Source organism: Oncorhynchus mykiss, chromosome 4, assembly GCF_057628025.1.
Source record: "Oncorhynchus mykiss isolate SJ-2025 chromosome 4, ASM5762802v1, whole genome shotgun sequence".
Taxonomy (NCBI): Eukaryota; Metazoa; Chordata; class Actinopteri; order Salmoniformes; family Salmonidae; genus Oncorhynchus; species Oncorhynchus mykiss.
In genome coordinates this window covers 82233946-82297876 of record NC_143025.1, presented here as the reverse complement: position 1 = coordinate 82297876, position 63931 = coordinate 82233946, and the positions used below count along the sequence as shown (strand labels likewise).

Here is a 63931-nt window from a genome sequence, read left to right as displayed (position 1 = left end):
GCTGAAACATGCTTATGATATGGGTGGTACAGTACATTTATTCCTCTGATACATGTTTCCATTGCAACACTATTGTAAATCATTTAAAGGAAACAAATGTTTCTAATTCTGGAAGAAAAAAAATGTACTATATGATACAATGCATTTTTGCACCTTATATGTACTATTCATGTTTGTATTTCCAAGGGAAATGTAGTTCATGATGCTCACTTGCTATTGTTGCAGTTTATTTGCAAGGACAGATGTGGGATATTTTCTACTGAATAGGACTATTAGGTTATTCTATAGTCCACTTTGAGTTGTGTGTTTAGCCCCATAATGACATTCTGGCATTCAAGCCTCTGGTGTCAAGTACGATTGATTGTAATGATAAATCATGTAATCTATCACACCCACATATATATTAGATTGAACTCGATATTCTCATAGTAGATGGTGTGAAAAAGTGAGTATCTATCGGGTGTAGAGAACAGTGGCCTAACAGTCCTACCTATTAGGGACCACATCACAGCCATATCATCCCATCTGGCACACAACAATCAAGTACAGATGTAGTGTGGGACAGACAGGTGCAAATGACACTTTAACACTATCTAGTTACTAGTAAATGGTGCTGTTTTTTTACTCTGAAACGGTTGTTATTTACCCTGTCCTACACACACAGCTACTTTTTAACATATTTACTAAATGGTGCCCATAGCATCTGGAATTAAAGATGGTTGCTATTGACTTGCGAAAACACCATCTTTGCAAATAGTCTATTTGCAGTGTTAATTTTTGCTTAGCAGTTGTTTATTGAAGAGGCAGAGAAAATACATATTAATGAGGAATTTCCAGTCCATCTCTGGACAGCAGAAAATAGGGTTTCTGTCATGGCAGGGAGTGTGTGTGTGTGTGTGTGTGTGTGTGTGTGTGTGTGTGTGTGTGTGTGTGTGTGTGTGTGTGTGTGTGTGTGTGTGTGTTTGAGAGAGGTTTTTATTGACATGGCTTTAACATTGCTTAGACGTTGCTCCACTGAACACTACAGTGGAGAATTTGCCCCTCGCCCTGCCAATGAACTTATTAGTTCAATCTTCTTTTACATTTCCTTCAAAAAGATAGAACCTGTCCTTTTACTAGATGACATGATATACTGGCATTTGTGTTGCACTGTATATCATTGGCATAGCATATCAATTTACCCACACGAACAGCACATTTGGATTTGAACTATAATACCTGTATTCCCATATAATTGTGACGTTAGGGTTGTAAGCTTCCGGCACCAGTAGTTGACTGCGAATGTTCAATAGAATGTGATGCGATTGTTTGCTTGTTTCGGGTTAGTTAGTGTGGTGTACTTGGTGGTGAAGGATTAGCTGTTATCTGTTATATGTCCACATTGTATCGATGAAGAAAAGCTTTTAATGGAGGGCTTTGGAATGAGAGCACACAGTAAGCCACAGTTCAGTTGGTCAGATATGTTGCCAGATATTTTGCTCAAAAGGGTGGAAAGTAGTTTAATGAACTGGAACTTTCCTCATTCCTATATAGCTTCTAGTAAACCTCTCAGCATCTCCCATTTCATTTCCTGACGTCAGTCTCTCTCTGCTGTGAAACTCAATGAAACACTTACTTACCAGGCGGCCTTAAACACATGGAAAGCAAAAATGTTCATGAATGTAGAGCCCCTAACAATGCAAAAAAAGGAGATAGGTGCTGTGTAGGAGCTGTGTAGGTGCTGTGTAAAAGCAAACAGTACAGTGATATCATCCCTGGTGATTTCAAGTCCATGTCTGGTCTTAGTGAGGTACACAGGAGAAAGTGAGAGACATTGATAGCTTGATGAAGAGATGCTAAAACTCTAATAATACTCATTAGAGTATGCTGATTGGTCAGTAGAAATGATGTCACTTCAGCTCCTTCACACCTGTTGTGATGGTCTCATCAGAAAGATCCCAAATCACAGGGTCACCAACTGCTGCTATGGTGACGTGCTAGTAACTATTCACTACAGTTAACAAGTTTCACACTGATACTGTATGTCAACAGATACAGATTATATTTAACCTGATATTAGACCAAAGCAAATTGTTTATGGTTTTCTTTCAAGTTTTCTTTCACTCTATCAATTCCTAGTCTTTAGTTACTCATATTGTGTAGTACTGTAATGTGTATATATAGCCTTTTAAAGTAGGTGCATAGGTATGACAGCAATTGTTGGTTTTCATAGCAAATTCATTTCCCTTTCTCAATCTCAAACATTCTCTATTAGCACGTTTGTCCCGTGCTGCTTTTCCATGACCTTAGGAGGGGTATAGTTAGGCAACTAGGAATGGTGGGAAAAATCCTTAGGTGCCTTAAAATCAGACGTATAAGAATCTGTGAATGAATGTCTTAGGTTGACATCTTTGGTTGGACTACAATGCCTGGCAGAGTGCTTGGCCATCACTGCTTGTGTTGCTTGGGTAGTTTCACCACAAAACGGCTGTTAGGGAGAAAACTAGCTTGGCTTTGTTCATCCAAGTGCATTGATATTGCTAGTGTCAATTTAGAGTTGGATCAAATTGACTGTTGTATGACTGCTGCGCGTGTTGATATGAGGTCTAGGATATGAGGATGTGATTCTAGTCACATTGTGTGAATAGAATGCAGGTATCTTCATGATTGGTACACACTGTTTATACTTTATCATCAGGCAGTCTTGTACGTTGATGGTCTTTGATTTAGGAACAGAGAAAGCGGCGTAGAAAATGTTATCAAAATCTAATTGAATCAGTGGAACAGGAGCAAACGTGGGGTTCTGCAGAGAAAACTAACATCCCAGAGAGTATTCTCATCAGATAGGAGATGGTGAAGATGACCCCGTTTCTCCTCCGCCTCCTTGCTAAGAGATCGTAACCTCGTTCCAGTTGTCAATGCCTTATGGTTTATTATCGTCGCCACAAACCAGGGATTGACTAAACTTCACCTGCCAAAAGTGTAATAGTGCTTCATACAACAGGCAGGCACACATACAGCTGGTTTACCTCATGGTTGAGAGTCAGTTACAGTGGGATAGATAGGTGTATTTGTATATGACGCCCATCAAAGCACTTTGCCATGCCTGTGTTCTATGCAGCAGTCCTGCATCTTATCCCCATGTCTTCAGGCATGCCCTCTAAAGCATTACGACACGTTATTTAATGATTGCTATGAAAGTGGAGATTGTGATAAGAGGGTGGAAGATTTGAATTGTTGGGCACATGGATGAGGTCAATGCAGTACGTTTTCAACAATCTATCTTCTGTAACTTTGGTGTTTACGCACTCTTACTGGCCGTCTTGACTGGTTGTTCTGAAAGAAGCTCCATTAGGTACATACATAACCCTCATCTAGTATGCATTCCACACTGGTAGCACTGGGTGGCTCAGGTCCATATAGATACAGTACTGCATATCCATGATGAATTGCTTTCCAGATACATTATAGTGATTGAAAATATTAGCATTTTAGGAAAATAATGCTCTTTAAGACGTAATCGCTAAACACACATACACAAAGACATTTAGAATAACAAATTGTATCATATATCACAGTACTCAATCAATCAACAATGGTTGCGATATATTGCTCTGCGGCCCTGTACGTATGGAACTCTTTTAGGAGCTGAAAATTACTCATGTTCTATCATCATGGACTAGTGTGTTTGGTGAGCTGCTGTGCTAAAAACCTTAAGGAAGAGTCACTAAAGGTGATGATATTATTTTGTTACTTCTTTATTTTTTGTAAAAAATTTACAGAGATCGGTTTATTCTGATAATCCGCACAAACAAACAGATGCACACACACACACACACACACACACACACACACACACACACACACACACACACACACACACAGACACGCTACATATTTCACAGCAGTACCACAAGATGTCATCAAGATGGCACCCTAAATTCTTTCTTTTCAACAACTTATCTTGAAGTATTTTGACACCACCACAGGCCCTGTAAACTTTGCTTTTTTTTTTTCTTTCAATCTTATATTTCTTCATTTTTTACAGTGCAGTTACACTGTAAGAATGTCTCTCTCTTCTCATAAAACATTTGATTCAATTTGGAGCACAGAGTTAATTGTTATCATTATCACTGATCTTTATTTCCACAAAATACAATGGGCTCTTTCTTCATTTCCTCGAGGCAATGCTATTGACTCATGGCTTATTTAAAAAGGTTTGATCGAATCAGGGCTGCTTTACATTCTAAACCTCATGGACTGCGAGTGCCTGCTGCCCGATTAGCAATAAGCTTCATTCAAACAATGGACTCACAATGCACTGTAGCCTCTATATCAAATGACCTTCCAATTTGACCTGTCATCCAATCTGCTCACACTCTGTTTCTTAGTTAATGCCAATATTGTAGAATGGAGGATTCTGCCCACAAGGTCTCCCATTCCCCTGCTATTAACTAGGCCTACATGTATCTCAACTGTATGGACATTCGGGGCATATGTGCGTTCATTGTTCACATTGACAGTCATTGCATTGTTTGCCTTTAAAAGCGAATGAAACCCCCCCAGGGAAGAGAAAGGGCACCCTTGACCTGTGCTATTTTCTCTTTTTTCTAAATGTTTTGCGAGGTGAGACAGCTTTCATTCTATGTTTACCTATGGTGGAGAAATGTCTGATGTCTTGTGGGTAGAATTAATCAATTGGAATGTGACATGGAAAAAATCATATGAAGGTAGATGTTTAGCTTAAACTATTTTTAATTATTAGATATATCAATAATGAGGATGAATATAATGCCAAATATGCATTATTTGTACAGAAATATACATATATAAATATATAAATATATGCCTAATTTAAACGGAACTATTTTCTGCTCTTGACCATGTTTTTGTTGTTTAAACTTTTATTTGTCTACGTTATTTTATAAGGTCTTAAGATAGCATGCAGGGTAGTGAAAATGAAGGTATTATCTGATGTTTCATTGCTGTTCAGTATTGCAGTTTGTTTTGTATGATTCATTTGCTGATTCAGTTACTATTCACATTTAATTTATATATTTGGTTGTCTGAAATGAATTGTAAACCTTTCTTTTCTAAATGAGAGTTTTTTGGAACGTTCTTTATCATGGTATTTATTTAGTATTTTATCAATGTGCTTCAGTATTTTTGCCATAGTTTATCAATCTGCCTCTTTGAATTAAGTATTGTTAATGACCATCTGTTGTAAATACAAATTAAACTTTTTGGAAAAAAAACTGCTTCTAACTTGTTTTTTTTGCTGTGTATATACAGTCATATGAAAAAGTAAGTACACTCCCTGGAAAGTTGTCTTTTTTTGCACAAATTTGGACAGGTGGATATGTAATCTTCACTTCAACACTATCGACAGATAAAGGTGACCTAATTTAACAAATGACACTAAAAGATTATACTTTGCAATCATTTATTTATAAAAAATCTACAGAAATCCAATTCCATAGTGTGGAAAAAAACCATTCCCCCCCCTAGCTTCAATAGCTGGTGTTGCCCCCTGCTGAAATAGCTCTTGCAACTGTCTATCCGTCTTATACATCGACTCAGAGGAATTTGCCCATTCTTTACAGTACTGCTTCAACTGTGTCATGTTCCAGGGCTTTCTTGCATGCACGGTCCGCTTCAAGTCCCCCATAGCATTTAGACAGGATTGATATCTAGGCCAGGTAGAGGCCAGGTATTTTGATCTTGGCATGATATGTGTTACCACACAGTTAAGACCAAACCAGACCAAGTTTCTAATCTTTATGGAAGGCTGGACCCTCCCAAGTTACTCTCTAATCATTTGCATCTGCTTTGGTGCACCTGATTCTAATTTGAGCCATTTTTTGTGATGTAAAGGTAGGGGTCTACTATCTTTTTCCGCATAAGGAAATTGCATTTTTGTTTTAGTTTTTAGTTTGTATTTTAATTGCATAACATTTTCAAATTCAACTTTTTTTGTGTGATTTGTTAAATTAGGTTACCTTTACCAATGAATGTGGTTGGAATTTAGCTCAAATATCCATGTGTTCAAATATGTTTAAAAAAATCAAAAGACCACTTTCCAGGATGTGAACTTACTTTTTCACGACTGTATATATACTGAACAATATATACAATATACTGAACAAATATAAATGCAACATGCAACAATTTCAATTGTTTTACTGAGTTACAAATCATATAAGGAAATCAGTTAATTGAAATAAATTCATTAGGCCCTAATCTATGGATTTCACATGGCTGGGAATACAGATATGCATCTGTTGGTTACAGATACCTTAAAATAAAAAGTGGGGTGTTGATCAGAAAACCAGACAGTGTCTGGTGTGACTCCCATGTGCCTCATGCAGCGCGACACATCTCCTTCGCATAGAGTTGATCAGGCTGTTGATTTTGACTTATGCAATGTTGTCCCACTCCTCTTCAATGGCTGTGCGAAGTTGAGGGACATTGGCAGGAACTGGAAAGTCAATCCAGAGGATCCCAAACATGCTCATTAGGTGACATGTCTGGTGAGTATGCAGCCCATTTGTAGCTTCCAGGAATTGTGTACAGATCCTTGTGACATGGGGCCGTGCATTATCATGCTGAAACATGAGGTGATGGCGGCAGATGAATGGCGCGACAATGGGCCTCTGGATGTCGTAATGGTATCTATGTGCATTTCATTTCGATAAAATGCTATTGTGTTTAGTGTCCATTGCTTATGCCTGCCCCTACCATAACCCCTTCACCACCCTGGGGCACTCTGTTCACAACGTTGTCATCATCAAACCGCTCGCCCACGCGAGGCATGAGGCCAGTTGGACGTACTGCCAAATTCTCTAAAATACATTGGACGCGGCTTATGCTAGAGACATTAACATTCAGTTCTCTGGCAACAGCTCTGGTGGACATTCCTACAGTCAGCATGGCAATTGCATGCTCCCTCAAAACTTGAGACATCTGTGGCATTGTGTTTCGTTACAAAACTGCACATTTTAGAGTGGCCTTTTATTGTCCCCAGCACAAGGTGCATCTGTGTAGTGATCATACTGTTTAATCAGCTTCTTAATATGCCAGACCCGTCAGGTGGAAGGATTATCTTGGCAAAGGAGAAATCCTCACTAACGGGGATGTAAACATTTATGCACAAAATGTGAGAGAAATAAGCTTTTTGTGTGTATGGAACATTTCTGGGATTTCTTATTTCAGCTCATGAAACATGGGACCAACACTTTACATGTTGCGTATATATTTTTGTTCAGTGTAGTTTTTGAGAGATTGCAACATGTCTGTGTTATGATGAGAAAATACATATCATCCCTTTACTTACTTTAAATTATTACAATTATTTAAAATGAAGCCACCATCAACTGTTCTTTCAGCCAATGTTGAATGAAACTGTGTTGACCAGAAGGAGGAGCTCTTAGAGAGAAAAACTATCTCAACTTGCGTTTGGATTCAGTCAATATCCCCAACCTATCTTGGAAGATCTGCTTTATAGCTCGATTGAAATTTAAAAGCAATGTTCCTGTGTTTTCGGACTGCAAACTCTGCATATGTTGCCTCAATCGGCAGTTACCTTTACATTTGAATCAGTTAGGCAATACGGATAAAGTCCCTTTATCAGGTTTGATAGGGTTCATTTACAACCGTACATACTTCATCAAAACAACAAACATTCCATTGACCTATATTTTAGACAGTGTGCCTTTCAGGATAACACTTTACTTTACTGGGGTACACATTCATAACAGCATTTATTACACCTTCATGAAATGTGTATTAACACCTTTATGAGTGTAGCCTCTACATTTGTTGTGTGTTGGTCGTCTGTAGCTCATTTGGTAAAGCATTGCCCTTGCAACACCAGAATTGTGGGTTTGATTCCTAGGACCACCCGTATGTAAAATGAACGTATGAATACGTAGCTGTAAATTGCTTTAGATAAAAGCATCTGGTAAATAGCATATATTACCTACCAATTTACTTTCATGTTTTTGAAATGTAACATAAATGTGACCATATTGTTAATCAGTCCAGTACCAGTATTTAATCTTTGTGTCTGGTGTAGCCTAGTTGTCTGTGATTCCTTACCCTTCTAACATTCCCTTTGGCAACATGAGCAAATCACTGCAGAGCATTTAACCAGGAAACATTGGGAAGGAAAGAGGAGACCTATGTCAGTTGCACAACACAATGCATTCAACTGAAATGTGTCTTCCACATTCAACCCAACCTGTGAATCAGAAAGGTGCAGTGGGCTGCCTTAATCGGCGTCCAGGGAGCAGTTGTTGTTGGGGGCCAACTGCCTTGCTCAAGTGTAGAACCTCACATTTTTCCACATTGCCGGGTTGGGGAATTGAATCGTCCAACGCTCTTAATCGCTGGGCTACCTGCTGCCCCCTCATTGTAGCAGCAGACACAGGAAAGTAATCCTACCTCTACTTATGTAAGATAATGACTGCACTCTCCTCAGATGAGTAAAGGGAAACAGATGTTGACTGTTAAACTGATCAGAGGTTGTATTTTTACAAGGATCCCTGTATTTAGCTCCACCTGTCATTGGTCCAGACAGCTGGATGTTGATGAAATCGTGGAACACAGAGCCTTTTGTGATGAGTACGTGACTAGACACACTCTCCTCCCTCCCTATATGTTCCTGAAACTAGCATGGATTTAAAAGCATGGTTGTGTTACAGTAACAACCGTGAAATTTGGACTACATGTTTGTTATACTATATAGATGTATGTTGATTGATTCATTGCCTTATGAATTTCTTTCTTCTGGGGTTAGGGTAAGATCCTTGGGATGTCCCTACCCTAAATCCCAATCCTAAACATAATGTTAGGGTTGGGGTTTAGGGTAGGGACATCCCAAGGATCTCGGATAGCACTGACCATGCTGAAAGCCCCCAGTGTTCTCTACAGCAGTAGCTGTGTGTGGGTAAAATCACCTGGGAAGCCAAGCCAGGAAAAAAAGTAAAATTACAACCTGTGTTGTGATAACTGCATTGTTTGCTCTATAACCTGTAAGTTCATATTCCTTGCCACTGTGGTATATTTTATTTAACTAGGCAAGTCAGTTAAGAACAAATTCTTATTTTCAATGACTGCCTAGGAACAGTGGGTTAACTGCCTTGTTCAGAACAACAGATTTTTACCTTGTCAGCTTGGGGATTTGATCTTGCAACCTTTCAGTTACTGATCCAATGCTCTAACCACTAGGCTACCTGTAGCCCCAAATAAGTCTGAGGCCGAGACAATTGTCTCTGAGGCTGAGTGGCACAGTGGTAGAATAAATCAACCACACCTTTGTTTCATTACAAAACCGGAGAGCAACCTCTGAAGTCCACAAAACAAAAGGTTACATGGTCAATCAAGTTAATGTTTCTGTAATTTTCTGAGAACTAAACAACTTTTAATTTAGAACTGCAGAGAGTTACCGCAAGTCTCAAAGAAAACATGAGCTGGCACTGATTTATGTGTGTGGTATGTTTGGTGTCTGTGCGTTTGTGCAAGTAGAAGAAACATGTTGACTCACACTACTTGTAGAGAAACGCCAATGGCATCCATGTTGCCTAAACGGTCTATGACTCTGTCATACAGTACACACTTTTAGCTTTTGTTGTCCTGGGCTACCTGGCTAAAATGCTTGCTCGCTAGTCTCACTTCCTTTCAAATCAAATAAACTTTTATTGGTCACATACACATGGTTAGCAGATGTTAATGCGAGTGTAGCAAAATGCTTGTGCTTCTAGTTCCGACAGTGCAGTAATATCTAACAAGTCATCAAACAATTCCACAACAACTACCTAATACACACAAATCTAAAGGGATGGGGTAAGAATATATACATATATATATATATGGATGAGCGATGGCCAAGCGGCATAGGCAAGGTGCAATAGATGGTATAAAATACAGTATATAAATATGAGTAATGTAAGATATGTAAACATTATTAGTGTGGCATTATTTAAAGTGACTAGTGATACATTTATTAAAATAGCCAATGATTTTAGTCTATATGTAGGCAGCAGCCTCTGTGTTAGTGATGGCTGTTTAACAGTCTGATGGCCTTGAGATAGAAGCTGCTTTTCAGTCTCTCGGTCCCAGCTTTGATACACCTGTACTGACCTCGCCTTCTGGATGGTAACGGGGTGAACAACGGGGTAACGGTGGTTGATGTCCTTGATGATCTTTTTGGCCTTCCTGTGACATTGGGTGCTGTAGGTGTCCTGGAGGGAAGGTAGTTTGCCCCCAGTGATGCGTTGTGCAGACCACACCACCCTCTGGAGAGCCTTGCTGTTTAGGGTGGTGCAGTTGCCGTACCAGGCAGTGATACAGCCCGACCGGATGCTCTCAATTGTGCATCTGTAAAAGTTTGTGAGGGTTTTAGGTGACAAGCCAAATTTCTTCAGCCTCTTGAGTATGAAGAGGCGCTATTGCGCCTTATTCACCCCACTGCCTGTGTGGGTGGACCATTTCAGTTTGTCCCTGATGTGGAAGCCTAGGAACTTAAAACTTTCCACCTTCTCCACTACTGTCCCATTGATGTGGATATGGGGTGCTCCATCTGCTGTTTCCTGAAGTCCACGATTATCTCCTTTGTTTTGTTGACTTATAGTGAGAGGTTGTTTTCCTGACACCATGCTCCGAGTGCACTCACCTCCTCCCTGTAGGCTGTCTCGTCATTGTTGGTAATCAAGCCCACTACTGTTGTGTCATCTTCAAACGTGATGATTGAGTTGGAGGCATGCATGGCCACGCAGTCATGGACTAACAGGGAGTACAGGAGGGGGCTGAGTACGCACCGTTGTGGGGCCCCAGTGCTGAGGATCAGTGAAATGGTGATGTTGTTTCCTACCGGCGGGCAGCCCGTCAGAAAGTCCAGGACCCAGTTGCACAGGGCGGGGTTGAGACCCAGGGCCTCAAGCTTAATGATGAGCTTGGAGGGTACTATGGTGTTGAATGCTGAGCTGTAGTCAATGAACAGCATTCTTACATAGGAATTCCTCTGGTCCAGATGGGATAGTGCAGTGTGATGGCTTGCATGGTCAACGATATGCCAGGCCTGCTAATTAACATTAGCATACTACATCTAGTTAACCATTGAATTTCCATCCTCCCAGGCCAGGGGCACAGTGTATGAATTCAGGCTTGGATCAGAATTGCCATTATAGTTATTGGCCAGTATGGAAAATTAAGTAAAACCACAAGTCCAAATCCCTATCTCCATCCCTGGCTAATTTAGGAAAGGGACGATTTTAGCTAGCTAGCCAGCCAACGGAGGACAACGACACAACTAGATGCAGCAATTCAAGTTTTTTTCAGTCAATGACATTTGGCTTCTAATGTGATTGGTCTGAAGCCAAATCCAAACTAGCTTCCCTTGACATTTTTTTGTGGTGAGCCAGGACCTTTCACAGCTGAGCTCACTCAGTTTAGCTAAACGCTGATTGGCTATTAATATTATTTTAGTTTTTTTTCAATGGAGGCCAAATGCTCGCTGGCTTCCCTTGCATTCAATGCTATGGGCGGAAACAATGTCATACTATTTTTGACCAGACAGCATCAGATAGATCATACAAAAAAGTGGAGTGCTGTTTTGTTCTCTCCGATGCTTTCTCCAGTGAGATACGTTCAGCCTCTTGCGAACTGAAATTAATTTATGAAACACAGAGAGACCAAAGATTCATTATTTTGTATCACAGTGTCCTTGTCCTCCCATAACCTGGACGACGCTGGGCCAATTATGCACCGCCTCATGGGTCTCCCTGTCGCGGCCGGCTGCGACACAACCTGGGATTGAACCTGGGTCTATAGTGATGCTATAGCTCCCCTGGCGGGCCGGGCGCATGCACATTGACACGGTTGCCAGTTGTACGGTGTTTTCTCTGACACATTGGTGGTTAAGTGAATATTGTGTCAAGAAGCAGTGCGGCATGGCGGGTTGTGTTTCGGAGGGCGCATGGCTCTTGACCTTCGCCTCTCCCGAGTCCGTACAGGAGTTGCAGCGATGGGACAAGACTGTAACTACCAATTCTATATCACAAAATTGTGGAGAAAAAGAGGGTACAAATGTAAAAATAACAAGGAAGGATTTTTAAGACTTGAGTCAATTGAGGCATGTATTGTGTATGTGTGCCATTCAGAGGGTGAATGGGCAAGACAAAATATTTAAGTGCCTTTGAATGGGGTATTGTAGTAGTTGTGTCAATAATTGCAACACTTTTGGGTTTTTCACAGTCAACAGTTTCCTGTGTGTATCAAGAATGGTCCTCCACCCAAAGGACTTCCAGCCAACTTGACACAACTGTGGGAAGCATTGGAGTCAACATGGGCCAACATCCCTATGGAACGCTTTTGACACATTGTAGATTCCATGCCCCAAAGAATTGAGGCTATTCTGGGGGCAAGATGGTGTGGGGTGCAACTCAATATTAGGATGGTGTTCCTAATGTTTTGTACACTCAGTGTATATCTGGAGCCACACATGGACATTATTTAGCTATTTCACCACTTACATGTACCTGTCAAAAGTTTGGACAAACCTACTCATTCAAGGGTATTTCTTTATTTTTACTATTTTCTACATTGTACAAAAATAGTGAAGACATCAAAACTATGAAATAACACATATGGAATCATGTGGTAACCAATTTATTTATTTTTACAAATGTAAATATATTTGAGATTCTTAAAAGTAGCCACCCTTTGCCTTGATGACAGCTTTGCGGGGGGGAGACATGCTGGAGATGCCATGGAACCTGAGAACAGGCCTGGTCTGAGAAAACAACTGTGCTTTGTGAACGCTCGCCAAAGGTGCAACTGGCATTGAACCAGAGGTGTGATGTCATGTCAGCCTGATTCAGTGGTCTGTTTGAATGGGATACTAGAGACTACTAGCAGGGGAGCCCCCAGACCCCAGTGCATTCTGTCTCCCTTGTCAGGTGGTTTCTGCTGTGGAGACTTTCCGTTGGATATTTGGTTTTGGTGTATATTATGAAAATCCACCACCTTGTCCTACCAGCCAGCTGTCTAAATTGGAATAATCATACTTTTTCAAAAAATTATCCATGGTTTTTCCATAGCCTTTCTCCTGAGACTGGTCAATGACATGGACGGTTTCGCTAAAAATGTATTTCCTAATTTCCTTGTAGGCCACGGCACAATCCCAATGCTTCTACTGCAACAACTGTGTTAACTGTGTTAACTCTTTTATTGGTTTGAGTCATTCAGTTACCTCACTGCCCAGAAAATCAAACAATGTGGTCATTCTTGGCAGAGTGCCCTCGTTTGTTCTAAATATACTGTATTCTTGTGTGGAGCTACTGTAGCCATTTCATTGTTGGCTGTGGTTGCAGCTTTTGTCAAGAAGATAATCTTGACAAAGATATTATAACGTTTTATTCCAAATGATTTAAAGCTGGAATCCTTAATTGAAGCACTGATACTGTCAAGAAAGCGGTCACAGTGCCTGTGTTTTGGTAAAAAGCTGAGGGATAGTTTTCATAGCAGTCAAATAGTTTCTAATTTCTCACACTCCTGAGAGTGATGATATAACAGACTGTAGGAAAAGAAAAGTATATGATTGGAAAGTGGGAGAAGGGGAGAGAGAGAAAGAGAGAGGCTTAGTTTCTGACTAGATCTGGTCCCAGAACAGCAGCAGGTCTCAGTGTGCTGTTTATTTCTAATGAGGAGTGCAGGCAAAATCTTGTGATGAGTGAAATAGCTTCCTGCTAATCCAAATGTAGAATTATCTCAATTATAATGACCTCATTTGACCTGATTCTTTAACCTGATGTCTGCAATTGTGACTCCTCCAAATAAAAGGTGCCCTCTGGCAGTTAATGAAAATAGGTTAACCTCAGTTTGTTCTCAGAGCAAGTCTGCCTTCCAAAACTCCAATGAGACACTATATCACTCGATCAGTCCAAACCCACCTCTATTTCCTCTCTCAGGCAGTATGTGGAGAATGTTCTGGCCTTGATTCACAGACCAGCCGAGTAACCTTAACAAGAGCAAATCTCCTCATGCTGATGGAAAGTAAATGTTCCAGTCCTGTCTGAATGCTCCCCAAAACATAAGGAGAGGTATTAAATCCAAATGGTTAAGGTAAGGGTTACGGATTGGGATAGGCTTAAAACAAAATTCTCAAAAACAACTTTCTATCACTGGATTCAAACATATAACTTGCTGCACAAAAAGTAGATGCTTACGCCCATTCTCCATCTCTGTCCACAAAGCTGAAACCTACTTCAAGGTAACAGAGGTCACGGTTGCCCCTAATGTCCGGTTTCCATGTCCTCTCTCGACGTCCCCAGACACGGATGGACATCGAATACTGACTTATCATAGGTGACCTGGCTGGTCCACATACAGTGCAGTGACATCGGGAACTCTAGTGACAGGGTGACAGAGGAATTTTAGTGTATAAATGACGCGAATCCTAACTATGGTCCCTTCTGAGCAAAACAATCACACATCTTTACAAGCAAAACAAACTCAGATCTTCACTCCTTTGAGTCTTTGTGACAGATTCATAATATGAGTCATTCAGGGTTGACAGTGGGGTATGTGGTTTTACTAATTAGAGGTATTTTGACTCATGCTGAATACAAATGTGCCAACAGCCAAACTAAACAAAAAAGGCTAAAAAAATGTTTTTTGAACGATATAATGAGATGAGATCTTCTGGAGAGACAAGTCAGAGTGCATACACACATTTTTTTGTTTTATATCGGGACGTGAGAAAAAAATAGGAAACCATTACACTGCTCTTGCTAGTATCACTGTTCTTTATTATGCTTTACTCATGAAGCAAAATAAAGAGCAGTGATAGTAGCAAGAGTACGGATAGTAGCAAGAGTACGGATAGTAGCAAGAGTACGGATAGCAGCAAGAGCAGTGATAGTTGCAAGAGCACTGATAGTAACAAGAGCACTGCTAGCAGCAAGAGCAGTGATAGTAGCAAGAGCACTGATAGTAACAAGAGCACTGATAGCAGCAAGAGCAGTGATAGTAGCAAGAGCAGTGATAGTAACAAGAGCACTGCTAGCAGCAAGAGCAGTGATAGTAACAAGAGCACTGCTAGCAGCAAGAGCAGTGATAGTAGCAAGAGCACTGATAGTAACAAGAGCAGTGATAGTAGCAAGAGCAGTGATAGTAGCAAGAGCACTGATAGCAGCAAGAGCAGTGATAGTAGCAAGAGCAGTGATAGTAGCAAGAGCAGTGATAGTAGCAAGAGCACTGATAGTAACAAGAGCACTGCTAGCAGCAAGAGCAGTGATAGTAGCAAGAGCAGTGATAGTAGCAAGAGCACTGATAGCAGCAAGAGCAGTGATAGTAGCAAGAGCAGTGATAGTAGCAAGAGCAGTGATAGTAGCAAGAGCACTGATAGTAACAAGAGCACTGATAGCAGCAAGAGCAGTGATAGTAGCAAGAGCAGTGATAGTAGCAAGAGCAGTGATAGTAGCAAGAGCACTGATAGTAGCAAGAGCAGTGATAATAGCAAGAGTGGTGATACTAGCAAGAGCACTGATAGTAGCAAGAGCGATGATAGTAGCAAGAGCGGTGATAGTAGCAAGAGCACTGATAGTAGCAAGAGCACTGATAGTGGCAAGAGCGGTGATAGTAGCAAGAGCACTGATAGTAGCAAGAGTGGTGATACTAGCAGGAGCACTGATAGTAGCAAGAGCGATGATAGTAGCAAGAGCACTAATAGTGGCAAGAGCACTGATAGTAGCAAGAGCGGTGATAGTAGCAAGAGCGGTGATACTAGCAAGAGCGGTGACACAAGCAAGAGCAGTGATAGTAGCAAGAGCACTGATAGTAGCAAGAGCACTGATAGTAGCATGAGTGGTGATAGTAGCAAGAGCACTGATAGTAGCAAGAGCGGTGATAGTAGCAAGAGCACTGATAGTAGCAAGAGCGGTGATAGTAGCAAGAGCAGTGATAGTAGCAAGAGCACTGAAAGAAGCAAGAGCACTGATAGTAGCAAGAGCACTGATGGTAGCAAGAGCAGTGATAGTAGCAAGAACAGTGATAGTAGCAAGAGCACTGAAAGAAGCAAGAGCACTGATCGTAGCAAGAGCAGTGATAGTATCAAGAGCAGTGATACCAGCAATAGCAGTGATAGTAGCAAGAGCGGTGATACTAGTTAGAGCGGTGATGGTAGCAAGAGCACTGATAGTAGCAAGAGCACTGAAAGTAGCAAGAACACTGAAAGTAGCAAGAGCACTGATAGTAGCAAGAGCGGTGTGAGGCTTTCTTATTTTTCTCATCTTATTCAACTTTTGCCAATCACCTGCAACAAAGATAGCTCAGATGTGCGATTGCCTTCATAATTTTAAATATCAGGACATACAAGCATTTCCTAGGCTGGTTCCAAAATACACCAATTGATTATCTTTACTCAAAACAAGAGTTTAAGCTAGCAAGATCTTATTCACAAATGCTCTGTTCTGCTGACGTGCCATGCCATTCTGCCAAGTAGCCTATGAATTATGATGAATCTCCTCTCTTTACTAAATGCCGAACTAGCATTTAATTGCTTCTCAAGATATCAAGAGTGAGAGTGGATCCTCTAACCTTGACATTTGATTGGTCTTGTGTATAAACATTCTTCCCTCAACCAGTCTGCAAATTCAATTCCCATTCATCATCTGCAGTACTGCTGACTCAATGTCCATCAATTAGCCAATTAGGCATAGGCACAGTCATTTTTGTCTGTCTGCTGTCTGCGTACATTGATCAGAAAATACTTTGAAATTATGAATTGTGACAATATAGGCTTTTTTCTGAGTGTTCTCATATTTTCTAAGTGTAGGTACAGCTACTGTTGTCTTACTGATCTGGGAGAAGATTCCAGTGGTGGAAAAAGTAGTCAATTGTCATACTTAGGTAAAAGTAAATATAACTAAATAGAAAAGTTCTCGCAACACAGAAACAAAAAGTCGGACAATTGAATTTAAGTCAAAAAGCGTTACTTCCTATAAACAGAATTACAAGTTACTTCATATAAACAGGATTACAAGTTACTTCATATAAACAGGATTACAAGTTACTTCCTATAAACAGGATTACAAGTTACTTCCTATAAACAGGATTACAAGTTACTTCCTATAAACAGGATTACAAGTTACTTCCTATAAACAGGATTACAAGTTACTTCCTATAAACAGGATTACAAGTTACTTCCTACATACCGGATTACAAGTTACTTCCTATAAACAGGATTACAAGTTACTTCCTACAAACAGGATTACAAGTTACTTCCTATAAACAGGATTACAAGTTACTTCCTATAAACAGGATTACAAGTTACTTCCTACATACCGGATTACAAGTTACTTCCTATAAACAGGATTACAAGTTACTTCATATAAACAGCATTACAAGTTACTTCATATAAACAGCATTACGATATGGTGTAACAGAGTGTATAAACAGTATTTGGTGTGTGAATGAAAACACAAAGGTGTCCGACAGGACATCTGTGCTTTCCTATACGTAACTTAACTAACTTAACGTAACTAATTTGACCAAGACGACTTTTAGGTCCTTTGAGGTTACACTATATCCTGTCTTCTTTGGTGATCTTCAATTCTGAAGGTCATCATAATTTTATTTGGTGCCAAGAAAACATGGGACTTTAGCTTATTCAGTCCTCGCAGGACACAGGGCACAGAAATACAGGACACAGAAATAATTATATTTACATCTATCCGTGTAGTAAAATCTATCAGTGACTCTTTTTTTGGCCATCTGAATCTACCGTAAGGCTTCAAGTCATTAACAAATTCTAGCAAAGTGCCTGGACACCCATTCTCAACCAAGATAACTTTTTTTGCGTTTTAATGTTGGAAAAATCCTTGCACACAGCACTATATATTTGACCTTTATTTAACCAGGCAAGTCAGTTAAAGAACAAATTCTAAATTTCAATGACAGTCTTGGAACAGTGGGTTAACTGCCTGTTCAGGGGCAGAACGTCAGATTTGTACCTTTTCAGCTCGGGGATTCAAACTTGCAACCTTTCGGTTACTAGTTCAATGCTCTAACCACTAGGCTACCCTGCCGCCTGCTGATATAGTATATCCTTACTATATCCTAATCAAGGTTTGTTTAGAATGTTTCTCTTACTGTAGATCATTATATTCAAGGTCAGAGCTCTCAGAAGCTGTAGTGAGGCGGTTTGGGTTTTGCCCAGCAATGACATCTTTCTTCCGTGACCTTGAGCACCCCTTAACTTCCCATACTGCTTCTGAGAAAACATCTAATGTAGTCTTGAGCAATCCTTTTAAGTATTCCTCTGTCCATTTGGACTGTCATTTTTATGACCTTAGAGTAAATATGCAGGGTTTATAAACCCCTCTGAGTGTGTGTGTGTGTGCGTGTGCGTGCACGTGCGCGTGTGCGTGTGTGCATGCGTGTGCGTGTGTACAACGACGACCCACAGATAGCATTGTGAGTTATAACAGTCTGTAAATATGGAGAGATGGACATTAGTTTCACACAGGTCAGATCATTATTCTGGTGCAATGTCAGGGGCACTGCATTAGACAAACATGAAATGATCTTCTCTTACTGCTTGACAAGTCACCATAAAGATTTGACCTGTAGAGTAGATAAGAAGAAAAAAGACATATTCCACTTACTGTTTTGTTTAATCAATACTCTATAATTGTGTTCCATTATGTGAACTGTGGCATATCTGCTGTGTTATCTGGTTTCCAGTGGATTCATTCCTATTTTGATGAAACCTTGTGACAATGCATAATCAGCACTGCAAGCTGTTTCACCGAACTGTGTGGCTCAACCATGTGGTTCAGTCAGGAGAAAAGGAAGTGAGCAGGGAGATAGGGTTGGCAACATGCAGCACGGTCTCTGTTTGTTTTGAGTAGTTTCCCGGGCGACAGGAGAGGAGTGGATGGCCTATTGGAATGAGGAGGCCTGTGAACACAAAGATGCTGTCCGTTGTTGGTGACTGAGTGACATCAGTGGGTACTAGCACAACAACATGCCATGTTGCAACATGACAAAGCTTTTTCTGACCCTCTGTCAAGAATGTCTCATTGACCGTTACAAACTAATCAAAATTTTAGTGCTGCAAAATGCGCAAAAGTTTCTTGATTATTTTAACTGTTGAATGGGTAATTTCCTACCTACAGTGTGATTCCATTTGTGAGTGATTGAGATTAGCTTTCCTCCCACATGTGGCCCTGGAACTGAGGATTCAGGTGACATGAGACACCTCAGGGGTACAGAGTAAGGACGCGTCAGCTACACAGGGATGCAGCAGGTCTAAAAGACAGCTGCACAGGAAATGAGGGGGCTTTAAAAGTCTTCCCCTTCCCATGACTTCTTACTGTATTACCTGTGTAGCAACAGCAGAGGACAACAAACACTGATGATGTCACTGAGCATAACAAACATTGAGTCACAATCTGTCTCTATCAATCCTGCTATCTTATCATCAGAGTGGTCCTCTTCTATGATGTGTAGAAAGCTTTTGGAACCAAATTGCATTGAAGCATTACCCAAGAGGATATTAGTGGGTGATAGTAGTTCATTTTCTGTAACATTTCAGATTGGCTCAGTATGACTCAAAGTCAGCTCAGATTAATATGTTTTTTAGATGAACATTCTCAAAAGATATTGTGACACCAATGACAGGAAAGCAGCATAAACACAGCTTGCTGCCCTAATGTGGGTTCTCTCGTTCTGTGTGGTTGGTCAGTCAGCCAATACTAAGGGACAGGTGTTATATTAGGCCCAGAAAGTCCTGGTAGTTGGCAAGTGTTTCCTGCAATCACCCACCAAGACCAGTTAGCAAGAGTTTCCGACAATCACCCAGAAAGTGTTTCCTGTAATTACAGAGCCGCTGATCCAGCCCTGAGACATATGTTATCATCCCGACAAGAGAGACACACAGAAGGACTGAAAGTCTAGCTAGCACAGCTTGGAATAGGGATTTGAAAGTGCAAGAGAGTACAAACACAGCCATGCATGGGCAGATGTATTGATTAGGAGGAGTGAGTGAGTCACTACTACTTCCCGTTCCTTTTTATAGGAAACACAGAGTGACCGATTCCTTCTTGGTTCCACAAGCTCTGAGTGAGAGGCGTGGGCATCTAATAAGGCCTATAGACCTGTGCTAGCTGTGATTCTTCTACCAAGGTGTTTCTAGATCTGGGGTGATTCAGGTCTAAGGAGTGCGGCGGTAGCAAACAATAGTGATGCTAACTTAGCCTTAGCCTCGCTGTGATTCTACTGGGACTCAGCTGGGAACACAGGTTCCCCTGCAGGTGGCTGTGGCTGAGGCAGGGTAACGGTGATCTCGTTGGGGTGGAAATACCAGGGCGAGAGGAACAACAGAAACAAACCCCCGCCAAACGGGCTTCCTTTCTTTCACTCCTCCACTCTGTTCTCCTCTCTTGTCCCCCTCCTCTATAATCTGCTGGGGGGGGGGGGTACCCAGTCCTTTCAGATGAGGTGGAATCGTTCCTCTCATATTTACCCATGTGGAATGAGAAGCGGCAGCTGATTTCTTCACCGCACAATGTCTTTGGAACACTTGAGATTCCTGGAAGGGACTGATTTAGAAAGCCTTTGAGAAAGTCTCTGCCTTGATTGAATGTCTTGGTTGTTTCAACTTCTGGTTGAAAAGTAGCATGAATTTAGGAAAAAAGCACCATCACATTCAATAGATCTCATGCTTTTACCAGAGAGTGGCTGCTGTACGGTGACCCTCAACAATCCATTTCAGTATTGAAAGAAATGTGAGAAATATCCGACCTGGTCAGTGTTGTCTCATTTATCCTCCTCCTCTTCTCTGTAACTATTCCCCAGGTTGTTGCTGCAAAGGACAATGTGTTCTCAGGTCAACTTACCTGGTAAAATAAGGGTAAAATAAATACTTTTTTTTTTATAAACAAATCTGCTGGCAAGGAGAGAGAGACCCCCCACACACTAGAGACACGGAGACACAGAGACAAACACACACACATACCCACAGACCCTTGCATAGTCAATACACATTAGGATTAGTCTTGTTATGGCATAAGTGGGGTAAAGTTTGCTTATTAAAGCGGCAAATGTTAGCAGCCTGATTGTAATGCATAGAAGTGGCAGATATTATAAGCGTGTGTGTGTGTGTGTGTGTGTGTGTGTGTGTGTGTGTGTCTATGTTCAGTGTCCTTCCTTGAATTGGGTAAGAGGGTGGCTGAAGAGGCCCCAGGCTTCACTGAGAGTTCTGTGCAGGAGAAACCTGCCTTCAATTCAACAATTGATGATAAGTTTGCTAGACTTCAGCTTCCAGTTTTCTGTCAGACTCACTGTTTTAAGGCTCTGCGTGCATGATATTTTACCTGTGAATATGAAACGTTGTGCTAAACAGTTTTACTTTGAACATTTCTAATCTTCCATTTCTAGGTAGTCACGTGACTTCCCTTAAGAACCCGTCTTCTGCTTCTGCTAGATAGACTACAAATTCTACCTGCATTAGCAAAACAAGGAAATTTACTTGCAAATTCTTCAAATGGAAAACATTATGGAGATAAGGAGTGGGATTCATATTCATATTTCCAGCACAGTGTTTCTCTATCAGAAGAGCTCTCTAAATCAAAGCTCTGCTGCTGCTAGAACTATTTTAGAATATTCATGAGCATGCATGTCATTAAAGTTCCTGCAACTATTTTGGTTTGAAGCAGAGACTTGTGGAACTCCTTGCAGATAATGAGTACATTTTGAGTCTTTGAATTTCCTCTCCATTGGCATCGGCACAACTCTTGCCCTATATAGTTGGCAACTATACAGTACTTACTACACATGTGCTATCATCTACAATAAAGTATCACTGTTGTTTTGCATGGTGTAGATATAAACTGCTGTTATGTCTGACTTCATGTACCACTCAGTGAACCTTTTTGCTTAAATATACCACACCACCTTGGGCCTTATTGCTGGAATATCCCTCATTCATCAGCTCATCTCTGCTGTCAGGGTGAGGTCAGGCATCAGTGATTTATCTAGGAGTTGTGTGTAGTCCTCTATTGGAGGCCACCCACTAAGCTCCTTTATCCTTCCTATAAGAGCCTGTGGACTGGCTCTTTCTCACCACTGTTCCTGAGCTGTTTAGAATGATCTTCTGCTTCACTGTGCCAACAGCCATTTCTAATGCACTGTGCAGAGGGGAGGCTTTTCCCATGTGGTTATCTACATGTCTTGAGCCAGTCTCACCTCACAATACCACAGGTACTATTAAAATAGTATGTCAGAGTGCTTGGGCTCTGGTTAGCTATTGCTGGTTGTTTTATTTTCTATTAGCATTGGGATTATTCAATGCACCTTCTCAGTTAGAGATAAGAAATTAGGCGTTTGGCAGAAGGGGATTTTGAAAATGCTAAAGCATGTTTATCCCTTTATATTGTAGACCTACTTCCTCTGAAATGTCAATGCCACTGTTCCATTTTAGGTGCCTTCAATATTGAGTTGGATTAACTGGATATATGCACTGTGTGAATCTGATGTATACGTTTTTGTTTAGCTATCCAACCCCACACGGCTCTTTTCTTATTACAGCTCTCATTTAATAACACAAGGCTGCAGTAGTTTGTCAACTAACCTGTACCCCCGCACATTGACTCGGTACTGGTACCCCCTGTATTTAGCCTCATTATTGTTATTTTATTGTGTTACTTTTTTATTTTTTACTTTAGATTTACTTTAGTATAGTAAATATTTTCTTAACTCTAATTTCTTAACTGCGTTGTTGGTTAACCACTTCTGTGAAGGGTTAATAAACCAACACCTTATTTGGCCGCCTTTCCTTACAGTTCTCTGCTGCCTGTGACTGGAACGAATTGCAAAAATCGTTGAAGTTGGAGACTTTTATCTCCCTCACCAACTTTAAACATCTGCTATCTGAGCAGCTAACCGATCGCTGCAGCTGTACATAGTCCATTGATAAATAGCCCATTCAATTTACCTACCTCATCCCCATACTGTTTTTATTTATTTACTTTTCAGCTCTTTTGCACACCAGTATCTCTACCTGCACATGACCATCTGATCATTTATCACTCCAGTGTTAATCTGCTAAATTGTAATTATTCGTCCTACCTCCTCATGCCTTTTGCACACCATGTATATAGACTCTTTTTTTTATTTTTCTACTGTGTTATTGACTTGTTAATTGTTTACTCCATGTGTAACTCTGTGTTGTTGTCTGTTCACACTGCTATGCTTTATCTTGGCCAGGTCGCAGTTGTAAATGAGAACTTGTTCTCAACTAGTTTACCTGGTTAAATAAAGGTGAAATAAATAAAATAAAATAAAAGGAGGAGGCTTTACTGAATATCATTTTTGTTCTTTTTTCTTCATTAAAAAAAGTAATTATGCAAAATTATCAACATCTTACATCCCTACCTCAAACATGTCTAACAAAACAAAACACAGGTAGAAACAAGAAAATACTAAATACATACAATACATACAATATATAACATTAAAATCAAAAATGATATTAAAAAAAATATAACAATTCTAGTGCAATTCTATTCACTCAGAAAAAATATAATTATGATTCAGGAAGATGTTGTTCTTATTGTTATTCACTAGGGACAATGTCTTAACAAGATTACTAAATTCAATCAAAAATATTGGTAATTTTGGTATAGAAATCTGGAATTATGTTTTGTGTATAAAGTATTCGACAATTTTTTTTTTTTTAAATCACAAAAATTTCAATGGTCTTGTTATCATGGCAATAGTAGCAATAGCATCACATTTTGCAGCTGGGGAGTGTAGTAGCCTAACACGGAACCCAAACCGGCTGCGCGCGTGCGCCATCATCCCCTATCGTGCCCCACACACCAAACGCGATCAAGATACGCAGGTTAAAATATCAAAACAAACTCTGAACCAATGACATTAATTTGGGGACAGGTCGAAAGCATTAAACATGTATGGCAATTTAGCTAGCTAGCTTGCACTTGCTAGCTAACGTTAATTTGTCCTATTTAGCTAGCTTGCTGTTGCTAGCTAATTTGTCCTGGGATATAAACATTGAGTTGTTATTTTACATGAAATGCACAAGGACCTCTACTCCGACAATTAATCCACATATAAAACGGCCAACCGAATCGTTTCTAATCATCTGTCCTCCTTCCAGTCTTTTTCATCTTTGAATTTATATGGTGATCGCATCTGAACTTTCATTGTATTTCCAAGACAACCAGCAACAAAGTTTGCCTTTCAATCACCCACGTGGGTATAACCAATGAGGAGATGGCATGTGGGTACCTGATTCTATAAACCAACGAGGAGATGGGAAAGGCAGGACTTTCAGCGTGATCTGCGTCAGAAATAGAAATTAGTTATATTTAAGCCCTTGGCGTCCAGATGCTCATTGGCAATAACGTGGATTTCTACATTTATTTTGCGACGCTGGCGCACGCAATGCGTCCGGTCTGGTCAGCATGTAAGTATGACATTGACTTTGCATTTTAGTTACTGTGATATTGTAGTTAATGCATTTGTTATTTAGTTAGTTACAATTAGTATGGTGGTTCGTTCTGAAAAGGTGATTAGTTATTTATTGAGGTGCTTCCATGTTTCAAATTGGGCTTCACTCAGAACAGATTGGCGCACAAAAGCGTTACACCAAATAAGTCATTACACAATCAACACAAATCCTCTGATATTTTATATCTCAAAAAGATCATTTATCAATATAGATATATACATCATTTAAAAAAAGTCAGAATACAGTGTTGAATGCAGCCACATCCACACATGGGATTTATATCACTGGAGCGCCCCTGTGAGCTTCCTGGATTCCTATCAACCTTGCCTTTGGCAAGCCCTGCACAGTCTCAAATATTTTTCATTGTGTCACTCTGAGCTGCATAGCCATAAGAAACAATTAACTAGAATTGTGTTTAGAAGAGTGAAATTAGTCTATATCGATGCTGTTGCTTCTAATTCCCACACCTCTCCACAGATGACGGCACCAGCACCTGTTGAACCCTGAAATGAAGATGGACAAAGGAAACAATAGGATTTTGTCGTCGTTGATCCCCAGTTCCTGGCATGTCGTAATTCTCTGGCTCTGTCCCTGCTTGGGAAATTAATTTCATTTCTATTTCCCTCTGATCAAATGAAAAGGGGGAATAACAGACCCGAGGAGAGAGCAGATACAACAATACAATGAGATCTTATTATTGCTTGCTGTAGCCCAAGGGATTGAAGGATTAAATAGGGATATTTCAGGGGCGATTACAATAAAATCTCTTAATTTATATTACATCAATATATTGCAGCAATATTGGAATATTGGACATGTCTGATTTATCTAAAACATTAACAAAAATGAATATATCCCAAACCCGTACGTTGCGATAATGGATGAGAGTGCGCAGTGCGTACTGTTATTCCCAGAGGTGGAAGATTAGAGCCAAATCAGTGCTGATGCTGACACCTCCCCTGTCTGTCACGAGAAAGTAGACAAAATGGCTTTGCTGACCCAGGACTTCATTGGAAATATGATGAAAGATCCAGAGAGAATAACAATTTTGGGCACAATGTATTACGTAGACTAATGGACCACTTTTTATTTCACTAGGCAAGTCAGTTAAGAACACATTCTTATTTACAATGACGGCCTATCCCGGCCAAACCCGGACGACGTTGGGCCAATTGTGCGCTGCCCTATGAGACTCCCAATCACGGCCGGATTCAGCCTGGATTCGAACCAGGGACTGTAAAACCGCTGCGCCACTCGGGAGCCCACTTGTTGAAATGGATAATGCTGTCATGGGTCTTAGATGTTATAATGGTAGCCCACCAAGGAATGGCTCAGTAAATGCAAATGAAGATCGAATGCATGGGTCAGCCATGAATGAGAACCCCCCAACCCCACATATCAACAAAGAGCAGCACTGTTCAATAGAGCCCGATGCGGTGGAGGAGAACTGCCGCGCGCAGGTGAACGTGGCGCACAGCTTGGGCTTTTCATCTTCTAACTGGATGACGAAACGAAAACACGGAGCGCATCTCTCGTGTGTTAAATCAGCGGTGAAGCTGTGAACGTTCAGTGTTAGATTCATAAAGCGAGTTCCCGGGCGGGGCAGAGGGAGGGGAGGTCTGCGCCTATCACCTTTTGTATCAGCACGGAAGCACAGCCAGCACATGAGCGCGGACAGACGGCTGTGCGGGGAGAGAGCGACCCAGAGGCTACACAGGGAAACCAAGCACCGCAGTCCAGGCAGGAAGGATGGGGATGTGGGAACGGCGTCTGTGCTTCTGGAGATAAGTCTGATTTAGTGATTGAAGTGTCTGGAAAGAAACTTGAAGCGCATAAAGCCGTTTTGGCTGAGAAAAGTGACTATTTCAAGGCGCGGCAGTTCCGAGACGTATGCCGATTAAAGGGGGTGAGTTTTAAGACTTTGACAATATTGGTGGATTACATTTACTCGTACCGAATGCAGGTTAGTAAGGTTAATATTGCAGAGGTCGGCACCCGGGCTAAAGTGTTATAAATTCTTTTCGCAGTTCAAGCTGCTGTCGATAAAATGTCGGAGCAGATTACCGATGAGAACTGCTATGAGATTTTGACAATAGCCAAAAGGCAATGTATCGGTGAATTGAAGCAGAAAGCCTACAAGCACATGAGTGACAATTTATTGGAAATACTGCGTGATCCTGCTGTCTATGGGCGTTTGACGGGAGGGGAGAGAGAGCTGATTCTCACTATGAGAATGGAGGGAAAGAGGGCGTTGGTGGTGGCTGAAATCAACGAGGTGTATGACCGCGCCGGGAGCAGACCTCCAAGCCGTGAGAACAGTCGCCCCCAGAGCCCTCTATCGATGGTGTCCCTGGAGGAGAACCATGTGATTTACTATTACAACGAGGAGACAAAGGACTGGAAAGTGCTGACGAAGATGCCGGATGAAATCAACACAAAGGGCTCTGGGATATGCACCATGTACAATTATCTATTCGTAGCAGGTGGAATCAAAGTGCAGGGCGACAAAGGCAAAGTCTCAGACAAGGTGTTCTGCTACAACCCTCTCACTGACAGCTGGAGCGAAATACGACCGCTCACCCAGGGTCGGTCTCAGCTCAAACTGGTGTCCATGGACGGGTACCTGTTTGCAATCGGAGGGGAGTGTCTCTTCACGGTGGAGAAATACGATCCTCGCACTGACAGATGGAGCCCTGTGGCGCCGCTACCAAAAGGGGCGTTCGCTGTTGCGCACGAGGCAACGACCTGTAATGGAGAGCTGTTCGTATCCGGAGGCTCTCTCTTTTATCGTCTGCTAAGATATGACAATAGAAGAGCTGACTGGGAGGAATGCCCGTTCAACAACAGCAGGAAGAAATCCACCGACATGGTGGCGTTCAAAAACTTCATCTACAGGTTTGACGTCAACCGTGACTATGGCGTCAACGTGTTCAAATACAACACTGTGGTGAAAATATGGCATGACAGTGCGTCCCTGGAGCAGACCAACCCCTTGCCCTTTCGCTGTGCTGTCATTGGCAACACTATTTACTGTGTGAACAAGTCCCAAACATTGCAGTTTGTTGTGGAAGAGGAGAATGAACAGTTTTTGCCTGAGGCAGAAGCACTCAAAGCACCTGTAGAGGCTAAAGGCGCCCTTGTTCCATTTGTCCTGTCTCTGCCCAAGACAGCCTGAGACAGAATAATGAACAATATTTACCTATTTTTGGAGACTCACTAAAGCGGCCTCAGAAATGTCATTTGAGGACAAAATATGTTGTGTTTGATAAAAGACTGTGATAAGAATGATAAATTAAATAATTTGTCCATTTTCATGAACAGTATTTGTAATTCCTACCAGAGGACACTAATATTGTGATAGGCTTCTCTTATCTTGCCTCTATGGCTATACACTTCAACAGCTCTACAGAAACAATGTAGCCTACTGTATAGACCTAGGTGATGTCAATAGGCAGAACTTTTTCATCAACAGCACTGCCAAAGCAATATTTATTCCCAAGTGTTTATAATTCAATGTCAATATAACTATTGCATGATTCAAATAGTTTTCCTCTCTGAGAGTATTACCTGTTATTACTAAGTGGAAACATTGCCGTGTTCTTTCTTAGAGTAGGAATAAAACGTGTTGCAAAGCAGCTTTTGCCAAAGGCAGGGGAGATATACACAATGGGAGATAACAGGGATCCCTGTTGATATAATATAACCTAGCTACAATGACTTTATTACAGGGAATGATAGAACATCCCATCGTATGGTAAAGGATTAGCAGCATCAAGAAACCGATTTGAATGTCTAAGGAAAGTCTGGTTTGAGTGGCTATATTGTCTATTAGTCTGTGGCCTGGATAATGACATGAATTTCTCACATTACTGTAAGTATGGCATCTTTAGATGGACTTGTCTTCCAAACCCTCTCAGCCCTGATGCCCTGACCACAGGCGGACAGTCTCATTTTGGAGCTGGACATATAGACACATAATGCCAACTCTCCAAAATGTGCTGAGTTAGGCACTAAACATATTTGTGAGATTCATGTTTTTTGATTGTGCAATAGTTTATTTATCAATACATCAATGGACAGCAGTTTGTGAAACGAATGTACTCGACAGCATGTTGTGAAATTCACAGTTGGGATAGTTGCTGTTGCTGCACAGCTTCCTTTTATTTATTTAAACTTAATTAACCTTCCTTATAGAGCGCCTGGAGAGGGCTAAGGCTGTTTACAGCAGGACCAGGGCTAAGGCTGTTTACAGCAGGACCAGGGCTAAGGCTGTTTACAACAGGACCAGGGCTAAGGCTGTTTACAACAGGACCAGGGCTAAGGCTGTTTACAGCAGGACCAGGGATAAGGCTGTTTACAACAGGACCAGGGCTAAGGCTGTTTACAACAGGACCAGGGCTAAGGCTGTTTACAACAGGACCAGGGCTAAGGCTGTTTACAACAGGACCAGGGCTAAGGGCTAAGGCTGTTTACAACAGGACCAGGGCTAAGGCTGTTTACAACAGGACCAGGGCTAAGGCTGTTTACAACAGGACCAGGGCTAAGGCTGTTTACAACAGGACCAGGGCTAAGGCTGTTTACAACAGGACCAGGGCTAAGGCTGTTTACAACAGGACCAGGGCTAAGGCTGTTTACAACAGGACCAGGGCTAAGGCTGTTTACAACAGGACCAGGGCTAAGGCTGTTTACAACAGGACCAGGGCTAAGGCTGTTTACAGCAGGACCAGGGCTAAGGCTGTTTACAACTGGACCAGGGCTAAGGCTGTTTACAACAGGACCAGGGCTAAGGCTGTTTACAGCAGGACCAGGGCTAAGGCTGTTTACAACAGGACCAGGGCTAAGGCTGTTTACAACAGGACCAGGGCTAAGGCTGTTTACAACAGGAACAGGGCTAAGGCTGTTTACAGCAGGACCAGGGCTAAGGCTCTTTACAACAGGACCAGGGCTAAGGCTGTTTACAACAGGACCAGGGCTAAGGCTGTTTACAACAGGACCAGGGCTAAGGCTGTTTACAACAGGACCAGGGCTAAGGCTGTTTACAACAGGACCAGGGCTAAGGCTGTTTACAACAGGACCAGGGCTAAGGCTGTTTACAGCAGGACCAGGGCTTTGCTCCAATGTGTGCTTTGCCTGGTCACCCAGTCCAGCCAGCAGGGACAAAGAGAGGGTAATTCACTCAAGACTCAAGGGGAAAAGACTCGCTGTGAAATGAGAATATGACCTTGTCTGTCTGTCTGCCAGTGAATGAAAACGCACGCACGCACGCACGCACGCACACACACACACACACACACGGTGTGAGGCCTGTGACTTGCTGCCAAGTCTCGGTGGGCCCATATGCTGATGGTCTCTGCCCTAAGGTGTGCCATGTCTACTTACTGTGGGAGCCTATAGGCTCTAACAATAGAATCAATAATCCCCTCACCTCTCTGTTATAGTAATAGATCCTGTTTCAAAGGAATGACATTCAAAGACATGAAGTCACCCTTACAGTATGTCGTTATTTTATCCTGTTCAGTGAAGAGTGCACCTTTGAAAATGTAGCTGCCTTTCCGTGCCGCACCCATTGCTGAGGGCAAGGCCAGGTTTTAATGTACTGTAACTTCAAGCCCTATCTTCCTCTGTCTTTTAGGGTGTTTCTTACTGCAATAAAACCCTTTTTTGATTATATAAAAAAAAGTTTATTGATTATTATTTTTGTTTTTATATGACAAAGATCCCGCCGCTAAGGTCTATATTCATCTTGCTGCTGGGTCTAATCAAAAAGTCTTCATGAATGAGCATGCTGTGTGAGTTATTAAGTTTATGCTGTGTGAGTTAAGTTTATGCTGTGTGAAGTTTATGTGGACCAAGGCAATCGTACTGCCGAACGAATGGCCATAGGCTAATAATACTAATTCAAGGCTTGTGAGCTTGTGAGTGATGGTGTTGGGTGTTTCAGTATGTTTGAATTGCTGTAATAAAAATAGTTATTTGGATCTCCCACCTGTTCGCTGGCTGGCTGTTTATTTCATGTTTATGGTTTGACAGCTTCAACGGTTTTCAATCATACCTTATTTATCTGCTGTATGACAGCCTTTCAACTCCAAACCAACCACATTCACTACTGTAGTGGTGCATAGGACATGATCAATTATATTGATGTTTGGTGTGTTAACGTACTGACTCATTTACGGATGTAGGGTTCCTGCACACAAACATACTGTTTCTTTGTCAAATTGTCAAAGATTTCAGCCGCCAAAGTCATAGACTTTTCTCTCTGCTACTGGATGGCAAGCGCTACCGTCGGACCAAGTCTGGAACCAACAAAACCCAGAACAGCTTCTACCACCAAGCCATATTACTGCTAAATAGTTAAATAGTTAACCAAATAGCTACCCGGACTATCTGCATTGACCCTTTTAGCACAATGTTTTTTGTTTCATCACATACGCTGCTGCTACTGTTTATTATCTATCCCTTCATTCCTAGGTACAGTTTCGGAAGTTTACGTCGGAAGTTTACATACACCTTAGCCAAATACATTTAAACTCAGTTTTTCACAATTCCTGGCATTTAATCCTAGTAAATATTCCCTGTTTTAGGTCAGTTAGGATCACCACTTTATTTTAAGAATGTGAAATGTCATAATAATAGTATAGAGATGTCACGCCCTGGTCTTAGTATTTTGTGTTTTCTTTATTATTTTGGTCAGGCCAGGGTGTGACATGGGTTATTTATGTGGTGTGTTTTGTCTTGGGGTTTTTGTAGGTATTGGGATTGTGGTTAGTGGGGTTGTTTAGAATAGTCATGGCTGCCTGGAGTGGTTCTCAATCAGAGGCAGGTGTTTATCATTGTCGCTGATTGGGAACCATATTTAGGCAGCCATATTCTTTGAGTGTTTTGTGGGTGATTGTTCCTGTCTCCTGTGTCAGTACCACACGGGACGAGTTTCGGGTTTTCACATTTATTGTTTTGTAGTTTGTTCATGTATAGTTTTCCTTATTAAAAAACCATGAACTTCAACCACGCTGCGTATTGGTCCGCCTCTCCTTCGACGGAGGCTTCTGCCATCGTGGAGGCCATTTTGCATCTCTGCAAGCCCCTGGTCAGACCGGATCAGATGTGTAATTCTAATTCTTATCATAATTTATATATTTAGCCAGGATCTGCCGGAACCACCAGTCAGCCAGGATCTGCCAGAACCACCAGCCAGCCAGGATCTGCCAGAGCCATCAACCTGCCTGAGCTTCCTCTCAGTCCTGAGCTTCCCCTCAGTCCTGAGCTATCCCTCAGTCCCGAGCGGTCCCTCAGTCCGGAGCTGCCCCTCAGTCCAGTGGGGCCCTTGGTTAGGTTTACTAGGCCAAGGTTGGCGGCGAGGGTTGCCAATTTAAGGACGCGATGCATGCGGACTAAGACTTTGTTGAAGTGGGGTCCACGTCCCGCGCCGGAGCCGCCACCGTGGACAGACGCCCACCCGGACCCTCCCCTATAGGTTTAGGTGTGCGGCCGGGAGTCCGCACCTTGGGGGGGGAGGATGACATTTCTCCAAAAAGTACCATCGTTCTGTCACGCCCTGGTCTTAGTATTTTGTGTTTTCTTTATTATTTTGGTCAGGCCAGGGTGTGACATGGGTTATTTATGTGGTGTGTTTTGTCTTGGGGTTTTTGTAGGTCATGGGATTGTGGTTAGTGGGGTTGTTTAGAATAGTCTATGGCTGCCTGGAGTGGTTCTCAATCAGAGGCAGGTGTTTATCATTGTCTCTGATTGGGAACCATATTTAGGCAGCCATATTCTTTGAATGTTTCGTGGGTGATTGTTCCTGTCTCCTGTGTCAGTACCACACGACGAGTTTCGGGTTTTCACATTTATTGTTTTGTAGTTTATTCATGTATAGTTTTCCTTATTAAACTATGAACTTCAACCATGCTGCGTATTGGTCCGCCTCTCCTTCGAAGGAAGAATCCTGTTACAAGAATTATTTTTTTCAGCTTTTATTTATTTCATCACATTCCTAGTGGGTCAGAAGTTTACATGCACTCAATTAGTATTTGGTAGCATTGCCTTTAAATTGTTTAACTTGGGTCAAACGTTTCGGGTAGCCTTCCACAAGCTTCCCACAATAAGTTGGATGAATTTTGACCCATGCCTCCTGACAGAGCTGGTGTAACTGAGTCAGGTTTTTAGGCCTCTTTGCTCACACACACGCTTTTTCCGTTCTGCCCACACATTTTCTATAGGATTGACGTCAGGGCTTTGTGATGGCCACTCCAATACGTTGACTTTGTTGTCCTTAAGCCATTTTGCCTCAACATTGGAAGTATGCTTGGGGTCATTGTCCATTTCAAGGACACATTTGCAACCAAGCTTTAACTTCCTGACTGATGTCTTGAGATGTTGCTTCAATATACCCACATAATTTCCCTACCTCATGATGCCATCTATTTTGTGAAGTGCACCAGTCCCTCATTATGGCCAAACAGTTCTATTTTTGTTTCATCAGACCGGAGGACATTTCTCCAAAAAGTACCATCTTTGTCCCCATGTGCAGTTGCAAACCGTAGTCTGGCTATTTTTATGGCGGTTTTGGAGCAGTGGCTTCTTCCTTGCTGACCTGCCTTTCAGGTTATATCGATATAGGACTTGTTTTACTGTGGATATAGATACTTTGGTACCTGTTTCCTCCAGCATCTTCACAAGGTCCTTTGCTGTTCTGGGATTGATTTGAACTTTTCGCACCAAAGTACATTCATCTCTAGGAGACAGAACGCGTCTCCTTCCTGAGCTGTATGACGGCTGTGTGGTCCCATGGCGTTTATACCTGCATACTATTGTTTGTACAGATGAACGTGGTACCTTCAGGCGTTTGGAAATTGCTTCCAAGGATGAACCAGACTTGTGGAGGTCTACAATTTTTTTCTGAGGTCTTGGCTGATTTCTTTTGATTTTCCCATGATGTCAAGCAGAGGCACGGAGTTTTAAGGTAGGCTTTGAAATACATCCACAGGTACACCTGCAATTGACTCAAATGATGTCAATTAGCCAGTCAGAAGCTTCTAAAGCCATGACATAATATTCTGGATTTTTCCACGCTGTTTAAAGGCACAGTCAACTTAGTGTATGTAAACTTCTGACCCACTGGAATTGTGAAACAGTATTAGTCTATAAATACATCTGTTTGCCAAATTTGGCACCTCTCCCATGTCTTATTCGACTAGTAGTTGTTCTGAAATTTTTATTGCCTACATTTTACTCCTATGTTTAATATAACACACATACACACATACAGTGGGGCAAAAAAGTATTTAGTCAGCCACCAATTGTGCAAGTTCTCCCACTTAAAAATATGAGAGAGGCCTGTAATTTTCATCATAGGTACACTTCAACTATGACAGACAAAACGAGAGAAAAAAATCCAGAAAATCACATTGTAGGATTTTTTATGATTTTATTTGCAAATTATGGTGGAAAATAAGTATTTGGTCAATAACAAATGTTTATCTCAATATTTTGTTATATACCCTTTCTTGGCAATGTCAGAGGTCAAATGTTTTCTGTAAGTCTTCACAAGGTTTTCACACACTGTTGCTGGTATTTTGGCCCATTCCTCCATGCAGATCTCCTCTAGAGCAGTGATGTTTTGAGGCTGTTGCTGGGCAACACAGACTTTCAACTCCCTCCAAAGTGGCTAGGCCACTCCAGGACCTTGAAATGCTTCTTACGAAGCCACTCCTTCGTTGCCCGGGCAGTGTGTTTGGGATCATTGTTATGCTGAAAGACCCAGCCACGTTTCATCTTCAATGCCCTTGCTGATGGAAGAAGGTTTTCACTCAAAATCTCACGATACATGGCCCCATTCATTCTTTCCTTTACACGGATCAGTCGTCCTGGTCCCTTTGCAGAAAAACAGCCCCAAAGCATGATGTTTCCACCCCCATGCTTCACAGTAGGTTCGGTGTTCTTTGGATGCAACTCAGCATTCTTTGTCCTCCAAACAGTTCAGTTTTAACCAAAAAGTTATATTTTGGTTTGATCTGACCATATGACATTCTCCCAATCTTCTTCTGGATCATCCAAATGCTCTCTAGCAAACTTCAGACGGGCCTGGACATGTACTGGCTTAAGCAGGGGGACACGTCTGGCACTGCAGGATTTGAGTCCCTGGCGGCATAGTGTGTTAGTGATGGTAGGCTTTGTTACTTTGGTCCCAGCTCTCTGCAGGTCATTCACTAGGTCCCTCCATGTGGTTCTGGGATTTTTGCTCACCGTTCTTGTGATCATTTTGACCCCACAGCATGAGATCTTCCGTGGAGCCCCAGATCGAGGGAGATTATCAGTGGTCTTGTATGTCTTCCATTTCCTAATAATTGCTCCCACAGTTGATTTCTTCAAACCAAGCTGCTTACCTATTGCAGATTCAGTCTTCCCAGCCTGGTGCAGGTCTACAATTTTGTTTCTGGTGTCCTTTGACACCTCTTTGGTCTTGGCCATAGTGGAGTTTGGAGTGTGACTGTTTGAGGTTGTGGACAGGTGTCTTTTATACTGATAACAAGTTCAAACAGGTGCCATTAATACAGTTAACGAGTGGAGGACAGAGGAGCCTCTTAAAGAAGAAGTTACAGGCCTGTGAGAGCCAGAAATCTTGCTTGTTTGTAGGTGACCAAATACAAATAAAAATCCTACAATGTGATTTTCTGGATTTTTTTTCTCATTTTGTCTGTCACAGTTGAAGTGTACCTATGATGAAAATTACAGGCCTCTCTCATCTTTTTAAGTGGGAGAACTTGCACAATAGGTGGCTGACTAAATACTTTTTTGCCCCACTGTACATTAATTATTCATTTTGGTTGCCTATCCTGATATGAAGTTTTTTCTATAGAAAGTATTTGACTCTAGCCACAAAATTAAGGAAATTAGAAGATGGGGGAGGATTGCGGCAAGGCTATTTTCTTGCTATCTCAACTAGCAAGCAAGTCGCAGGCATGAAGAATTGAGTGTGTGCGCATTCATGCAACGAATTCTGTCAGGGAGAGCTTTTCGGCACAACACCCCAACACCCAAAATGAGTACAGCTAACTATTTCAGTCCAAGTCCAGCATCGATCAATTCGCTTCATGAGTTGGCCTTGGAAGCTGAGCTGACACTATTTATTGCCATGGGAATAGAGGAGGACTTGGCAGTTGTTCTCACAGCCATGTGGCTTGCGTGATGGTGTGACTTGCGCAGGAGACGCATAATGTTTGCCAAGTACAGTTTGTTTTATCCACTTGGTCAAACCAAGGTTACATTTCACAATATCTCCTTTGTACTAAAACTATATCAAATCAAATTGTATTGGTCACACACACATATTAGGCAGATGTTATTGCAGGAGTAGTATAACTTACATTACTTAAAAATCACAGGAGGATAGTGGCACCTTAACTGGGGAGAACGGACTAGTGGTAATGACTGGAGTGGAATCAGTGGAATGTATCAAATACATCAAATACATGGTTTCCAAGTGTTTGATACCATTCCATTTACTCCATTCCAGTCATTATTATGAGCCGTCCTCCCCTCAGCAGCCTCCTGTGTTGAAAATAGGACGATTGTTTCGTTTTAAATATTTAAAATTACATAAGAAATGTTGGTTAATTACAAATTATGATTTTAATAATTGAATCAGGGGTGTCATATATGCTTAGTCATGATTAAAGATGAATTGTTGATAAAGATAGGTTGAGGGCAGAGTCATGAACACAACAGATCCCCGCAGAAGCTTCTCACAACTGTACACCAGGTATTACATAGAGACAGACAATTACATTAGGACCTTTAATTAGCAAGTGAGCACAAATGACAGCAATCAAGCCTCAAAGGTTGTAAACCGGCAACAATTGTAACATTACGTTGACAAGAGCATGCACTAACTAAATAGTGCATATGAGGCTGCCTGTCCTATGAACCAATTACCTAAGGCAATAACATAATTTCACTCAAATCAAATATGACCTAGTATTTGGCTTTCTTAAACAACAATACTGCCTTATCTTTGTAGAACTCACTTAATTCTAGGGAAGCTGTCTCCGCACTGATTTTACAACGCTTCATTCCAGACTGTGTAGAGACATAGTGTAAAGAGTGTAAATGGCCCCATCTACTGGGTAACAATAACAACGCTGTTACTTCTACTAATTGTGAGCAGTTTGCCATGGCTGAAACCCAAATTACACAGTATTGTCCTTCCGTTAATAAATACATTAGGAAATTAATATAGGCCATAAAAAAGTATTTTTTATTTCGTCTTTCAAAATACATTCAAACACAGACATAAACCACAATTGTGCATTAACCAAAGACAGAACTGCATAAAAGCAACAACCGATATATCATATTCATAAACAATAAACAGCAAGTAGAAACAGTTGTCATTACAGTAGTTATCATTTAAATAAACACTTTTGTTATTTTACATTGATTATTCCATGTAAGGCTTATGGAAACATTCAATAAAGATGGCATAGGTACATTGATAAATGTATCAGACGGCGCTAGGGTTCACAGCAGTAGCAGTCTCCACCACAGGGTCTCGTCCTCACATGGTGAAAGAAGATGCGTTGTCTGTAGAGGATCCATCCATAGACCTGCGGACAGTGGAGACATACATCTCTGACGTGACCCTCGAGAAGCGTCGGGGATTCATGACCCTCTTCCCAATGCACCACACATCCTCCACAATCTTCCTGAAGTGGTTCCTGAACTTCACCCCGATGAAGGCGTATAGGACCGGGTTGAGGCAGCAATGCAGGTAGGCCACCGTTTCTGTCACTGTCTTGGCCACTTCGGTGGTATCCACCTGACTGCAGGTCTGGATCTGGAACTTGTTGACCGTGTCGTAGAGCAGTGCGGCGTTGTAGGGCAGATGACAGATGATAAACACGACCACCACAGCCAGCACCACGCGCACCGCCTTGTGCCTCTGGAAGTTCTTGGCACGCAGCAGCGTGACAATGATGTTGGCGTAGCAGAAGCCCATGACCAACAGGGGCAGGAAGAAGCCCACCGCCATCTGGGTGCTCGGGACCAGGATCTTCATCTGACGGGCCGTGGCGTTGTCTGGGAACCTGAAGTTGCAGACTACATAGTCCTCCTCCTCCTCCTCTAAGAATATGGTGTTCTCCAGATCAAACAGTGTTGTAGCATTGTTGTTATCATAGTTGTCATAATAATTTCCAATGGTGCTGTGTGCAGGCACATAACGCTCGTAGTAGACAAAGGTGGGGACAGAGAGGAGCAGGGCCAGGCTCCAGACTGCAGCGCAGATGATGCGGCTGTAGATCAGGGAGCGGAGCCGGAAGGAGCGACGGGCCTGGACAATAGCAATGTAGCGGTCGGTGCTAATACAAGCTAACAACAGCATGCCACTGTACAGGTTGACGCTGTAGGCCCCACGGAGAACCTTACAGGCCACCATCCCCATGGCCCAGTCACTCTGCTCATTGTAGATGATCAGGGGTAGAGCCACCACAAACAGCATGTCTGCTATGGCCACGTTCAGAAGGTAAACGTCCGTCATGGACTTGGCCTTCTTGTAGAAGGCGTAGGTGACGATCACCAGGATGTTGCCCAGTAAACCCAGGATACAGATGACAGAGTGGATGTAGAGTCGCACCACTCTCTCCACACTGTTGTTTTCTTCCATATTACATGGCTCCACCCAATCATAGTCATACGCCACTGAATTGTTAACTGTTTCCTCTGCATTATCCGTATAGTTCATTTTCTCCTATGGATAAATAGAGAGAGCACTCAGAGAAGAACAGGTCTTTAATTTAATAACACACTTGGAATTTATTTCAACATACAATGTGTACTCATGGCACCCCCCCAAAAAAAGCATTTATGTTTTATTGAAATGTATCCTATCACTATCAACTACTGTATACGTATATTTTAACTACAAAGCAAAATTCTGATTGTAGTTAATTAACATCCTTACAAAAGTGTGACTGAAGTAATCTGGAGTCAAATAGGGTTGGCAATGTGGTGCGATTCAGAGAAAGGAAATTTGCAGAGAACCAGGTCACATAACCCCAATCTTGCTTGAGTGACCCAAATTCTTCTTTAAATGCAAGAGTGTGGTTAAGTATCTAAAGTGCACAACTGGGGTTGGCTTTCAATGACACACAGTAATTCATGTCAGTATTGCAACTTTTAGGGGCAATGCTGGCATTATCAATTGGCAGTTCATTGTACATTTGTCATTTAAAAAAATCTGTGTTTTGAATCTAAAAATGTCTCAATGCTATTGACAAAGACATTAAATTGTTGTTCTGCTTCTGGTTGTTGTTCCTATTATTCACTTCTGCATGGTGGCTGTTCCCAAAGCATAAAGATGACAGCAAGGCAACAATGGTTGGATTTTCCATCTCGCCTGACTTCCCTAATCAAATGGCAACTGAAGCACATGATCATCTAAGTGGATATTGAAGAAATTAATGTATGTACAAGGAGCATTGTGAGTTCTTATGAAGCTAATTGGATATCTAGAAATTATATCAGATGTATGCATGGAAAATAATTTTATGTATACCTTCATCCATGTTAGTTTACTCAAACATACTGTATTTCCATTCTTATATAACATCCCCCACCACCTGCTAGAAGTGAAGACATACAGTACATCCACATACCTTACTATTTTCTACACATCCCTCTGAGGTCTTCTAAAGGTACATCCACTGGCTTTATTTTATTTTTCTCTTCTGACCTATTAGTGATGGTGGCTTAACTACAACCATGTAGGTTCTTTCATGTTGGCTGTGAAGGATCAATCTGGGCCAGACAGCCTAGTCAAAGGCTTTTGCATAGGATATGTTGTAGAATATGTTTTGTGGGACATCGCTTATTCTCTGCGGTGAGGTTCCCCTTTCCTAGCTGCAGAGTGTATGCATACATTTCAGCAAGACCCTGAGATTTCGGGGGATTTATTCCCAGGTTGTTAGTTCAGAACGTGTAATAAACCTAAACAACAAATACAAGCAGTCTCACGTAGCATGGACCTATTGCACACAAGTAACTGTTTTCAGTGGTGTAAAGTACTTAAGTAAACATACTTTTTTTTTAAAAATTTTTTTGAGTATCTGTACTTTACTTTACTATTTATTTTGACTACTTTTACTTCACTATATTCCTAAAGAAAATAATGTACTTTTTACTCAATATATTTTCCGACACCCAGAAGTACTCGTCACATTTTGAATGCTTAGCAGCACAGGGAAATGGTCCAATTCACACTTATCAAGAGAACATCCCTGGTCATCCCTACTTCCTCTGATCTGGTGGACTAAAGACAAATGCTTTATTTGTACATTGTCTGCTGTGTGTTGGTGTGCCCGTCTATCCATAAATAAAAATAAGAAACAAGAATATTGTGCCGTCTGGTTGGTTTAATATAAGGAATAAAAAATGATTCATACTTTTACTTTTGATACTTAAGTATATTTAAAACCAAATACTTTTACTCAAGAATGACAATTGAGTACTTTTTCCTAGGGTGACAGACTTATGATAGAAAAACATACTTTTGTGAAATGAATGGTAATTAAAATTGTATAATGTAGACAATTACATTTCAGACAATACAGTCAAAAAGTAGAACTGAAACGAGTTGCAATCAACTGTGTTAATTTCAGGTATGACATGTTTTGAAATTAACTGATTTTATTACAATACACACAATGTAATCTACAGTAAGATCTAGTTGAATGTCATGTTTACAAATAAAGATTAAAGTGCATGTTGAACATATTTAACCCAGCAGTTTTCCTTACATTAAGAACAGTAAATTAAATATTTTATTAAACAAACATGGTAAGATTGCTTAAGTCACATATTATCCCATGTATTGTGTAAGAGAGGACTTACCAGAATAACGGAGTAATCGTTTCAAAATACTCTTGGGACTATTCTAAGCCAAGTTTGAAAGGAAGCTGTGAACCTCAGAATCTCTCAATTAGAGAAAACAGGAAGAAGTCAAGTTGTTCTCCGTTTGATCAACCTAGACTGTCAGCTGTGGAACCAAGCAGTGTCGCAGCATGCACTTGACGTTCTCAAATAAAAACCTGTTGGCTGACACCTGCAGATCACACGATCTGAGCAGAAGAACTCAAGAAACATGCTCATTACACCTTAACTCTTTATTGACCTTTGAAACATATTGACTGTTGATTGCTCACTTCTATTCATTCAACTATCTTGAACATTAGGTACACTGGAAACAGTGTGCATTATTTTGCAGACATGCATTACATGGGGGATAAAGTCTCAAAGATCAAAGTACTTGATATTCAGCAAAGCGGTGTCACTGATTAGTACTATCATGTGAATAAAGCATACATACATTTTACAGTGCCTTTGAAAAGTATTCATACCCCTTGACTTATTCCACATTTTGTTACAGTCCAAATTAAAAATGTATTGAAAGTATTTTTTTTCTCTCTCACCCATCTACACACAATACCCCATAATGACAAAGTGAAAACAGGTTTTTAGAAATGTTTATTTTATTTGAAATAAAATACAGAAATATCTCATTTACATAAGTATTCACACCCGAGTCAATACGTTGTACAAGCATATTTGGCAGTGATTACAGCTGTGAGTCTTTCTAGAGAAGTCTAAGAGCTTTCCGCACCTGGATTGCACAACATTTGCCATTATTCTTTTCAAAATTCGGTCAAATTATACTGACAGTTCATATAATGAAATCAGTCGATTTAAATACATGCGTTAGGCTCTAATCTATGGACTTCACATGACTGGGTATACAAATACGCATCTTTTGGTCACAGGCGTGAATCAGAACACCAGTCAGTATCTTGTGTGACCACCATTTGCCCCATGCAGTGTGACACTTCTTCACATAGAGTTGATCAGGGTTTTGATTGTGGAATGCTTTCCCACTCCTCAATGGCTGTGAGAAGTTGCTGGATATTGGTGGGAACTGGAACACGCGGTCGTACGGGTCGATCCAGAGCATCCCAAACCTGCTCAGTGGGTGACGTGGTGAATATGCAGGCCATGGAAGAACTGGGATATTTTCAGCTTTCAGGAAGTGTGTACAGTTCCTTGCAACATGGGGCAGTGCATTATCATGCTGAAACATGAGGTGATGGCGGTGGATAAATGGCACGACAATGGGCCTCAGGATCTCATCACTGATCTCTGTGCATTCAAATTGCCATGTTTAAAATGCAATTGTGATTGTTGTCCGTAGCTTATGCCTGCCCATACCATAACCCCACTGTGGGGCACTTTGTTCACAATGTTGACATCAGCAAACCTGCTCGCCCACACGACGCCATACACGTGGTCTGCTGCTGTGAGGCCGGTTGGATGTACTGACAAATACTCTAAAATTACATTGAGGCAGCTTATGGTAGAGAAGTAAACATTAAATTCTCTGGCAACAGCTCTGGTGGACATTCTTGCAGTCCAGCATGCCAATTGCAAGCTCCCTCAAAACTTGAGACATCTGCAGCATTGTGTTGTGACAAAACTGCACATTTTAAAGTGGCCTTTTGTCCCCAGCACAAGGTGCACATGTGTAATGTTCATTCTGTTGTATTAGCTCCTTGATATGCTAAACCAGTCCCGTGGAAGGATAATTTTGGCAAAGGAGAAATGCTCACTAACATGGATGTTAACAAATTTGTGCACAAAAGTTGAGAAATGTTCTATTATTTCAGCTCATAAAACACGGGACCAACACTTTACATGTTACCTAATAACAGTTTCAGACGATTCTTGGAGCTCCCGCATGCGTATTGTAATTTACAACCCTGTGGCACCAGGACAAAAAATAAATAAACACAATGCCACAGTTCTCAAGTTGAGGGTAGGAATGCCCACCAGAACTGTTGCCAGAGAATTTAATGTTTTAGAGAATTTGGCAGTATGTCCAACTGGCCTCACAACCACAGAACACATGTATGGGCGAGTGGTTTGCTGATGTCAACGTTGTGAACACAGCGCCTGATGGTGGAGGTGGGGTTATGGTATGGGAAGGCAGGCATAAGCTACAGACAACAAACACAATTGCATTTTATTGATGGCAATTTGAATGTACAGAAATACCGTGAGGTGATCCTGAGGCCCATTGTGAGGCCCATTTTCTTTTTTATAAGGTATCTGTGATATCTGTATTCCCAGTCAGGTGAAATCCATAGGTTAGGACCTAATGATTATATTTCAATTGACCGATATCCTCATATGAACTGTAACTCAGTAAAATCTTTTAAATTGTTGATTGTTGTGTTTATATTGTTGTTCAGTATAGAAACAAGCCATGGCACCAGTGCAAACTATGAATGCACAGTGACCACTCCACAAATGTATTGTTAAACTATAGTTTTGGCAAGTCGGTTAGGACATCTACTTTGTGCATGACACAAGTAATTTTTCCAACAATTGTTTACAGATTATTTCACTTATAACTCACTGTATCACAATTCTACTGGGTCAGAAGTTTACATACACTAAGTTGACTGTGCCTTTAAACAGCTTGGAAAATTCCAGAAAATGATGTCATGGCTTTAGGAGCTTCTGATAGGCTAATTGACATAATTTAAGTCAATTGGAGATGTACCTATGGATGTATTTCAAGGCCTACCTTCAAACTCTGTGCCTCTTTGCTTGACATCATGGGAAAATCTAAAGAAATCAGCCAAGACCTCAGAAAAAAATTGTAGACCTCCACAAGTCTGGTTCATCTTTGGGAGCAATTTCCAAACGTCTGAAGGTACCACGTTCATCTGTACAAACAATAGTACGAAAGTATAAACACCATGGGACCATGCAGCCGTCCTACCGCTCAGGAAGGAGATGCGTTCTGTCTTCTAGAGATTAACGTACTTTGGTGCGAAAAGGACCAAGGACCTTGTGAAGATGCTGGAGGAAACAGGTACAAAAGTATCTATATCCACAGTAAAACGAGTCCTATATCGACATAACCTGAAAGGCCGCTCAGCAAGGAAGAAACCACTGCTCCAAAACCGCCATAAAAAAAGCCAGAATACGGACTGCAACTGCACATGGGGACAAAGATGGTACTTTTTGGAGAAATGTCCTCCGGTCTGATGAAACAAAAATAGAACTGTTTGACCATAATGACCATTGTTATGTTTCGAGGAAAAAGGGGGATGCTTGCAAGCTGAAGAACACATCCCAACCGTGAAGCATGGGGGTGGCAGCATCATGTTGTGGGGGTGCTTTGCTGCAGGAGGGACTGGAGCGCTTCACAAAATAGATGACATCATGAGGATGGAAAATGATGTGGATATATTGAAGCAACATCAAAATGTCAGTCAGGAAGTTAAATCTTGGTCGCAAATGGGTCTTCCAAATGGACAAATACCCCAAGCATACTTCCTAAGTTGTGGCAAAATGGCTTAAGGACAACAAAGTCAAGGTATGGGAGTGGCCATCACATAGACCTGACCTCAATCCTATAGAAAATGTGTGGGCAGAACTGAAAAAGCGTGTGTGAGCAAGGAGGCCTACAAACCTGACTCAGTTACACCAGCTCTGTCAGGAGGAATGGGCCAAAATTCACCCAACTTATTGTGGGAAGCTTGTGTAAGGCTACCCAAAACTTTTACCCAAGTTAAACAATTTAAAGGCAATGCTACCAAATACTAATTGAGTGCATGTCAACTTCTGACCCACTGGGAATGTGATGAAAGAAATAAAAGCTGAAATAAATCACTCGCTACTATTAATCTGACATTTCACATTCTTAAAATAAAGTGGTGATTCTAACTGACCTAAGACAGGGAATTTTTACTAGGATTAAATGTCAGGAATTGTGAAAAGCTGAGTTTAAATGTATTTGGCTCTGGTGTATGTAAACGTCCGACTTCAACTGTAAATATGTCATATCTGAAATATACACAAACATTAGCTTCATGTTAAACAGTACAGTATGTGCAGTTAAAATGTAAGAAAGTAACAAGTCAGAATTGCTAACAGCATAAAACCCACAAGAGTAAACCCACAACTCACTTTATGGATGCACACACAATCTTCCTGGTAACTTGGTCAGCAGCCAAACTTGCGTCTTCATCTGCCGACAACAACAGCCACTGACCTGGGATGGGTCAGAGTCTAAATATGCATTCGGGCTTGGAATCAAGGAGACTGTTGATAGACAGCTGAGAAAGGGAGAAATCACCCTAATGGGACTGTGGGGTTAAGTCACGTGCTGCCATTACATTCTTAACTGTTTTAAAAAGTCACCATTGGCCTCATGGTGAAATCCCTGAGCATTTTCCTTTCTCTCTGGCAACCGAGTTAGGAAGGACGCCTGTATCTTTGTACTGACGACGTATTGATACACCATCCAAAATGTAATTATTAACCTCACCATGCACAAAGGGATATTCAATGTCTGCCTTCATTTTTTTTTTAAAGGTTCCCTTTTTTGTAAGAAAAACCACCCTGGTCTTTGTGGTTGAAACCGTCTGCCAACGTATGTTAATGCCACAGCATAAATTACAGTAAACTCCCCCATTGTGGTTTCAGATTGACAGAAAACATGTCATTCATGTATCAACATGTCATCCCTGAGATCCTTGACATTCATCTGTATACATGTTATAAAGGAGCACAATAGAAACAGTCTTCAAGAACAATCTGGGGAAGTGGTAATTTTATTAGGTCTGTGTACACAAACTATGTACACACCACAGGAGGCTGGTGGGAGGAGCTATAGGAGGATGGGCTCATTGTAATGGCTGGGATGGAATTAATGGAACGGTATCAAATGATGAAACCACGTTTAACTCCTTTCCAAAGATACCATTGCAACCATTACAATGAACCTATCCTCACATAGCTCCTCCCACCAGCCTCCTCTGGTACAGACAACATAAATAATAGTTAACATAGTAGAAATGGCCTGTGTGGTGTAAGGCTGATGGACTGTCATGCCACCACCTCCATGTAGTCAGCTCCTTGAGTCTGGCTGAGCTGAGATACACTGAGGTCCTGAGTGATCTCATCAAACTGATGATACGCAAACATATCACTAGGGCATGATGATAGTGAACAGGCCATATTTAGCTAATCTAATGTAAACTATACACTACAAGTCAAAAGTTCACACCTACTCATTCAAGGGTTTTTCTTTATTTTTTTTACTATTTTCTACATTGTAGAATAAGAGTGAAGACATCAAAACGAACAAATAATAACATATAGAATCATATAGTAACCAAAAACAGGTTAAACAAATGACCATATAGTAGTCACCCTTTGCCTTGATGACAGGTTTGCACACTCTTGGAATTCTCTCAACCAGCTTCATGAGGAATGCTTTTCCAACCATCTTGAAGGAGTTTCCACATATGCTGGGCACTTGTTGGCTGCTTTTCCTTCATTCTGCGGTCCAACTCATCCCAAATCATCTCAATTGGGTTGAGGTCAGATGATTGTGGAAGTCAGGTCATCTGATGCAGCACTCCATCACTCTCCTTGGTAAAATGGCCCTTACACAGCCTGGAGGTGTGTTGGGTCATTGTCCTGTTGAAAAACAAATGATAGTCCCACTAAGCCCAAACCCGATGGGATGGCGTATTGCTGCACAATGCTGTGGTAGCCATGCTGGTTAACTGTGCCTTGAATTCTAAATAAATCACAGACAGTGTCACCAGGAAAGTACCCACACACCATCACACCTTCTCCTCCATGCTTCAAGGTGGGAACCACACATGCAGAGATCATCCGTTCACCTACTCTGCATCTCACAAAGACACGGCGGTTGGAACCAAAAATCTCAAATTTGGACTCATCAGACCAAAAGGACAGATTTCCACCGGTCTAATGTCTATTGCTCGTGTTTCTTGGCCCAAGCAAGTCTCTTCTTATTGGTGTTCTTTAGTAGTCGTTTCTTTGCAACAATTTGACGATGAAGGCTTGATCCGCGCAGTCTCCTATGAAGAGTTGATGTTGAGATGAATTTATTTGGGCTGCAATTTCTGAGGCTGGTAACTCCAACTTATCCTCTGCAGCAGAGGTAACTTCCTGTGGAGGTCCTCATGAGAGCCAGTTTCATCATAGCGCTTGATGGTTCTTGCGTCTGCACTTGAAAAAACTTTCTTGAAAGTTCTTGAAATTTTATCGATTGACTGACCTTCATGTCTTAAAGTAATGATGAACTGTCATTTCTGCTTGTTTATTTGAGCTGTTCTTGCCATAATATGGACTTGGTCTTTTACCAAATAGGGCTATCTTCTGTATACCATCCCTACCTCGTCACAACACATCAGATTAGCTCAAACGCATTAAGATGGAAAGAAATTCCACAAATTAACTTAACAAGTTACATCTGTTAATTCAAATGCATTCAACCTCATGAAGCTGGTTGAGAGAATGTGAAGAGTGTGCAAAACTGTCATCAAGGCAAAGGGTGGCTACTTTGAGTAATCTCAAATATAAAATATATTTTGATTTGTTTAACAATTTTTTGGTTACTACATGATTCCATGTGAGTTATTTCATTGTTTTGATGTCTTCGCTATTAATCTACAATTTAGAAAATAGTCAAAATAAAGAAAAACCCTTGAATGAGTAATGTCCGAACTTTTGACTGATACTTTGCAATGAGACTCGAAATTGAGCTCAGGTTTATCCTGTTTCCATTGATCATCCTTGAGAAGTTTCTACAACTTGAGAGTCCACCTGTGGTAAATTCAATTGATTGGACATGATTTGGAAAGAACCACACCCGTGTCTATATAAGGTCCCACTGTTGACAGTGATGTCTGAGCAAAAGCCAAGCCATGAGGTTGAAGGAATTGTCCATAGAGCGCCGAGACAGGATTGTGTCGAGGCACAGATCTGGGGAAGGGAACCAAAACATTTCTGCATCCTAGAAGGTCCAACAACACAGTGGCCTCCATCATTCTTAAATGGAAGAAGTTTGGAACCACTAGGACTCTTCCTAGAGCTGGCCGCCTGGCCAAAACAGAGCAATCGGGGGAGAAGGGCCTTGGACAGGGACGTGACCAAGAACTCGATGTTCACTCTGACAAAGTTTCAGAGTTTCTCTGTGGAGATGGGAGAACCATCCAGAAGGACAACCATCTCTCTACCTTTATGGTAGAGTGGTAGACGGAAGCCACTCCTTAGTAAAAAGCACATGACAGGCAAATTCCAAGCGGGCTAACGGCACCTAAAGGACTCAGACCATGAGAAACAAGATTCTGTGGTCTGATGAAACTAAGGTTGAACTCTTCGGCCTTCATGCCAAGCGTCACATCTAGATGAAACCTGGCACCATCCTTATGGTGAAGCATGGTGGTGGCGACATCATGCTGTAGAGATTGTTTTCAGGGACTGGGAGGGAAAGATGAACGGAGAAAAGTACAGAGAGATCCTTGATGAAAACCTGCTTCAGAGTGCTCAGGACCTCAGACCCTAAGCACACAGCCAAGACAACGCAACAATGGCTTCGGGACAAGTCACTGAATGTCCTTGAGTGGCCCAGCCAGAGCCCAGAGTTTAACCTGATCGTACATCTCTGGAGAGACCTAAAAATAGCTCCCCATCCAACCTGACAGAGCTTGAGAGGATATGCAGAGAAGAATGGGAGAAACTCCCCAAATACTGGTGCCAAGCTTGTAGCAGCATACCCAAGAAGACTCAAGGCTGTAATCACTGCCAAGGGTGCTTCAACAAAGTACTGAGTATAGGGTCTGAATACTTATGTAAATGTGATTTCAGTTTACAATTTAATACATGTTTTTGCTTTGTCATTATGGGGAAAAAAATATTGAATCATTTTTAGAATAAGGCTATAATGTAACAAAATATGGAAAGTGAAGGGGTCTGAAAACATTCAGAGTGCACTGTATGTGGACACCCATTCAAATGAGAGGATTCTGCTATTTCAGGCACACCTGTTGCTGACAGGTATGAAATTGAGCACACAGCCATGCCATCTCCATAGACAAACATTGGCAGTAGAATGGCTTTACTGAAGCTCAGTGACTTTCAACGTGGCACCATTATAGGATGCCACCTTTCCTACAACTTGTAGAGTCCATGCCTCGAAGAATTAAGGCTGTTCTGAGGGCAAAAGGGGGTGCAACTCAATATTAGGAAGGTGTTCTTAATGCTTTGTATATCTTCCTTACACACACATGCTTCTCTCACCGTTCCTGCTGCCTGAGAGGTCTTTGTGGTGGGATTCTCCTGCGTGGGACCCCCCCACCTGCAGCACTCCGTTGGCTGGCCAGGTCCAAAAGGGAGACCAGGGTGCTGCTGCCCACTCCCCTCCCCAAACCTGCTGCTCTCCTGGGGGATGAACTGAAGAGGCAAGGCCTGTCTCCTAGAGATGAACGTACTTTGGTGTGAAAAGTGCAAATCAATCCCAGAACAGCAGCAAAGGAACCTGTGAAGATGCTGGAGGAATCAGGTAGAAAAGTATCTATATCCACAGTAAAACGAGGCCTATATCGACATAACCTGAAAGGCCGCTCAGCAAGGAAAAAGCCACTGCTCTAAAACCGCCATAAAAAAAGACAGATTACGGTTTGCAACTGCACATAGGGACAAAGATCGTACTTTTTGGAGAAATGTCCTCTGGTCTGATTAAACAAAAATAGAACTGTTTGGCCATAATGACCATTGTTATGTTTTGGAGGAAAAAGGGGGATGCTTGCACGCCGAAGAACACCATCCCAACCGTGAAGCACGGGGGTGGCAGCATCATGTTGTGGGGGTGCTTTGCTGCAGGAGGGACTGGTGCGCTTCACAAAATAGATGGCATCATGAGGGAGGGAAATTGTGTGGATATATTGAAGCAACTTCTCAAGACATCAGTTAAAGCTTGGTTGCAAATGGGTCTTCCAAATGGACAATGACCCCAAGCATACTTCCAAAGTTGTGGCAAAATGGCTTAAGGACAACAAAGTCAAGGTATTGGAGTGGCAATCACAAAGCCCTGACCTCAATCCTATAGAAAATGTGTGGGCAGAACTGAAAAAGTGTGTGCGAGCAAGGAGGCCTACAAACCTGACTCAGTTACACCAGCTCTGACAGAAGGAATGGGCCATAATTCACCCAACTTCTTGTTGGAAGCTTGTGGAAGGCTACACGAAACGTTTGACCCAAGTTAAACAATTTAAAGGCAACGCTACCAAATACTAATAAAGTGTATGTAAGCTTCTGACCCACTGGGAATGTGATGAAAGAAATAAAAGCTGAAATAAATCACTCTACTATCATTCTGACATTTCACATTCTTAAAATAAAGTGGTGATCCTAACTGACCTAAGACAGGGAATTTTTACTAGGATTACAATGTCAGGAATTGTGAAAATGGAGTTTAAATGTATTTGGCTAAGGTGTACGTACATTTCCAACTTCAACTGTATATTTCAGATGACCTACTATAGATAGAACAGAGTTGTGTTCATCAGGCACCAAAACGGAAGAAAACTGACTGAAAGTTGCAAAATTCTTTGTTACGGTGCTACCTAATGATCACAGCCCTGCATTTCCAACTACGAGTCAATGTAATGAGCCCACCTCATTGAGTTTACAGTGAAGACATACTTACTCTTTCTGACTGTTTTTCTTGTTACAGACTGGCCCCTGAATTACTCTTAGTCAGGGGGACACTACTACTTCCATACGCAGCATGACAGAAGAGAGAACATTCAGTGGGCAGAGCCGCACTGCTCTACACAAATTACGGCAGGATGGCTACAATGTCACAAACATATCCCGCAGCACCACTTTTTCCAAACAGACCTAACCCCTCAGAGTTGATTAACAACTCTGCATTTTAAGATTCTTAGATATATGGTTCCAAGATTTGTCATGATACATTTTTACGCTAATATTAATGACATGCATGTTTTACATTTATCACTAACGCATTACTTATGTGATTGATCATGGAGCAGCACACCTGTTCAATAGAGTATCACATGGGTCTACATGTTCCATCTCTTTAATGTAAGGGGCCTAGAAACAAAGCCTGTGGTCGTCAACTTCCCAGTGGTCAAAGCATCCTCACCAGCCGTAGGTTCTGTGGTTTAGGCAGAGGGTCGCTGTGCCTCGACACCACGTGACCCTGACCTTTACCCTTTAGAGAGACGAAGTTCAGACTGGTGTCACTGTGGCTGCCCTCCTCGCCCTGTGTGGTACCATAAGGAACAAGACAACAAAAATAACATAAAAACAGACGTTTAAAGTTGCTTCTGTTTATTTGAGTGGGTTAGCTCGCATTTATTTGCAAATGGTAAGAAGACTTGAAGCGACAGGAAGAGTTAGTTGTGGCACGGAAATATTTGCGAGGAAATGTTGACAACTAACCCATTAGCTATGTTAGTCTTACCTACTATGTCAACCATTAGGACAGTTAGGAACTAACCCAGTAGCTATGTTAGTCTTACCTACTAAATCAACCATTAGGACAGTTAGGAACTAACCCAGTAGCTATGTTAGTCTTACCTACTATATCAACCATTAGGACAGTTGAGAACTAACCCAGTAGCTATGTTAGTCTTACCTACTACACTGCTCAAACAAATAAAGGGAATGACAATGACAATAAATTTCACATGCTGTTGTGCAAATGGAATAGACAACAGGTGGAAATTATAGGCAAGTAGCAAGACACCCCCAATAAAGGAGTGGTTCTGCAGGTGGTGACCACAGACCACTTCTCAGTTCCTATGCTTCCTGGCTGATGTTTTGATCACTTTTGAATGCTGGCGGTGCTTTCACTCTAGTGGTAGCATGAGACGGAGTCCATCCACACAAGTGGCTCAGGTAGTGCAGCTCATCCAGGATGGCACATCAATGCGAGCTGTGGCAAGAAGGTTTGCTGTGTCTGTCAGCGTAGTGTCCAGAGCATGGAGGCGCTACCAGGAGACAGGCCAGTACATCAGGAGATGTGGAGGAGGCTGTAGGAGGGCAACAACCCAGCAGCAGGACCGCTACCTCCGCCTTTGTGCAAGGAGGAGCAGGTGGAGCACTGCCAGAGCCCTGCAAAATGACCTCCAGCAGGCCACAAATGTGCATGTGTCTGCTCAAACGGTCAGAAACAGACTCCATGAGGGTGGTATGAGGACCCGACGTCCACAGGTGGGGGTTGGGCTTACAGCCCAACACCGTGCAGGACGTTTAGCATTTGCCAGACAACACCAAGATTGGCAAATTCACCACACTGAGCACATGTAACAGACGTGACAGAGTCTGGAGACGCCGTGGAGAACGTTCTGCTGCCTGCAACATCCTCCAGCATGACCGGTTTGGAGGTGGGTCAGTCATGGTGTGGGGTGGCATTTCTTTGGGGGGCCGCACAGCCCTCCATAGGTAGCCTGACTGCCATTAGGTACCGAGATGAGATCCTCAGACCCCTTGTGAGACCATATGCTGGTGCGGTTGGCCCTGGGTTCCTCCTAATGCAAGACAATGCTAGACCTCATGTGGCTGGAGTGTGTCAGCAGTTCCTGCAAGAGGAAGGCATTGGTGCTATGGAATGGCCCGCCCGTTCCCCAGACCTGAATCCAATTGAGCACATCTGGGACATCATGTCTCGCTCCGTTGCACCACAGACTGTCCAGGAATTGGCAGATGCTTTAGTCCAGGTCTGGGAGGAGATCCCTCAGGAGACCATCCGCCACCTCATCAGGAGCATGCCCAGGCGTTGTAGGGAGGTCATACAGACACGTGGAGGCCACACACATACCTAATTTTGACTTGTTTTAAGGACATTACATCAAAGTTGGATCAGCCTGTAGTGTGGTTTTCCACTTTAATTTAGAGTGTGACTCCAAATCCAGACCTCCATGGGTTGATAAATTTAATTTCCATTGATAATTTGTGTGATTTTGTTGTCAGCACATTCAACTATGTAAAGAAAAAGGTATTTCATAAGAATATTTCATTCATTCAGATCTAGGATGCGTTATTTTAGTGTTCCCTTTATTTTTTTGAGCAGTGTATATCAACCATTAGGACAGTTGAGAATTAACCTATTAGCTACAGTGGGGAGAACAAGTATTTGATACACTGCCGATTTTGCAGGTTTTCCTACTTACAAAGCATGTGTACCTTTTATCATAGGTACACTTCAACTGTGAGACGGAATCTAAAACAAAAATCCAGAAAATCACATTGTATGATTTTTAAGTAATTCATTTGCATTTTATGATGTTCTGTCCCTCATGACACTGTAGCCTATTTCACTTCCTCAATATCCAAAGAATAATTAAGATAACTCAAGAAATCTGTAATACATTTGTACATTTTTGCCAAGAATGTTTTAGTTGCACATTTAACTAAGGTGTTTATCAATTTAAAAAAATGTGTGACTTGTCTTGTGCAAATAAAGTCTGACTGATGGGCAGGTCTGTCTCACTGTCTATGCTATTGGATAGAGAGCAATCACCACAACTGTTCAACACCATGTTAGTGGGCATCGTCAAATCAAAACCCAACCTTAATTTACCCGTTGTGACTCACGTATGCCCAATGTCCATTTTAGATGAGACTGACTTTATGACCAAAATGATCCTATTTCCACTTTGCAGTCAAATTTGACACTAATACATTTGACTCATATCGATGCCACATAGGTTGTTTTCAAAGGAATTTGCTGCTTTTTAAAGGCAGCCTCCTGGGGAAAACAAACCAACTTGTGAGCATGAGATTCATATCTACATAACCTGATTCAAACTGTCCTTTGTGGTGTTACATGCTAGTTATTCATGTGCACCTTTGTGGCCCACAGAGTTCTCAGTAAGCATTAGCATGCTAGATTAGCCACGTGAGCTCATTCTGCTGTTTTGAGCAGAGTATGAAACATGACTGGAAGAAAGTAGGACAAACTTGTTATGTCAGAAACTCACTGATCAACAGGAAAACCATTTTCACTCAATCATCTCAACCTTTCAAGCACGATTCATTCTTATGACCCAGATAATATTAGCATTTGTTAGTTATATCTGCATTTGGTAGTCAATGACAACCATGAGATATACTAAGTTTCTTTTCTTTCCGGGCAGCTCAGGTCTATTGACAAACAGCCTAAATGTTGTTGTATAAATGATAACATCTGTGTGTTCATGTTGTAGGCCAGTGCCGGGCAACTGGTGGCCCGTGGATCAAATAAGAACCCAGTCTGGGTCTCAACTTACTGTTTAAAGTTAGAATAGTAAAATACAATTTCTACATTTGGTTGTGCATCAGCAGTTTCTCTTGTTATGTCAGTCACTCAATTACCTAGGCTAGTTAACATTTTTTAGATTGGTAAATGAGTCTAGCAAGCTATCTAGTAATCATGGTCGAATTACTGACCGGGGTCCCCCATTGATTTTGAGCAGCGAAAGCAGAGGGAGAACAGGGTTAAGTAGGGTTAAGCAGAGGGAGAACAGAGCAGGAAAGCAGAGGGAGAACAGAGCATGAAAGCAGAGGGAGAACAGAGCAGGAAAGCAGAGGGAGAACAGAGCAGGAAAGCAGAGGAGGAACAGAGCAGGAAAGCAGAGGGAGAACAGAACAGGAAAGCAGAGGAGGAACAGAGCAGGAAAGCAGAGGGAGAACAGAGCAGGAAAGCAGAGGGAGAACAGAGCAGGAAAGCAGAGGGAGAACAGAGCAGGAAAGCAGAGGGAGAACAGAGCAGGAAAGCAGAGGGAGAACAGAGCAGGAAAGCAGAGGGAGAACAGAGCAGGAAAGCAGAGGGAGAACAGAGCAGGAAAGCAGAGGGAGAACAGAGCAGGAAAGCAGAGGGAGAACAGAGATGGAAAGCAGAGGGGGAACAGAGCAGGAAAGCAGAGGGGGAACAGAGCAGGAAAGCAGAGGGGGAACAGAGCAGGAAAGCAGAGGGGGAACAGAGCAGGAAAGCAGAGGAGGAACAGAGCAGGAAAGCAGAGGGGGAACAGAGCAGGAAAGCAGAGGGGGAACAGAGCAGGAAAGCAGAGGGGGAACAGAGCAGGAAAGCAGAGGGGGAACAGATCAGGAAAGCAGAGGGGGAACAGAGCAGGAAAGCAGAGGGGGAACAGAGCAGGAAAGCAGAGGGGGAACAGAGCAGGAAAGCAGAGGGGGAACAGAGAAGGAAAGCAGAGGAGGAACAGAGCAGGAAAGCAGAGGGGGAACAGAGCAGGAAAGCAGAGGGGGAACAGAGCAGGAAAGCAGAGGGGGAACAGAGCAGGAAAGCGGTCCATTATATCCACAAGCTGGACACTCCATTTGGATGGGGGGGAAAAAACACAACAGGAGGTGAAGGATAGCCATTTAAGAGCACAATCAAATCAGCAAGGCTTCGGGTTTTCGGGTTTGGACAACTGCTAATGTCAGAGTCTCTTTGGAGAGCAAAAGAATACGCTAATGTATGTAAATGAATAAATGTAAGTAAAATGTTAAGCCCTGTGTACTGGTGTGTCTTTACCGCTGAGAAGATGGAGGCCTTCTCCCTGTGTCTGCCTCTCTTGACAAGCTCAAGCAGCAGAGGAGTGGTCCTATTCATATCGGTCTCAGTGATACCCAGATCATGAGACACCTGCTCACAGCTGTCCAGGCCATTTAGCTGAAAATAAAACACACACACAGTGAATGCAGCACTGATATTTGCAAGTATTTTATTTGACCAAATATCAGGCCAGCCCCATCCACTGGGAGTAACACACTCACTGAGTTGATCTCTGGCTGGAAGACAGCAAGCGTGAAGTCTATGTGGAACACCTGCAGGAAGTCTATGATAAGGCTGGCCACCAGGCATCATACAAATGGAAGGATATGATCAACCTCATCATGAAAAAAATGAGTAATTGTAAAGTACATTGATTATGGGATGAGCAGATTATGACAATCATGGTGGATAATAAAACCCTGGTTTACCATCCTCTGTGTTAAGACATGTCTTCAAGTTTTCATTGACAAGTGGAGTTTTATTCTGTGTGGGGGGGGGGGGGGGGGGGTGAATGAGAGTCAAAGGTTATGCAGATGTGGATAGATCATTTGCTTTAGACACATCCATACAATTAAGTCATTATTAAAGAGAAGCAATAAGTAGCCCTAAACTTTCAGGATTTTTTGGAATACCCTCCCAAAGTCAGCTAGTTATCTATCTTACCTCCACTCAAGCTTGTTCATCCATGGCCAGGAAGACCGCAGCGCGCATTTCTGCCATGCAAAATACCAGAACACCAAAAAGAGGGTGTTGACCAAAGCAAGTGGGCCGCATAAACGAGTTAGCTATACACTAGATAGGTAACTAAGTATCTAAATATGTATACTTATAAATGAGTTAGCTAGTTGACTCGCAGTTGGTTATCCAGTTAGAAGCTAGCTAGCTCACTAGATCCCATGACAGTAAACCGGGGACTTCACCGCGGGCCAGATAGCCAGCTAACGTTACCACTGTGCTATCTATGTAGCTATTGCGAAATGTTAACGTTAGCTGTGTTACAGCAACATTCTCAGTCTTTAAACTGTCCTTTCAACATAGCTTCACAAGTTATATAGCTACGTACGTACCTTTAGTTTATTATTCAACACCCCATTGTTTTCTAGGGTTTGGATCAAAAGATCCCGCAACTCAGTGTCGTTCTCCGTTGCAGACATGTTTCTTTCAGCTGACAACCAAAACAAACAGAGGACAGGGCAGCCCTCTGATAATTCAGCAACACCGATTCCAGGAAAAAGTCACCTGCAAATCCAGCGCCTGCTCCTTGCACGAGCGAAACTGTGGATACATGCATGTCTTTAGTGCCACAATGACTGAGTCACAGAGAGATACGACTGAATTGAAAATGTCTATCAGATATTTTGATTGAAGTTGCTGTTGATTTGCTGACCTGTCTCATGTGTCAAGGTGCAATACCTACTAGGCTACACTGTCCTAAGGTTTGGGAATGGTTGGTCGTGACATTTGTTCCGTAGTGTTCTCTCTCACAGTTGTGTGCCTTTACAATAACATTGTTTTATTAAAATGTAACCTTTATTTAACTAACCAAGTCATTAAGAACAAACTCTAATTTACAATGACTGCCTACCCCGGCTAAACGCTGTGTGCACACCCGCGCAAACGACGCTGGGCCAATTGTGCGCCACCCTATGGGACTCCCAATCACGGCCGGATGTGATACAGCTTCGAATCGAACCAGGGACTGTAGTGACGCCTCTTGCACTGAGATGCAGTGTCTATTTCGACCACTGCGCCACCCGGGAGCTCACACCGTTTAGATTTTTGCGGCAAATCAAAAAAAGATGCACGTCAAATAACCCTCCATATTCGACGCTCAAATAAGCTTTTAATTTGACACGTCAAATAACACATTTATATTATAGAATGTTGTGTGTGCTGAATTTGCACGTGCAAGCTGAGCGGCCGCATTACGATCACTGTCAAAGCTGGACAATCCAGCGTTGGTAATAAGGCATCATTAGTTCGACCGAATGGGAAAACATCTGTTTGAGCGTTTGAAATTAGCTCAGGTTCAAACGAGAAGGATACATTTTTTTGCAAATATCTTTGATACAGATGTTATTAGCAAATTCTGTGGTGTCTAGCCAGCTTTAGCTTGGTACCTAGCTAGCACCAATGCAACCAGCCTGAAAACAATGAACAGTCATGTTCAATATTCTTAGCAATGATTTAGGAATCTATGTGAGTAAGTATTCGCTAGGCCACTTGTTGTTGTTCTCCCATTGAAATAACTAGCTAGCCAACTACTTAACCCTGTTGCCCAAAACTACATTTATAAGCAGCCAGCTAGCTTCATCTGGCTACTATGTCTTGACCGGACCCGGTTATGTGTTGTGAAGCTTGTCACAATAGTGGAATTTGCTGTTCGCATTCAAAATAAAAATCCATCTTTGAAAGTAACGCAGAAAGTTACAATTGGTGGAATCATGCAATTTTCAGACGAGGTAATGTTAAACATGAATGGAGTGTTGGAATGTGGAGAAATGAAGTGGGGTATCAGTCTACGTGTTGACACCCAGAGAACACAACTGTGAAGTGTTTAGCAAATATTAGCTCTTATTGCGGGACTTTGACTGTGGGAAATCACCTCCCCAGTCAGTCTATTGTGTGCATTGACATTCATATTGCATTGTGCAGCTTTACCTAATGATTGGGGATCAATGAAATGCACATAGTAGGTTGACTGGTACAATAAATGTGGCTCAATTCACAGTGGTTTCAGAGTCCTGCAATAAGAGCTACGGCTAATGTTCTCTGGGGGTCACGAAGTCAGTAGACTGATACCACATGTCTTTGATCCACAATCCATAGATGATGCTGTACAGTGAAATAAGTATGCCCCTAATGCTATTCTAAAGTCTAATACATCCAATGTGGTTTCAACAGATTTTTAACTGATTGTCTTTTGTTGAATTTATATAAGAACATTCCAACCTAGTTTAGCATCATCTATTCGATTATGGCATGATTCCACAATATATATTATTTGCTTGACTTTCATTGAGAAAGTTTATTTTAAAGGCAAACCGTAAATTCCACTATTGTGGCTAATCCTTTTTGTGGCTAGCTTCACATAACTTGCAGCTGCTCTGATCAAGTCAGGTAAGTGACTCTGCACCAATGCTCTCTGACGAGGCTATTTCTCTTCTCATACTCTTCTTCAACAATGTTTGAGGCAATCATTTTCGGAAACAGTACAAGTTAGTGTTGCAACACACGTTTTATTCAGAGTAAGAGATGTTAACACCAGCATGATAAAAATCGTACAAACGTCACAATTTCAAATGAAATATCATAGCAACTTGTGATTTTAAACATATACAACAAAAATGATAGATCAACAAAAATCATGCCATGTGGTACCAAAATTAAGTTGGAAAGTTTGCAAGAGGGGGCAGGGGAAAGGAGAGAAGGAAATACATTTAGTATAAAATCATTTTCATCAAAGCATTACTCAAAATAAATTATAATTGTAGCAGTTTAATAAATTCATGAATTCCCAAATATTAATACGAAAATTATTCTGCATTCTAGCATGTGACATGTTAGTGTTCTGTATGTAAATAATTACAGATAAACTTTAACATTTGATATTACAATATGAACTGACTGTTGGTGAGCAGCAGATTTGTGCTTAAAATTCCCATTTCCTTTGTATCAGTAAGAATAATTGACTAAAGAAAAATAGTAGAAGCTGTCGATCTGTCTAAAGCTTTGCTATATTGGCAATAAGCTGCTGACACAAAGCTTTAGACACGGACATGAGGAGTCAAATGGAATGTGGACCTCTAGTCTAGTAGAAGTCCACATTCCACCTGTGAGATCAGGTCAATGACTATAGCACCCTCAGGTTGACTATCAAAAAGGGTTGTCTGAAGTGAACTTGACTCACGGAGCTCTGTCTCGTTGACTCCACACACAAACTTACTTCCACATATGTCTTACGTGAATCATTCTCTCTATTTACCCATATTCATACTCGCATGAAGTGCATGCACGATAAACTGTATTAAGAACACATTTATAATCCATTAGTAGAGTCATCTTCAGCAAGTGCAAGTCGCATGGTTATGCCAATTTGTATAGGAAATTTAATTAGTAATAAGTACTTACTATGTAAGGGTAGATTACTGCAGTTGGCTGATGTTTAAAAGATAACGGCATTATAGGGGGCTGACATTGACACTTACATTGCATTATAATGGTGTTTTTAAAGGTCCAGTTCAGCTGTTTTTATCTCAATATCAAATCCTTTCTGGGAAACAAGTAGGTTACTGTGATTGTTTTCAATTAAAATGGTCAAAAATAAACAAAAATAGCTTCTCAGCAAAAAGCAATTTCTCAAGCAATACTTTTTCTTGGACTGTCTGGGAGTGGTCTGAGTGGGGAAGGGAAAACTGAAAACTAGCTGTTATTGGCAGAGATTTGGAACTCGCTTTCTTATTAGTCTTTTAACTAATTTACAGCCAAAACTCCATCCCACCAAAACAGGCAGAAATTTCAGGCAGTCTTTTAAAACAGCTCTTACACGAAAAGCGCATTAACATAATTTTCACAATTTCACAGTATTATTCCAAACTCAATGTGCGGAAATATAAATGAAACACAGAAAAATCATGTTTTTGACTGCATTGGGCCTTTAAGTACTATGAATACATTTATTAAGGGTGTCTCCTAGAAAGTGATTGCAATTTACTCATGAAATTGTCATCAATCATAGAAACAATCATAGACCACTATTACCAATGTCACTGTTGTTGGTTAGCATTCTTTGCTGTTATAATGCATATCAATAACATGTTTTTTTTTACCAATATATCCACTTTTAGGACTGAATCAAAGAGCAGTCTTTATCTCATGTAATGTGTTGTGGCTCAGACACATAGATGCATGATCGCAAAGACATTTCAACTGAACAAGTGCAATAATATACTATGATTAATGAAGGACGTTGACCCTGTAAGTCGAGCGCATCAATCAGCCATTGTAAAGATAACTTTTCTACAAAACCTCTGACCATCAATTTGAGCTTTCAAGTACCTCTTTAAGTTTCAATCAAAACATCAAAACATGGAAACAAAGGTGTCCCTGTGCAAAATGTAACATGAAAAGAACGAAACTCATTAACTCATCCATCGTTCATTTTGGAACTGATCTCCCCACGTTGAATTTCTAAAACATGATTGTATTAAAAGATTTATACAAAACTTAATACATTTACATTGTTAGTAAAAAGAGTTTTATCAGCTATAATTTCATTTATAAGAAATTGCATATACCCAAACTTTTTCTATATCGATTGCATCCCATATCTAAACAAGTGATGTAATCATTGTTATACCAATATTGCTGATAAGTGGTCCTACTAAGTATTCAATAGAATTCAAATAAATTAGTAATGCTAGATTGTCTCCTTTATATTTTCCATAGCCATTGTTCGTTGGACATCTCGCTCTGTGTTTTTAACAACACAGATTACTAAGACTTTTTATTTCTAAGTAAATGGAAGTATAGTCGTTTTAGGTTATGGGAGTTGGACATCTCGCTGTGTGTTTTTAACAACACAGATTACTAAGACGTTTTATTTCCAACTAAATGAAGTATAGTCATTCTAGGTTATGGGAGTTGGACATCTAACTGTGTGTTTTTAACAACACAGATTACTAAGACGTTTTATTTCTAAGTAAATGAAGTGTCATTCTAGGTTATGGGAGTTGGACCAGTTAGCAGTTTCCGTGTCATGATGTTTAAAATGTGTCATATTTATACATGGTTTCTTCTTAAACTTGATTTAAACACAGACATTATTATTAGTGTTCACACAGACCACTGAAGACAAAGAGTTTTTCAAACATTGTTACAAAAATCAATACATTTACATCCATTAAACAATCTTCACACCAAAGGTCATTTTTGTTTTCTATGACATACTTAGAGAAAAGCTTATCTAAAAATGATTGGTCCTCACATTGTCCTCATCTGGCTCCCCACCCGTGGCACTCAGTTCTGATTGGTCCTCACATTGCCCTCATCTGGCTCCTCACCCGTGGCACTCAGTTCTGATTGGTCCTCACATTGCCCTCATCTGGCTCCCCACCCGTGGCACTCAGTTCTGATTGGTCTTCACATTGCCCTCATCTGGCACCCTACCCGTGGCACTCAGTTTTGTCCTTTTTATCAATATCGTTAAAATAATGAATGATACAAGCTTACAATTAATAAATACATATACACTAAAATGTGCATACATTAGCAGCTATAAACAGTACATCACATTATATTAGGTCATATGAAAATGTACAAAACGTGAATGTTCTTTGAAACTTTTGCCATTGGGAACTATTTTTAAAGCAAGGCAGAAAACCCATTACAATGGAGCTCAGAGCATTACAGCATAATGAATAAAATAAATACTACGGTAAATTACAGCAGCAACAATCATAATCCATTCTCTTTTGACCTTTATTTGTTGCTTTAACATCATTTGATTTGGCCTCAGACTGGGCCTTTTGGCCAGAAGATAGGCTACTACACTTGGATGCCTTGCACCGCTTGTTTGATGTTCTCCAATAGTTCCTTGTTCTCTGGACTCTGGTATTGGTCCTGATGGGTGTACATGTCTGTCAAAGTACTCACATAAGTGTCAAAGTTTTGTTCATTCATTGGCTCCTGTGAGGGGAAAAAAAGAACCAATAAGGACAATGGTACATAGTGTACGTTCAGCAGTCAGATTCAGTATGGTATCATTGTGATGATCAATTCATTTTGTTTTCATAGAGAATGGAGAGGAGGAAAATGAAAATTGGTCAGGGAAGGACATTGACAGCTGCAAACATTGTCAGGACAGTATAGTGAGGTTGTACTAACACAGTATAGTAAGGTTGTACTAACACAGTATAGTGGAGTTATACTAACAGTATAGTGGGGTTATACTAACACAGTATAGTGGGGTTGTACTAACACAGTATAGTGGGATTGTACTAACACAGTATTGTGGGGTTGTACTAACACAGTATAGTGGGGTTGTACTAACACAGTATAGTGGGATTGTACTAACACAGTATTGTGGGGTTGTACTAACACAGTATAGTGGGGTTGTATAGTGGGGTTATACTAACACAGTATAGTGGGATTGTACTAACACAGTATTGTGGGGTTGTACTAACACAGTGTAGTGGGTTTGTATAGGGGGTTTTTACTAACACAGTATAGTGGGATTGTACTAACACAGTATTGTGGGGTTGTACTAACACAGTATAGTGGGGTTGTATAGTGGGGTTATACTAACACAGTATAGTGGGGTTGTACTAACACAGTATAGTGGGGTTGTATAGTGTGGTTGTACTAACACAGTATAGTAGGGTTGTACTAACACAGTATCGTGGGGTTGTACTAACACAGTATAGTGGGGTTGTATAGTGGGGTTGTATAGTGGGGTTGTACTAACACAGTATAGTGGGGTTGTATTTTGGGGTTGTACTAACACAGTATAGTGGGGTTGTATAGTGGGGTTGTACTAACACAGTATAGTGGGGTTATACTAACACAGTATAGTGGGGTTGTATAGTGGGGTTATACTAACACAGTATAGTGGGGTTGTACTAACACAGTATTGTGGGGTTGTACTAACACAGTATAGTGGGGTTGTATAGTGGGGTTATACTAACACAGTATAGTGGGGTTATACTAACACAGTATAGTGGGGTTGTACTAACACAGTATAGTGGGGTTGTATAGTGGGGTTATACAAACACAGTATAGTGGGGTTGTACTAACACAGTATAGTGGGGCTGTATAGTGAGGTTGTACTAACACAGTATAGTGGGGTTATACTAACACAGTATAGTGGGGTTGTACTAACACAGTATAGTGGGGTTGTACTAAAAAAGTGTAGTGGGGTTGTACTAACAGAGTATAGTGGGGTTATACTAACACAGTATTGTGGGGTTATACTAACACAGAATAGTGGGGTTATATGGTGGGGTTGTACTAACACAGTATAGTGGGGTTGTACTAACACAGTATAGTGGGGTTGTACTAACACAGTGTAGTGGGTTTGTATAGGGGTGTTTTTTACTAACACAGTATATTGGGGTTATACTAACATAGTATAGTGGGGTTGTACTAACATAGTATGGTGGGGTTGTATAGTGGGGTTGTACTAACACAGTATAGTGGGGTTGTACTAACACAGTATAGTGAGGTTGTACTAACACAGTATAGTGAGGTTGTACTAACACAGTATAGTGGGGTTATACTAACACAGTATAGTGGGGTTGTATAGTTGGGTTGTACTAACACAGTATAGTGGGGTTGTACTAACACAGTATAGTGGGGTTGTATTAACACAGTATAGTGGGGTTGTACTAACACAGTATAGTGGGGTTGTATAGTGGGTTTGTACTAACACAGTATAGTGGGGTTGTACTAACACAGTATAGTGGGGTTGTACTAACACAGTATAGTGAGGTTGTACTAACACAGTATAGTGAGGTTGTACTCACACAGTATAGTGGGGTTATACTAACACAGTATAGTGGGGTTGTACTAACACAGTATAGTGGGATTGTACTAACACAGTATTGTGGGGTTGTACTAACACAGTATAGTGGGGTTGTACTAACACAGTATAGTGGGATTGTACTAACACAGTATTGTGGGGTTGTACTAACACAGTATAATGGGGTTGTATAGTGGGGTTATACTAACACAGTATAGTGGGATTGTACTAACACAGTATTGTGGGGTTGTACTAACACAGTGTAGTGGGTTTGTATAGGGGTTTTTTACTAACACAGTATATTGGGGTTATACTAACATAGTATAGTGGGATTGTACTAACACAGTATGTTGGGGTTGTACTAACACAGTATAGTGGGGTTGTATAGTGGGGTTATACTAACACAGTATAGTGGGGTTATACTAACACAGTATAGTGGGGTTGTACTAACACA

The 63931-nt window shown here is 41.4% G+C and overlaps 3 protein-coding genes, 2 long non-coding RNA genes and 1 other non-coding gene across 45 annotated transcripts in view; 2 read left to right on the top strand and 4 right to left on the bottom strand.

Annotated features, from left to right (window-relative positions):
- The first annotated feature begins 26169 nt into the window (after nucleotides 1–26169).
- Nucleotides 26170–32048, top strand: LOC110522509 (uncharacterized). Its single transcript, XR_002473335.3, has 2 exons — nucleotides 26170–26420; nucleotides 31656–32048. It is a non-coding gene; the product is annotated as an uncharacterized LOC110522509 (transcript).
- LOC149984158 (kelch repeat and BTB domain-containing protein 11-like) lies at nucleotides 26415–30497 on the top strand. The gene has a single exon (XM_090233166.1). It carries the CDS (start codon nucleotides 26562–26564, stop codon nucleotides 27687–27689), a length of 1128 nt encoding a protein of 375 aa, XP_090089292.1. The 5' UTR covers nucleotides 26415–26561; the 3' UTR covers nucleotides 27690–30497.
- Nucleotides 32049–36749: 4701 nt separating the features above from the next.
- Nucleotides 36750–40773, bottom strand: LOC110522508 (C-C chemokine receptor type 6). Its single transcript, XM_021600950.3, has 2 exons — nucleotides 40403–40773; nucleotides 36750–38261 (listed from the first exon to the last, which is right to left on the bottom strand). The coding sequence occupies exon 2, from the start codon at nucleotides 38253–38255 to the stop codon at nucleotides 37071–37073; it is 1185 nt and encodes a 394-aa protein (XP_021456625.3). The 5' UTR covers nucleotides 38256–38261; nucleotides 40403–40773; the 3' UTR covers nucleotides 36750–37070.
- A 249-nt stretch (nucleotides 40774–41022) lies between these two features.
- On the bottom strand, nucleotides 41023–45235 carry LOC149984157 (uncharacterized). Its single transcript, XR_016495467.1, has 2 exons — nucleotides 44540–45235; nucleotides 41023–44416 (listed from the first exon to the last, which is right to left on the bottom strand). It is a non-coding gene; the product is annotated as an uncharacterized LOC149984157 (long non-coding RNA).
- A 3322-nt stretch (nucleotides 45236–48557) lies between these two features.
- LOC110522507 (uncharacterized) lies at nucleotides 48558–55874 on the bottom strand. Of its 3 annotated transcripts, XR_016495464.1 has the most exons (6): nucleotides 55623–55874; nucleotides 55181–55442; nucleotides 54939–55076; nucleotides 52594–52643; nucleotides 50562–50681; nucleotides 48558–48863 (listed from the first exon to the last, which is right to left on the bottom strand). It is a non-coding gene; the product is annotated as an uncharacterized LOC110522507 (long non-coding RNA). The 3 variants fall into 3 exon arrangements; XR_016495465.1 differs by lacking the exon at nucleotides 55623–55874 and having other exon boundaries at nucleotides 48677–48863; nucleotides 52607–52643; nucleotides 55181–55294; XR_016495466.1 differs by lacking the exon at nucleotides 48558–48863 and having other exon boundaries at nucleotides 49255–50681; nucleotides 52607–52643.
- Nucleotides 55875–58178: 2304 nt separating this feature from the next.
- LOC110521081 (myelin transcription factor 1-like protein) overlaps nucleotides 58179–63931 on the bottom strand; it is a 158230-nt gene continuing 152477 nt past the window's right edge. For 37 of the 38 annotated variants that reach the window (XM_090233163.1, XM_090233139.1, XM_036976123.2 and 34 more), the window contains one exon: nucleotides 58179–61646. In XM_090233163.1, coding sequence (XP_090089289.1) covers nucleotides 61506–61646 — 141 coding nt within the window. In that variant the 3' untranslated portion in view covers nucleotides 58179–61505. The remainder of the gene's footprint in view (nucleotides 61647–63931) is intronic. The other variant, XM_036976131.2, reaches the window with a different exon arrangement.

Coding starts and splice junctions, on each gene's coding strand:
- LOC149984158 (XM_090233166.1), top strand. CDS start 26,562: ATGTCGGAGCAGATTACCGATGAGAACTGCTATGAGATTTTGACAATA.
- LOC110522508 (XM_021600950.3), bottom strand. CDS start 38,255: ATGAACTATACGGATAATGCAGAGGAAACAGTTAACAATTCAGTGGCG.